Source organism: Chelonia mydas, chromosome 7 (assembly GCF_015237465.2).
Source record: "Chelonia mydas isolate rCheMyd1 chromosome 7, rCheMyd1.pri.v2, whole genome shotgun sequence".
NCBI lineage: Eukaryota > Metazoa > Chordata > Testudines > Cheloniidae > Chelonia > Chelonia mydas.
The window spans coordinates 85,712,310-85,784,398 of record NC_057853.1 but is presented as its reverse complement, the minus strand read 5'-3'; the positions used below and the strand labels follow the sequence as shown (position 1 = coordinate 85,784,398).

The 72,089-nt window shown below is 41.3% G+C and overlaps 1 long non-coding RNA gene across 1 annotated transcript; it reads right to left on the bottom strand.

The window, feature by feature from the left end:
* Positions 1-17,472: 17,472 nt before the first annotated feature.
* On the bottom strand, positions 17,473-63,550 carry LOC122466641. The gene is made up of 3 exons (XR_006292316.1): positions 63,417-63,550; positions 18,925-19,165; positions 17,473-17,922 (listed from the first exon to the last, which is right to left on the bottom strand). It is a non-coding gene; the product is annotated as an uncharacterized LOC122466641 (long non-coding RNA).
* Between the last annotated feature and the right edge of the window lie 8,539 nt (positions 63,551-72,089).

Genomic DNA, 72,089 nt, shown 5'->3' with positions numbered 1-72,089 from the left:
CAAGGGCCAAGGAATACGAGGAAGAAAGGGTGGATTCCAATAAGTGGAGAGAGAGATTTCAGAAGCAATGGGGAAAATAGAACTGGATGCAAAGCAAACACTGAGTATGACTGGGAATAGAGAGAAACATGGAAGAAAAAAGTAGACTAAAAGAAGAGAAGAACAAAAAATGGAGGACAGCAGGTTTATTTCTTTATAGGAAATGTGCTGCAGAAATATTATAAAATAGGTATTTATTTTTAAACAATATTTTAATAGATATCATCCCATATATTTTAATTATATTTTATTGTATAGCAACTAACATTGTAAATATATTTTAGAATATGACAAAATACAATATGGCATATAAGTCTGCAAGAATGGCAAAGGCAATGAGCTTTCTTTGTTTGATATACACAGAAGGGTTGCTAGCTTGCTAGCCTGGTAAATAAACCAGGAGTTATTTTATAATCATATGAGTGTCTGCATGATCATCAGCATTGTATTATGCATATATTCCTAGAGATGAATTCATATGTAATTTTGGATAGAGTTATAGTTATAAAGTCTGATGGTATTTTTTAATATCCAAAATCTAGTAAGAGTTTCTCTGAAGTTTTCTGCTCTCTCACTTATGGGGTTTTCATCAAGAAACAGATGAGCACCGAGACCCTAGATTCCTCTACTACTTATGATTTTTTTTTATTCCAATTGCTGTTAATTAACCTACCCTTGGATGTCGGCTTCGCCACTCCACTTCTATACATCACCAATTTCCGCTGAATTTCATGATCCTCTCTTTAGGCCTATTAGTGACTGTTTTTACATGTTGTCTTAGACCCAACAAATCTAGGATGAGGCTCAGCTCTGCCATTTGTAATCAAATTCATGTTCCAAAAAGGGTTCAACTACCTTTTCCGCTATTGATATATTCTTCTTCCATTTTTGTCTCTGCCATACTCCAACACAGATATCTGGACCTCAAATACATTACTATCTTTTATTATAGCAGTACCATAGACATTGCTGTCCTCCAGTCACTTCCCACCCACTCCCAAAATCCATTCCCCTTAGCTCCCCCATTCTGCATTTATGTCTGCAAAACTTCATTACAGAAAGAAATTAAGGTGTCAACTCATAATGTAAATGTGATACCTACATTCAGGTCATACATACAGAATGACCGCCACATCTATTGCTAATCTTTCCTCTCTCCAACGCATCTGTTATAGAAAGGTGAGGAAAACTAGAATCCCAGTACTAACATGAGGACAGTTTCCTGCCTAGGTACGTAGCAATATCCAAACATGCTAATAAAAGATGCTTACAGGAAGTGGAATTAAAATATAATCAGGATCATCTTTCCTCATCACAAACAATTGTGTTTGGTCTTCTTAAAGGGAAGGTATTATCCGACTCCTCTCCTCTGTCCCTCTCTATGTTTTTCCCCACTCAGTAATTTTCTGGTCTGGGAAGTAAGTCCCTTCTTGCAGCTCTTCAAACAGCCTGGAGTTCCTAAAGATGTGAGCATCATGCACCTTTCCCAGCCATCCCACGTTGATGTTGGTGAAACATCCCTTGTGATCCGCCAGTGCTTGCAGCACTATTGAGAAGTACCCCTTGCAGTTTACATACTGGTTGGCAAGTGCTCCGGTGCCAAGATAGGGATATGGGTTCCGTCTATTGCCCCACCACAGTTATGGAATCCCATTGCAGCAAAGCCATCCACTATGACCTGTACATTTCCCAGAGTCACTACCCTTGATAGCAGCAGCTCAGCGATTGTGTTGGCTACTTGGATCACAACAGCTTCCACAATAGATTTGCCCACTCCAAATTGATTCCCGACTGACTGGTAGCAGTCAGGCTTTGCAAGCTTCCACAGGGCTATTGCCACTAGCTTCTCAATTGTCAGGGAAGCTCTCATCTTGGCATTCCTGTACTTCAGGGTGGGGGAAAGCAACTCACAAAGTTCCAGGAAAGTGGCCTTACGCATGCAAAAGTTTCGCAGCCACTGGGAATCATCCCATACCTACAACATTATGCAGTCCCACCAGTCTGTGCTTGTTTGCCGGGTGCAGAATTGGCGTTCCACTGTATCAACCTGCCCCACTGATGCCATGATGTCCCAATTGCCACATCCCATGCTTTCAGGAATGTCCATGTCCTCCTCACAATCATCCTCGTGCTGGAGTCTCCAAGCCAGGTTCTGCACATAGTGTAGGATTAATGTGCGAGATGTTTAAAATGCTCACAGCAGCAGCACTAAGCTGAGTGGGCTCCATGCTTGCCATGCTATGGAGTCTGCACAGGTAACCCAGGAAAAAAGGCGCGAAACGATTGTCTGTCGTTGCTTTCACGGAGGGAGGAGAGACTGATGACATGTACCCCAAACCACCCATGACAATGTTTTTGCCCCATCAGGCATTGGGAGCGTCAACCAGAATTCCAATGGGTAGCAGAGACTGTGGGGACTGTGGGATAGCTACCCACATTGCGCCACCCTGTGAGTCGATGCTAGCCAAGGTATTGAGGATGCACTCCACCGACTTAATGAGCTTAGTGGGGACCTACACAATCAACTGTATAAAATCACTTTCTAAAGATCAACTTCTATAAAATCAACCTAATTTCGTAGTGCAGACAAACCCTTAGTTTGATACTGTACCTCCTTCCATTCCCAGGATTCCCAGGGGCATTTTTTGTTTTGCATAACTCAAGACATGAGGCCAGGGTCAGAAAAATATTAAAGAAGGTTCATAAGTTGAATATTGAAAAATACTAGCGATAAGCCCAGGTCAACCTCCAGATTCAAAAACTCTGGAGGTGAGATCCTCACTCCTTCGCCAAGTGCTACACAATGGATAAAATGACAAGAGTGATGAAAAAAGGCTCTAAAAGCCCTGCCTCCAGCCAGAGGAGCATTTGCCCAGTGCAAGCACTGCACAAGACAGATATAATGCTGACTCTTGAGAACCTCCCTTGAGCCTGAGACCTGGGGCCAGAAAGGGTGTGTCAGCAGCGGTGCCACTGCACCTAGGGCTGCTGAGTTTCTGAGCCCATAGAGCAAGCTTGAGAGGCTGCCATAATTTGGCCCGCTGGCTCTCTTAGAAGCACAACACAAAATCTTACCCTGGATTCTGGAGATGTTTGGATCTTATTCAGGCCTATTAAATAAAACCAACCAACCAAGCCAAAAAAGATGTTAATTTACCAATTAATTGGTAACACAGCTAACTAATCTGATAAAAACATTGCTCTGTTAAAGTAAATGTATTTTCCATACCAAAATACCTTGAATAAAACAGAGCACTCAAACTAGTAACTGCTAAGGGAGCAGTACTGGGGAAAGAATCCAACGGCCATACGCCGAGTAGAGCTGGGAAAAAAAAATTTGGCTGCAACTTTTTTGCCAAAAAATGCAGATTTGACTCCACCAAAACATTTTGTGAATTACCCAAATTGTTTCGGTTGAATTCTCCTCTCACCACATGAAGTTTCAATATTTTCAAAACAAAATGTTTCCATTTCAAAATGAAAAGTCATTTGGAATTTATTTCAGTTTTATTTTAAAAAATATAACACATTTTAAAGAGCTCAAAGCCAACAGAAAACATTTTGTTTCAGGTCAAACAAAATGTTTTACTCAACCCCAAATTATTTCTTTTCCTTAATGTTTTGATTCAACACTATTTTGTCAATTTTTTGCAAAAGCTAGTGAAATGAAAAGCCAGTTATATACACAACTTTAATACTAAGGTTATTATACATTTCACTTGTTCCCACTGTAGTCAATAAAACAAATAATTTTGGCCTCACTGCTCCTTTTCATTTCTACATGAGGAACCCAAGCCTGCAAAGTGATGGGAGGGCCTGCTCGGTCTGCAGCATCCTCCTCACTTCATCAGAGCCCCATGAAAACCATCACAAGTGCCCCCTCATCAGGGTCTGCCAGCGTTGTGTGGGGCTGGTGAAAGGAAGGAGCCACGTTTCCCCTTCCAGCCCACTGAACCTTGGCCTGCATTATTTTTTCCATAGACTTCCTGCTATGATTCCTCGGGGCAACTGTGGCTACACAAATCAGACGTGAAGAATTATAACATTCAGAAACCAGTTGGAGAACACTTCAATCTCTTTGGTCACTCGATTACAGACCTAAAAGTGGCAATTCTTCAACAAAAAAACTTCAAAAACAGACTCCAATGAGAGACTGCTGAATTGGAATTAATTTGCAAACTGGATACAATTAACTTAGGCTTGAATAAAGACTGGGAGTGGATCTGTCATTACACAAAGTAAAACTATTTCCCCACTGCTGCAGTTGCTTCCTTTCACATCCTGCCCTGTCCCTTGCCTGTGTTAGCCATTTTGTGTGGAGCTAAGCATGCTCAGAGCATGCCCATTGCAGGTGAAACAGGCATTGACATGCCTATCTCTATCTGGTTGGAGGATCATCTGGGGGTTAGGTGTGATACCTTGACTCCTGCCTCAGCGAGCAGTGCATATGGTCTATGGGCACCTAAATTTCTGCCTCTGGACTTTTATAGATACAATTTATTTACTGAGTGAGTTTATGTGCCTGCGGGGATATATAGCAGTTGAGCAGGGCTTTTGTGAATTGCAGTAGCTCCTAAATCTGGGGTCTAGGCACTTACGTCTTTTTGTGGATCTAAGCTCAGGAGCTCAACCCATATTTGCCCTATTTTGATCCAGTTTGTTCCACTAGGGCAAATGGGTGGCGTCAAAGAATTTCCTGAGTTGGTATGCTTTCCCTGACTGAACAATGCCCATTCAGAGTGGTTAGAACTAGACAGCCATAGGTTTGGGGTTTTTTTTAAGTCTATCTGCCCCTGTCAACAATTCATTTTTCCTCCCCAAAGTGGAATCCTTTAATTACAGCAAGTAGGTTTGAGTTTGAAATATATTTTAAATATTTAATTGTCTTTTCCATTGTAAAAAGAGGGAAAATGGTTCTCCTAATGTAAAGGATGACTTAGAATAGAGCATTGTAGACTGACAGTTTCACATATTTATGTAAATGGAAATATCATAAAACTTAATGCACCATGCCAATTTTCATTGTGCTTATCATCTGCTTCCCTGAAATAAAAACAGAACAGCTCTAATGCAAACCTAGTGAATTTAACTTTGTCAGATATTAGCTGCAGAAGTTTTTCCCTGTCCCCCCCCCTCCACTCACACGTTTGCTATCGACACCCTATGCGAATAAAACGACCTTGGTATACAAATAAACAGTTGAGACTCTCTAGAGGGACATTATTCTCATTCAGTAAATGTAATTTCACTAATTCAATAAGCGTAATTGTCTTTTCCAGATCAGTACATGCTTTGTTGTAAATGTTACACCTTTCTAGGTGGTCAGTTTGTTGTAAATGATACATTGAAATGTCAATGTATTTTCCAATTCTGAGAGAGTAAGCTGTAAATATTTAAGAACAGGTGCCTTGATTTTTATATCTGTATCTGACTTACTTGCTAACAGTATATTTTCTTTTATACTTTACTTAAATACTTTTTCATTTTGCTCTTACCTGCAAATAATACGGATTAGAGACACCCCACTTATACAATTCCAGACACTAGTGTTCACTGTTGCCACACACATACACACAAATAAACTCTAAGCAGCTATATTTATATGTCTCTCTCTATAAGTAGAATATGCTTTAAATATTTAAACAGTATGGTAAATTAGCTTGGTAGAATCTCCATAGAAACATGCCTATTTATTTAGAAACATGCCTATTTCAAAGTATTGTTTTTACAACGTTCGAGGCTTGTCTGTAAATTGCTTTATGATGTGTTACAGTAGATTAGCACCTTTGCCTAATGTTAAATTTTCTAGAAAACTATTATTTAATTTCTAACATGAAGTAAGATGTTCTTTTTATTACTTGCAATAAAATCCTAAAGTAGCAATACTTAGAGAGCTCTTAAAGAGCCAGAAAGCCTTTCTGGCATTTAACAGCATCACAGAGAGCAACACGAACACAGCAAAGTAACTACAATGTGTTGTGGTGTTTGAGTCAATTCACCATATCATTGTACTGCAGCATCACAGCACGGTGTCAGAACGTCACAACATAATTATTTTGTTGCTCGAGGTCACTCCATTCAGTGCACTCTCACACTTTGACTACGAATACCCGGGAGTGAGCGTGGCCTTTTCCTCTCTCTCTCTCTCTCCTGGGAAGGAAATGTTTCTCCTTGCCCTCCCTCCACCAAACTGCTGGGTGGAGGAATGAGGGTTCCTAACTCTCCTATTCTTATTTGCATGGAAGAAGAAGGGGTTATCACAGCTGGTCCCATACTACCACTCTATGCATCCAGTATGCCTTCAGCAGCCTCCCCTGCATCAGTAAGTCCCCTGGTCTCTGGTCCCAATTCAGCAAAGCACTTATGCAGGTGCTTAACTTTAAGTACCTGGTTGGTTTCATTGAGCAAAACCCTGGCCCCTCTAAAATCAATGGCAAAACTCCCATTTACTTCAACAGGGCCAGGAGTTCACCTATTGACTTCAGTGGGACTATTTCTATGCTTAAAGTTAAGCATGTCCGCAGGTGTTTTCCTGGATCTGGCCCTCTATGAGAGCTACATGGATCTCAAGTCAATTTGTTCTCTTGCCTTTAAATCAGCAGCAAAGTTAAAAATGAACCTAAAAACTGATCTGTTATTTTATCACTGTTACCCCTTTTGACCCAATCAGTTAGCCAAAGTTTGGGGGCACGGTGAGTTGTTTCTGTTAGGAGGCGCAATTGATTATGGAGTCAGGTATCTTTTATGCATTCATGTTTATTTACAGAAGAACATACAAAAAGTCTTGTTTTCCTGAATTTAGGAGGAACAAAACAACAGGAGGTAGTTTCTTTGTTCACAGTTCAAGACCTTTTCAGGGAGCACTCAACCCAAAAGCACTCTCTCTAAACTCTTCCATGCTCTCAGTGCATGTTCAAGCTGTGTCTCTTGCTTCACCTCTGCTTTCTCTGTGTGCTTCTGTGGTGATTTTCCTGCTTCTCCCTCTCTCTCACACACTGCTCCACCAAAAAATAATTCTCAGTGAAACCCTTCCACGACCATGCACCTTTGTTTCAGGCAGTGAGAAATATCTGTATTTGGGGCAAAGACTGCTATAGTATCTTAAATGAAGGGCAGCGGTTATATCCACTAGCTTCAGTGATGTTTCACGCAACCCACACCACTACATGTTTCCAAGCACCATTACATAGAAGTATAAGTACATTAATTCCTTCACAAGAAGAAACCAACTCTCCTCCCGCTCAATTTAAATGACTTATTTATGCATAGCTATTATTCATATATTAGTCGCACATAGAAGAACCAATGAGAATCAAGGCCCCATTGCACGAGGAGCTATACGCACATATATGAGGACTCGGTCCCTGTTATGGTTTAAATGCAAGACAAACAAAGCTTTTAGCAAGCAAGCGGGAAGGTCTGCCGTGTTGGCTTTTTATTTTTTTTTTTTATTTATGCGCATTATATACTTTAACCGCAAAAGGAAACAACAAAAGGAATAATATGACTTTGATTAATATTTTTATTTACCAGCTTTTATTTATTACATTTTTGTTTTTAGGCCTTGAGCCCAGTTTAAGGAAGCTTCTTACGGATTATGTTCTTTGGGCGACTTTTCATGGTTTATGTCCTTGGAAGGAGCAGTGTGTGCACTGCTCCTACACAACACTCAGGGTGTGCCCTGAATGTTTCCTAGTGCATGAACCCTTTATCCCCTCCTTTTTTGTTTATTTGTGCTCGGCCATTTTATGGTAGCCATTAATTTGCTTTTGCAAGCAATTTAACTTTTGGACAGACAAGGTCATAACTTGGGGAGCTTGCCAGGGCTTTTGGCCGGCAAAAGGCAAAATGAGTGTCATTTTACTGAGGCAACAAAGGGTGCCATTGCTTAAATTTGCGGGAATATAACTAAAGGAATGTGAGCCGCAGGTAAAAAACCATCCTGATGGTAGGATGATATGGCCATAATTGTACGACACATTTATGGCATGGGAACAATTTAAAAAAGGTTGAGAAATTTGCCGACAGCCTAAGGGCACTTTGACACTAGTGCAATTAACTACACGCGCACAGGTGACATTGTTGGCCCTGGCCGGATACGGTGTGTGGAGGGATATGACCGTTTGAGGCAAAGTATAGTTGGCCGGGCCCCAATTAGCCATGCCAGAGTACTGGGAAGAGAGATTCGCGTAAGCAGCGAGCATCGTTTTATTTCCTATTTTTTTAGGGTGATGACATACTGGAATAAGGCATGTACCTAACAGTTCTCCGGCTGCTACAGAATCAGATAAACAAAAGTGAGTAACATTTGCTATTGAAACCAATTTTTCCCATAGGTTATATGTTATTTGGGCCCGTAATGGAGGAAGTGCTCCCGAGCCAACTCCTACAGGAAATAGCAGGCACAAAAGACACACAATTAATACAGAATTAGCAGTGATTTGGGCGAGAATTGCCACAAACAGAGTCTCAGGAGTCTCTGGCTGTTGGTTTGCTGCCAGTTTTTGTTGAGCCGTGGCGACCAATGCTTTTACTGCTTCCCATGTCACGGGCTGGCTTGGGACGCTACGTTTCCTCCGTCTCCGTCCCTCCATTGTCGACCCGGGAGGCACCGCGTTCTCCTCCAAGGTTAGCTGAAACTCTGGTATGGGGTTCGATAGCCCCTGGTGCCACGCCATGCTGTTTCAGTGCCGGTTGCACACACCGGGCCGGAACCCACAACGGTCCTGCAGGGAGAGACACAGCGGCATATCCCCGACCCCAAGTGATTAAAGGCACTGGGCCCAACCATTGCGGATCGGGCAGTTGACGGTAATAGACACGCGGTCTTTCCAGTACCTCGGATTTATGAAAATGCCGATCCGCAGGGGTCTGCTGATCTGCATTCAGCGTTAAATTATTTAAAGTAAACAAAAGGACATGCAATTGTTGTTGAAAGTCTCCTAAGGTTTGGAGACGCAGCTCCCCTTGCTTTAATTGTTTTTTAAGCAAGGTTTTTAGCGTGCGATTTGCACGTTTAATAATGGCTTGGCTTGTGGAATTATAAGGGATTTTGTGTTTTAGATGGATGTTTTATTGGGCATAAAAGGTGGATAGGGCCGTGGAGCAATAGGCTGGGGCGTTATTTGTTTTTATTTGGTTTGGGCGACCCATAACAGCAAAACAGGCTAGCAAATGGTGGATAACTTTGGGAGTGGCCTTTTTATGCTGTGAGGTCGCCCAGAGAAATTTAGAATAGGTATTAATGGAGACATGCAAAAACTAACAGGGGCGGAATTGTGGCACGTGAGTGATATTTATTTGCTATAGTTGATTTGTTGTGGTATTTTTGGGGTTAATGGCATAAGAAAAGGTAGGGGCAGCAGCGGCACAGTGGGGGCAGGAACGAACAATGGAGCGTGCATGATTAGCAGGAATGTGAAATTGTTGGGCTAAAACAGAGGCAGACTGATGAAAAAAAGAATGGCTTTTAATGGGGTTAGAAAAGAGGGAATTTACCTGACTACGTAATGCGCGATTGGCGCGCGCATTGCTTTTAGTGAGTAGTTCAGGTAGAGGGGTATGGCTGCGAATATGAGCAACAAAATAAGGGAAATTACGGGTGGTGAGGAAATACTGTAAGGACAAAAACAGGCGAAGGAGGTCTGCATCGATTTGAGGGGTAATGAGGGCAAGGGGTAAATGATTGATTATTTGATAAACATAATGGGTGTTTACAATTAGATTAAAGGGATAATTAGCAAATAATTGAAAGGCTAAAATAACAGCAGCCAGTTTTGAGCGCTGCGCAGAACGCTGAGGCAGCGTAAAACGAGAATGCCAACGAGGGGGGTCACCTAATTGATAGGTGACAACACCGCGATGTGGAGAGTCATTAGTAAAAAGAGTGATAGCTGAAACAATAGGTTGAGAGCGGCTAAGATGATGTACGATTAGTGGCACTTTTTGTGTAATTATTAACCGAGGACTTTTTGGGGGATTATAAGAGATTTTTTTTATATAATTATAAAGAGCAACTTGCCAAGCTAAGGAGGTGTGATACAAGGAATTAAATTTATTATGTGATAAGGGGAAAACAATGGCAACTAAATTAGTGCCCGTGAGTTGCACTGCATGGTGGTGGGCTTTACGAACAAGGTCGGACAGGGCGTTTAAATAAGGATAAATGTTTTGAGGAGGAGTGGAAGACAAATATATTTATTTTATGATAGAGACGGTTGTGTTGGTACGAGGTACAAATAGAGCCGCAGTAGGCGTATGAGGGGTGGCAAGGAGAACCAACTGCAGGGGACGAACCTTAGTGAGTCTATTTACAAACTGCTGATTTAACATTGCATTGATTTGTTGAATGTAGGCAATGTGCTTTTTAGTGATGGCAATAACTGTGCCCGGTGCCCGAGCTCCACGTAGGAGCTCGAACAACGGCTGCAGCATTGATGTGGGGAGACGGAAGTAGGGTTGAATTTAATTTAAATGACCCAAAATTTGTTGTAATTGAACGAGGGTTAGGGGTTGGGGTAGGACCACTTTTGGGTGAACAGGGGCAGCATAGGTTTGTAAAACCTTATGCCCGAGATATTGGTAGGGATAAGAGCGTTGGATTTTTTCTGGTGTTATTAATAGGCTATTTTGGCTGAGAATTTGAGACAAATATTTAAGCTGTTGTGCTGTGATTTGGGGATTGCTAAGCAAAATATTATTTATATAATGGTAGACTTTTAGTGTGGGGTATTGGGCACGAAAAGGGGCGAGGGCCCGATCCACAAAAAGTTGACATAAGGTTGGACTATTTTGCATTTTTTGGGGCAAGACTTTTTACTGATATTTTTGAGAGGGTTGCTGATTATTATATTTTGGCATTGTAAATGTGAATTTTTTGCGATTTTGTGGGCAAAGGGGGATTGTAAAGAAACAATTTTTAAATTTAATATATAAAGCTGATTGGTTTGAGGAATTAAATTTGGGTTTGGCAACCCAAACTGCAAGGGGCCCATGGGTTGGATGCGTTATTTACTTTTTTTTAAATTGTGTAATAGTTTTTATGCGTTAGATTTTTTTTTAATAACGAACACCGGGGTGTTTTAAGGACTAGTGGAGCTTTTTAAGCGCTGCGCATGCAAATGTTGTTTTTCAAGTGAATGAAGCGCTTTTAGTTTTTTTAGGGGGAGAGGCCACTGGTTAATTTACACGGGCTTTAAGGATTGCCATACCAATGGCAATGCGGATGGCAAGGTGGGTGAGGGAGGGTTTTGGGCCATTATATATTAATATTGAGGGTGGTGTTTAGCTTTATAAGTAAGTTACGGCCCTAAATATTGAGGTGGACAGGGAGCACAAAAGGGCGGATTGTAGCAAGGGCACGGCCTTTTGTTTTAGAGACCATGATTTAAGACAAGCTTTGGCGCTCGGGTTTGCTATTTTTGATTTTTTATAACTTTTTAGAAGGAACTGTTGGCCAATTGACTGGCTATTTTTGATTATGAATTATTGTAATGTTAGCTTTAGTGTTTACTAGCCCTGTAAAAGGAACATTATTTAAGAGAAGTGTTAACTGAGGTTTTGAGGGGTGGAGAGACATTGTTAGAGCAACAAGTGGAGAGGACATGTTGTGAGACGGCAACTGAGACAGCGTCGATCCAAAGCCGTTCCCGCCCCGGGCCCGTTCCTTTGCGGCTGGCACCTGATAGGGGACTAAAATTAATTGTGCAATTGATTGTTTACGCGGGAGCGACTGCGGAAGATGGGTTCATACCTGAACCTTAATAACGCCGGTGTAATTGGCGTCAATGACCCTTGGGATGACAAAAAAACCTTGTTTCCCAGCGTGTGAGCGAGGGAGAACCAGACCCGCAAACCCGGCAGGGAGAGGTCCTGTCACCTGTGTAGGTATGGCGCAAATTTTTCCCGGCAGCCGAAAATTAGCGTTTTTTTGCATAATTAAATTAAGCTTAACATTTTTGGCAGTTGCCGCTTTTATGGATTTTACGGATTTTAAGGCAGAGGGACAGTTATTTGAGCGGGGAACACTTTTGTTTGGTTTTGGGTTTGGGGGGAACCCGTCGCGCAGTTTTTTGACCCGCTACGACACTGATTAGCTCAGTGATAGCCCTTCCGACACTTGGGGCACTTTTTTGAGGGGCGAGCGGGCGCCGTTGATGAGCGGCACTTTTGCTGAAAGTGACCCTCCTTACCACAGCGGTAACAACGCTTCCCCTCCTTTTTGCTTTTTTGCAGGGCGGCAGCCAGAACTCCAGCTTTATGTGCTTGAGTTCCGATGTTTTGGCATGCCCGCAGCATGTCCGACAGCTTTAGAATTCCAGAGGCTTTTGCCGCCTGGAGAGCATGGCGGCAATTTTCGTTCGCATTTTTAATTGCCATTTTTAACAGGATTTTTTGAGCTGCCGCAGGGTTATCCACCTGTTGGAGGATAGCCTCCTGCAATCTGTTGGTAAAATTCATGAAGGACTTTGATGCACCCTGACGGATACTGGCAAAGCTTTTGGTAGGCTTGCCTGAATTCGGGACCTTCCGGAAGGCATGCTGGGCGCAGGCGGAAATAATGGGGAAGACGGCCTGAGGGAGTTGAGACTGCATTTGAACGGTCCTTTGGGTTGCCAAACTGGCCCTTTCCTGCTAACTGCTCATAAATGACACCTTGCTTTTTATATACCTGGGCTTGGCGTTTTGCCATCTGCCGATACTTACTAAGCCAAATAACATACTGACTGGGCGTTAGCATTATGCGCAACAGCGCTTTCCAGTCTTTAGGGACCAGGGTATACCCAGTACCTAGCCCTTTAAGGAGACCACGTACATACGTGCTAGTAAGGCCGAACTTGCGAATCGCTTTCTTTACCTTTTGGATTACCGAGTAAGGCAAACTGACCCAGTTTGCAAGTTGGTTGCCCTGGCCATCATTCTGCCAGGTCATCGGACAAACTGAGACCAGATCAGCCAACTTTTCTGCTGTAATATTTGAGCGAGTCTTCGCTGTGTGAACCATTTGTTGCACCAGCGAAAGCCCCTGAGCAGACGCAGACGACCCCCCGGGGGGCCCCAGAGCATGGGGCCCCGCGGGGGAACGGTGATCACACACCGGCTCCAGAGGGGAAGACAGGGGAGGCGGTAGTAATTGAGGTACTGGGGGCGAAGCAGGAGGAAGCATGGCTGCAGAAGCGGACGGGAGTGGCGCGATCAGCAGCCTCTTTATTGGCGCGGGGGAGGGCCCTTCCGAGGTGACACGCTGTATCGCGTCGCGGCAGAGGTGCCAGGCATGTAAAGCCTGCACGGGCGCCCAAGGCTTTTTGTGCAATGTCTGGCCCAACCGCTCCCAGTCCACTAGCTTAAGGGTTCCGGCATCAGGGTACCACGGGCACTGGGCACTCACCTCCTGTAGCAGGAGAGTGAGTTCTCGAGTGGGGCCGTCATGCTGAGCCTTACGCAGCAAATATTGTAGCTCATTGCGGTGTTGCACTTGCAAAGCAGAGAGGGAACTTCCCATACTTACCACGACGAAAAAGTACTCACCGGGATCCGCGAAGCGGATGAGTGATGCGTCTGGAACCCTTGCCGGGCGAGGTGAGTGCTGAGGGCCCCACGTTGGCGGCCAGTTGTTGTGGTTTAAATGTAAGACAAACAAAGCTTTTAGCAAGCAAGCGGGAAGGTCTGCCGTGTTGGCTTTTTATTTTTTTTTTTATTTATTTTTATTTATGCGCATTATATACTTTAACTGCAAAAAAAAACCAACAAAAAAATAATATAACTTTAATTAATATTTTTATTTACCAGCTTTTATTTATTACATTTTTTGTTTTTAGGCCTTAAGCCCAGTTTAAAAAAGCTTCTTATGGTTTATGTTCTTTGGGCGACTTTTCATGGTTTATGTCCTTAAAAGGAGCAGTGTGTGCACTGCTCCTACACAACACTCAGGGTGTGCCCTGAATGTTTCCTAGTGCATAAACCCTGCATAAACCCTTTAGGTCCCTGCACCTAAAATGTATTAAGTACCTTACGGAATATGTAATAAGGTAAATCCCTTCCCTAAAATATTTTCTCTATAAAAGGACAAAACAATTTTTGTAACTGTTAATATTCTATTTTTGGTAAATGTTTAAAATGGCTGTACCTCCTAAGGGCTAGTTTCTCCCACACTTATTCATATCAGGCAATATACCTTACTTCATAAACATTCCCACTGAAATCAATGAGACTTCTTTTGGAGGAAGGCCTTGATCCTAAAAAGGTATATGCACGTGCTTAACTTATTGCATTGGGAGCAGTCCAGTTGATTTAAAAATTACTATTAAGAGTATGTAAATGTAAGCACTTGCTTAAATTTTTGCAGGAGTGGAGCTTAAAGAGATACTTAACATGAGCCAGAGTAATAGAATCCAGACCTAAATAGACACCAAATAAAAATTAAAATGATAGCATACAACAAAGGAGAGAGGAGAAAGATAATACATTTTTACTTTTCACATTAATGTAAAAATAGTTGCAGCTTTTACAATGGCAGTTTATCCGCTGGGGTCAAATATTCCAGATTTATTGTTTCCATTTTAAGAAGTTTTGCACAAATTAAAATAAAAATAATGTTAGGACATTTTTTTAAAAAATGGTTTGTCTGTAACAATTGAATAACTACTGGAAATGGGATGTGTGTTTGATATGTTAATCAGTTTGTTAATGGAGGATATCTGTTCAAAAATTATTTGCTTAATGACTTGGAATATTTAAACAAACTGTTGTGCTACTCAGAACATCTGCGAAGGAAAGCTCATGAAGAGATGTGATATCCTTTTGTACTGTAAAGTACAAAGAAAGCTATCAAAGGAAGTCTCCCATTAATTACCAGCTCAGAAAGACTTTGGAAAGAGATTCCTCTAGTCTCAAGCAATATCTTTTTGATAATCTTCCCTCTAGAAATTTAAATATGCTTTAAAGTAGCACATAAGCAACCCCAGCTTCCAATAATATTTCTCATAATGTAAAGAAGCATCTGTGATTCTGAAGAAAAAGTTGCAAAGTTTAACCCATTTGCTACCATTAGGGGTAGCATTTCTAAAGGCAAACCATTAAAGTAAATAAATTATAGGATACATCACAAAATGTGATCAGAATAGATGGCTAGGCACTTTTTATTCTGTTCTAATATAAATACATACATGTATATATCTGGTTACACTGAACAAGTACAATTCCTGGATATAAGAAGCACATTATCTCTTATTTAGCTATTAGAAATGGTGCAAATAATCTTAAAAGTCATTGGGCCACATCCTTAAATCCTTACTCAATTCTTATTTATTCCTTAGACATCTAGAGTAAAAACCTGACTCCACTGAAGTCAGTGGCAAAACTCTCACTGACTTCAGTGGGGCCGGGCTTTCACCTTTACGACTGAAATCAGGATTATAATGCATGCTGAATATTAAAAATGTCCTGTCAAGGATTGTGTGAACAAGACCTGCTAATAGTCTTCTAAACTGTAAAAAATCCAATCTCACTTGATAACATCTGCAGGTTACTTCTTTCATAAGCTGCGCTAGCCACATTCAGAACTTCCAGAATCAAAGCCGGAAGTTGATATTTTCGGGTCATGGTTTTAGTTACAAAGTCAAAATTCGCTCAAGTTTTCAGCAAATGGTGCACCAGCTCAAAGGTGATCTCATCGAAAGCAGATCCAGTAGTGATATGATAACTGTAGCAAGACAAGGGACAGAAGATGTTCTTTCCTCTAATCTAGACTAGGGTGGAGAAGAGAGCAGGTGGGAATTGAGCAAGTTCTTCACTTTTCAATTCCCAAACTCAATTGACAGAGTGAAGAAGGTACGAAGTCACAAATCAGTGAGGGGAAATCCTCAAATCAACAGCATAACAGTAAAAGTGGTTTCACTTGTAATAAATCTGACATCTTTGATTTAGGCTACAGAGAATGTTTTTTAGCACTTAATATTTCTAGCTCATGCAATATCTTCACAAATACTTGGAAATTCAAAAAGATATAATCTATAAGTAACAATATGTACAGCTTGGAAAAAAAGAGACAAAAAAGGAAGGATCTTCAATTTTTGTGCAGCCTTTCACTGTAGTATCAGTGCTGATATTGGGTCTGATAATAGTATGCCAGTAGTTCCCAAACTTGTTCCGTCCGCAGGTTCGTCCGATTGCGGCTCCCAGTGGCCCCAGTGCACTGCTCCAGGCGAATGGGAGCTGCTGGAAGTGGCGCGGGCTGAGGGATGTACTGGCCGCTGCTTTCAGCGGCTTCCATTCACCTGGAGCAGTGAACCGCGGCCGCTGAGAGCCACGATAGGCCAAACCTGCAGACGTGGCAGGTTAAACAAACTGGCCCAGCCCACCAGGGACTTTCCCTGCACAAGCGGCAGAACAAATCTGGGAACCATTGGTCTATGCATATGTGATAGGCAATAGCAAGGGAAGGTTTATTTACAGGGATGGATGAAGCAATTCTGAAAGAGGGCCTCTCCACAATTTTCAGAGCCATGTTTGTTACTTTTTCCTTTGTAAAATATGCCAGTTGCAGAGTCTGGGGGAAAGACATGTCTGGAAGAGTTCTGAAATGTCCAGATAACATCTTTAATGACTTTTGGGGCACACTGCACTGCTGGATCCCACCCAAAACTTGAAGTAATGTGATTCAGTGAGAAACATTCTTATATTATTTCCAGCTAGGACTGGATGGTGAAATGCTAGAAATCTGAAGACGAAGGATCAAATGGGCAAAAGGGGAAGGGAAGTGGCATTTTATGTCAAAAATGTTATTACCTCTTTCTGAGTCACTGATAACTCAGAGGAAAATGACCTTTGAATGCTTATGGATCAGTGTTGTAACAGATAGAGCACAAGATGGAATATTAGTTTGTGTCTGCTACAAACTACCAAGTCACTAAGGAACAGCATGACCTGTCCCTTACACACCTAGCTATAATATATAGGGGGGAAAGAATATGTATATTACTGGTCTGGACTTTATTCTATTTGCACATTATAAATGTGATCAAGTTATGATCACTTGTACCTAAGCTACCATTAATTTTTAGTTGTGTGATCAGTTCCTTATCCATCAAGACAAATTAATTACAGGGACTGATCTAGTATAACAAGGCATAATGGCTTGAAACTGGGGAAGGAAAAATATAGGCTTATTGTTAGCAAAATGTATTAACACTAGAAGCAACTGGGAAACACAGTGGTCTGCTGAAGGCTCTGTCACAGTTGACCAAGATGAAGCTGTATAAAACATGTCAGGGTCAGAGAAGTCAGCAACATTAATGTAATATAAGTGTTGAAAATTGCTATCTGCCTGGGAAATGAGATAAAAGCATCTAGCATGTGTTTCAATTCACTAGTATAAAGTCTGTACGTGGATTTTCTTTTTTCTGACAGCTTGTTCCCTCTCTTTTGGTCTATTGTTTTCCATTTGTATTGTTCTATCAACTTTCCTTTCTATGAGCAGCAGCATTCCCTTTCTTCTCATTCTTTACCCTTTTCCTGTATTATTCAGCCCATTTCACTCTTTCATACGATACAGTCTGTTCCCCTTTATTTCCCTTATTCTACTCACTCTGCTTCCTTTGCTTCTCCCTTTGTGTATTCAGCTGTCTCTTTAGGATCCTCCTCATTACTCTCTCTCTTCTTCCAACGTCCAATCCATTCTGTTTCTCTTCTCTCCGTGCCCCTTCTTCCCCGAGGGAGACTGCTGTTAAGGTTGAGGGGATGGGTCTATTCTTCTGTCCCTGTGTGCACCAGCAGCCTGAGGCTCTGCTGATTCCTTCAATGAGATGACTCTTTTTGTGGCTAGAAGAAGAGACAGCTTGGCTGTTGACAAGCCAACTGGTGGGAAGGTGGCATCTTGCAGCATCCCTAGTGAGACAAACAGAAACCAGCATGGCTCCCTCACAGCCATGAATCAATTAGCAGTCAGGTTACCCCTCATTGCCCCCCCGAACAAAAACAAAAAACCAAAACAAAACCAGGTCACACAGCCATGAATTCACAGTCCTAAATGGGTGGCTATCGGAGTGTGACTAAACATCCAATCACTTTTAGGAAAAAGTCCTGAAAGAAATATTCAGCCTTAAGCAACTGATTTACAATATGAAGGCTATCATGATTATTTATATTGCAGTAGTGCCCAAAATATGCCAGGCACATTCCAAATTTAGGAAGACATTACAAAGAGAACAAGGAAACTTGCTTCATGAGCCTGAAGATCTGCCAAACTGTCATCTCGGATACTTTGAAGTACTTGTTGAACCAACACTTATCTAGTTGCTCCTGCACAATTGTGCAATCAACATAGACAGCCCCAAAATATATTTGCTCTCATTATACACATGAAATTCAATACATTTCAAAATATGCACAGTCCTCTCTACATTCTGATGATCTGTATAAAAATGAAATAATATCATATTAGCAGGAATCAGAAAGGTTTAAAAATAAGCATTGCATCTGTCATATGTAACTTCTGAGTTGAGAGGACACAACCATATGAGAAAATAGATCTTGGAAAAGCAGTAGAGTAAGATATATATAATTGTTATTCAGTGTACATAGGCAATAGACAAACATTTCTGTAAATATGATTAATACAAGCTCCATCCATATGTACTCCATTATACGTGAAATAAAATGCTTTTCTGAGTTAAATGTTGAATATGTAGCTGTATAAATTTAAAAAAAAAAGAGAAAATGGGAGAAATCATCCCATTCAAAAGTTCAAATGGTAAAATAGATGCAATTCTGATGTACATGGAATCCTTGTTGAAGTTCATAGCACAAATTTATAAGACTAGAAAACAAAGTTGTCACCATAAGATAGGGGTCTGTATAATTTCACAACAGCTGTTGTGTGTTTCTTACCTTTCTTGTGTCAGGATGTAGGGTATGTCCAGTTTCCCTACTCTGGTACAGTCTCCCCCGGCTGGTTGGGTGGTTTGTTCTTCAGCTTTCCTGTGGCTGGTTAGGTGACTGAATGTGGTTTAGCTTTCCACCAAACCAGAGAATCCTCCCTTTACAGGATATCAGAATTCCAAGAAAACAATACACAGTCCTTTGCTGTCTCTGGGCCACAGTCCTCCTTCTGGGATCTTTAATCTTCTGCCTGGATACAAGGGAGCGAAGCATGAGCTTTTGTCTACCCTCTCTGGAAACCCCCAGCCTGGGACCCCACACAATACTTAGATGCCAGCTTAGGTATCCAACCCACACTACTTTATTTGTTGCAGGCCATTTTCCTTGTCCCACCTGCCTGCCCCGCAGGCCTTCAAAATCTTCACCCTTTGATACAGGGCTTACTGAACAGTCCATCATATGAAACTAGTTATGCCTCCTTCCACTTGACCTCTTCCACAATATGTCTCCTTCTAAAAAACTCAATAATAATAATGGGGTATTTCAATTATACCCATATTGACTGGGTACATGTCACCTCAGGACGGGATGCAGAGATAAAGTTTCTTGACACCTTAAATGACTGCTTCTTGGAGCAGCTTGTTCTGGAACCCACCAGAGGAGAGGCGATTCTTGATTTAGTCCTAAGTGGATTTATAGTAAGGTGTTTTGCGGATAGTTCTCTGAAAAATATCCACTCAATATGCAGTGGCAGTCAAAAAAACTGAACAGAATGCTGGGAATAATTAAGAAAGGGATAGATAATAGGACAGAAAATATCATGTTGCCTATATATAAATCCATTGTACGCCCACATCTTGAATACTGTGTGCAGATGTGGTCACCCCATTTCAAAAAAGATATATTGGAATTGGAAAAGGTTCAGAAAGGGGCAACAAAAATGATTAGGGGTATGGATCAGCTTCCATATGAGGAGAGATTAATAAGACTGGGACTTTTCAGCTTGGAAAAAGAACGGCTAAGGGGAGATATGATTGTGGTCTACGAAATCGTGACTGGTGCAGAGAAAGTAGATAAGGAAGCTTTGTTTACTACTTCTCATAACACAAGAACTAGGGGTCACCAAATGAAATTAATAGACAGCAGGTTTAAAACAAATAAAAGAAAGTATTTCTTCACACAATGCACAGTCAACCTGTGGAACGCCCATGGAAAGAAACCCATAGCAAACTGCACTCCAGCTATTATCACTGGTATAGTACTCCCTGGGTAAAGCCACTCATCTGCTCTAAACAATGTCAGGCTAGAACAAAACTAGCCACAAAAGCAAAAGATTTTAAGTGGTTTATTTTTGGCTCCCACCATCCAGCAGGGTGCAGCTGAATGGGCATAGACTAGACCTTCTTGACAGAGTAAATGGGAAAATCTCTTCTACCACGTTATCAAAGGCCTAGTCTAAACTACCTTTTACAAGTGTAATATTAGCACATTAAATAACATGTGACAACATGTTTTAAGAGTCTAATATAGGGAAGTCACACAGTTTTTAACATGTGCTGAACTGAGTCAAAGCCGAGGCTGCCCCATACTAACATCAGACTTTTAAAACCCTGTTCTGGACAAGACCTAAGCTACATAATACATGGTGTGACAGGATGAGATGAAAATGGCACTTAGATTCAGTTAATATATTTCAAGGCCAGAAGATCCATTATCACGGTATGTGGTAAAAAGCAGCACATTTCATTAACTGATTAGAATTTTTTTTGTCTTGAAATGGTATATTGTAAGTGTCTGCACAAGAGTGCAGCAGAAAGAAAAGAACAAGAAGGGGGACTCTCAAATACCCAATTGTAACTGCTTATTATAGTGCTGTTAGCTACTTAGATCTTCAATTAACTGTAATACCAGATTTATAAACAGATAATAATTGGTGTGTGTGTTACATCTAATTTTTAGACTCAAGTATCAATTGGCAATACAGTAGCTGCATGCAGTTTTTTTTAATCAAAAATACTTCATAAAATATACGAGCAAAGTGCATACTGCATAGATTCATGACTGTAAGGTCAGAAGTGATCATCTAGTCTGACCTCCTGCACATCACCCACCCCTCCTGAAATAAACCCCTAACTTCTGGTTGAGCTACTGAAGTCTTCAAATCATGCTTTCAAGACTTCAAGTTACAGAGAATTCATCATTTACACTAGTTTAAACCTGAAAGTTACCTGGGCCCCACACTAAAGAGGAAGGCAAAAACTCCCCAAGGTCTCTGTCAATCTAACCCAGGAGAAAATTCCTTCTTGACCCCAAATATGGCAATCAGTTAGACTCACCCAGAATTCTCTGGGAAAGAATTCTCTGTAGTAACTTAGAGCCTCCCCATCTAGTGTCCCATCTGCAGCTATTGCAGATTTTTGCTACTGCAGTCGCAGGTGGGCCAAATGCCATTGTAGGCAGTCCCATCATACCATCCCCTCCATAAATTTAGCTAGCTCAATCTTGAAGCCAGTTAGGGTTTTTGCCCCCACTGCTCTCCTTGGAAGGCTGTTCCGGAACTTCACTCCTCTGATGGTTAGAAATATTTGCCTAATTTCAAGCCTGAAATTGTTGATGGCCAGTTTACATCCATTTGTTCTTGCATCCACACTGGTGCTTAACTTAAATAACTTTTCTCCCTCCCTGGTATTTATCCCTCTGATGTATTTATAGATTCCCACAGACTTTTTTTTGTAAGGCTAAACACACCAAGCTCATTGAGTCTCTTCTCATAAGGTAGTTTTTCAATTCCTCAGATCATCCTAGTCGCCCTTCTCTGCATCTGTTCCACTTTGAATTAATATTTCTTAAACATGGGAGATCAGAATTGCACACAGTATTCCAGATGAGGTCTCACCAGTGCCTTGTATAATGGTACTAACATTTCCCTCTCTCTACTGGAAATTCCTTGCCTTATGCATGCTAGGACTGCATTAACCTTTTTCACAGCTGCATCACACTGATGGCTCATAGCAATCCTGTGATCAACCAATATACCCAGGTCGTTCTCCTCCTCTTTTGCTTCCCCAGCTTATAGCATACTTGTTAGACAACCATTTGTCTTCTCAGTTTCGTATAAGCAGGATTCCAATGGAACCCTTTTATATGGCTTTTGGGGGCTTGAATATAATGTCTACATGTCTTTAAGAAATGTGGCAGGATGTGACATTGAAACATTTCCTCCAAACTGTTTCTAAGTCTTAGGAGCTCTAATAATTGATCTTTTTAATAATGCTACTGTTGGAGAGCATAGAATTTAAGATACAAATGGAGATTTCACTGTACAACTAAGAACCACCTCCAAGGGAGCTGCTTCTTAGTTGCAAAATGAAATCTACAATTAAACCATCCCCGAAGTTTCCAGTACAATTTTGTGTGACCTCTAGCTAAAGACAGCTCCTGCTAGAAACCGATTTTTACCTCAATAACCACTTCTGGGCTATAAGTTTCACTTAAATATTTGCTACATAATAGATGCTATGGTCAGCAATGGCAGGAGATTTAGTTAATATATTTTAAGACCAGAAGATCCATCATCATCATCTGGTCTGACGTCTTGCATAACTCAAGCCATAGGATCTCACCCAATAATTTCTGCATCAACCCCGTAACAATTATTTGAGCCACAAAATCTCTTTTAGAAAGACAGTCTGGATTTAAAGACTTCTAGTGCTCGAGAATCCACCGCATCCCTAGGGTAAGTTGTTTTAATGATTAATTATTATTACTGTTTGGATTAAAATTCTTAAGTCTCTCACTATAAGGCATGTTGTCCAGACCTTGAATCATTCTTGAAGCTATTTTCTGAGCCCTTTCCAATATATCAATATCCTTTTTGAACTATGGACGCGAGAAGTGGACACGGTATTCTAGCCCTGGTCTCCCTCATGCCAAAAAACCGCCAAATACCATGTTCCTGTACCTACCTTATATTCCCTTTCTTAAGCACGCAAAGATTAGGTTAGCCTTTGTAGCTACAGCACTGAACTGAGAGCTCATGTCAATTGGTTATCTACCATGACTATTAAATTCTTGTTGGTGTCACTGCATTATAAGATACAGCCCCAATCTTGTGTGACCTACATTCTTTGCTCCTAGATGTATAATCTTGCGTTTTACTGAAATGCTTGTTGTTCAAATGAGCCCACCACACCAAACAATACAGACCAGGCTGTATAACTGATCTGCTTTTATCCTAATTTACCACTGCACACTGATTTTTATGTCATCTCTAAATTCATCAGCAATGATTTTATATTTTCTTCCATATCATTGATAAAGACAGTGAACAACATGGGGTTTAGAAGAGTTCTCTATGGGAATCTACTAGACATACCTCTACTGAATAATTCTTGATTTACAATTAGATTTTAAGATTGATCATTTTACCTGTATTTAATACATTTAACATGTGCTACATTGATTTTGTATAGTACTCATTTCCCCCCCACTTTTTTTTTTTAAGTAGAATATCATGTGGGCCTGAGTCAAATGTCTTACAGAAGTCTAAGCATATTATGTCAAGACAGTTACCTTTATCAACCAAACTTGTAATATCATCAAACATGATCTCACGCCCTGCTATGAGTGTGAAGATTTTGGATTTGAAAATCACATCAATCATATTAAATTGTATCATCCCCTGAGATTTAAAATTAAAGCTTGACCAATAACTGTCACACTGATACTTCCACAATGGGATGCGTCTCTGAATTCTTCATGCTTTAAATATATAAGAACATGAACATGGCCTTACCACTTAAAGATGTAAATTTAGTATATACACTCTTTTTAAGATACTTCTCTGAGATCTGGTTGGCTCATTTGCCCTATTTAAACCAGCAGCAGGAACAGGAAGCGTTTCAACAACTGGGTTCCACACTGTTCCTGCTTGATTTCCTGGCATCCCAGCCAGGCATGACTCTTGGCTTCTCACTTGTGGTTCTGCTCTCCAGTGTGTCTCCTGCTTCTGACCTTTTGCTATCCTGACCCAGCTGACTCTTGACTCCTGTCTCATGTCTGTGGATCTCTCTCTGACTATTAGGTCTGGCCACCCACAATCCAGGTGTGACAGGAAAGTGCAAACTTGTACTCAAACAAGCAGTCATTTCTACAGAGGGCAGGGGATGCGGGGTGGAGGGGAGCGCTGTGGAAAAGACCACACTTTTACTTGCCATTACAAAGGAAACCCTCTGGTTTGTCTGACCTTTGCTTCTTTACTCTCCTTTTGTTTGAGAAAACTCATTTTTTGTTTTGTTTTTGTTTTAAAGCTCCTTGATCTATTTGCAGCTGCTGATGCAATCCGTGTACCTTATCAACTCTCTTGGCTGTACAACTATGTGTTTCACAACTGTTATTGATCTCCAGACAGTGCAAGAACAAACAACCTTTGCTGACCTACTCTGAATTTCTGGCATTTTAATCAGAGAGAGACATGTTAGAAGTTTTTTTCTCTCCCACAGTTAGCATAAGCACATCACAGAATGAAATGGACAGCCTTGATTCATATACTTCCTGCTAAAAATAGCTTAGTTAAAAACACTGTGTGCCATTTTACAAACTTTAATACAAAATGTACAGTTTATTGATCAATCGTACCATAATCTAGACAAGAGAAAAATCAGAAGTCATTAATGGCAGAAGACCTTTGTATGGCAAACTACAAATATCAGTATATGCCAATATTTTTCCGTCTATCTCAAAGGCCTGGAGAATAAGTTACATGTACTGTTAAATCTATACGGTGCCCAGTTGATTTATTCTGCTGAACACCAGAGATGGGCCAATTCTAATTCTACTTTACCGCAATGCTTTTGTTATCAGAGATAGGGTTAATTTTTCAGCTGAAATTGTTTTCTGGTGAAAAATGCAGCTCCAGCCACACAAACATTTTGTGAATGTCTGTGTGTTGTTTTGCTGAATTGTTTGTGTTTAAAAAAAAAAAATCGAAAAACTATTTTGATTTTTCAATTCAAAATAACATTTTGTTTAGAAATTTTCTTCAGTTTTAGTTTTTAAACTAAAAATTTATAAAACATTTGAAATGGAAACAAAATATTTTATTCAACCCAAAACACTGGGTTTTGCCCCCAAATTGATTTAAAAATATTCTGCTTCATGCAACCTCAAAAGTTTTGGGGGAGACTTTTTGGAATTGCCAGTGAACCAAAAATCCATTATTTGCACAATTCTAGTTGTTACACACTACTCTATAGTGCTTAGACAACTGCTATCTAGTGACCCTACCAAGAAGTGCAACATATGATGATACTTGGTAAATATAATGGACCAAATTCATACTTGGTAGGTAATCGATTGCCTTCGGTTGAATCACTTCTGGAATGGATTTGGCTCCATAGGCCAACCTCAGAGGCGATGTAAATGGTGATGCAAGTTACACAAGTAAAGTGTGTAACTTCTATGTTTGATGTGGTAGAAAGGCAGGTAGTAGGACAAGCAACCTACAGAAGGTTCCAATTTCTGAAGCCAAAAAGGTTCATGAGACTTTCTTGCTTTTCCTGACAATCTCTTACTGCTTGTTTTTTCTGATACTGACCACATTTCTATCTTCTCAGCCTGGAAGTTATCCTAATGTGAAGACAACTGGATAAATATTATCTTAACATTTGTCCTTTATAATCTGGTCTTTTTAGCTCTCAGGCTACACATCTAGTCTCGTATCTGTCCTAGTTTCAGATAAGTATCTTAAAAAAGAGTGCATATAGTAAATTTACCTCTTTAAATGGTAAGGCCACGTTCATATGCTTATATATTTAAAGCATGAAGAATTCAGAGATACATCCCATTAGGAAAGTATGGGTGAAGTTACTGCTCTTACTATATTGTGTGTATGGAAAGAGGGAATCTGTATCACCTATAACACAGACATAATTTGAAGTCAGGAGCTGGCCCACATACAGAACTGAAATAAGAGCCAACCTCCCGCTCCCAGTTCATCATCATTTTTAAACCCTCTACTCACCTTTCGTACTTCCTCCACTGAAGCAGGAGGAAATATTTCAAAAGACCTTGATAAATTACTCTAAGGATTAGTTAATATAATATTATACATCCTTCTATCAGTTTGGAAGAGATTGCCAAGATTGCCAATACAGGCGCACAGCAGGAATTTAATGGATGCTCAAACAAAATTACTATTCTAATGATGATTACTTTACGGATACGTTTCTTAACAAAATGAATGTTTAGAGAAGCTGATGGTGCTTGAAACTTGTTATTTTACTGTTATCACAGTTGCTAGAATAATTTCTGGGCGGTGGGAGCATTTGCCACTATTGCTCTCACTTAGATACTTTAAATTAATGTGCAAAAAATGCAGTCAGAACTTAAGTAGGGGATCACGTCTGAAGAGGGGCCACAACTTTTTTTTAAAACTTTTTTTAGAACAAAACTTCCACTTTTAGAACAAAAAGTGATAAGTTACCAATGGGCTATTTTTGAGATTTTTGGTTGAGACTTGAAGTAAAAATCTTAAACATCTCACAGAAAAGCTGCTTCCCATGGGACTTCCAGATTTTTCTTTGCAAACTGGGAAGGTCAAGATAAGCAAGTGCATTTCTGAGTGGCTATCATCAATCCAAACCTTTCGATTCACCTACCACTAAAAAGTTAAGGCTGTTCTTAAGCTAGCTGCATTATAGCACTTGTTTTGGTACACTATAGTTGAATAGTTGTGGGGTATAGTACACAGACATACCCACAGTCTTATTATATCTTTGCAGAATGAGCTGCAGAGTGATTCAGCATCAGCAGTACCAAGAGTTGTCACATACTGGTACTGGAGATACTACTCAAGATATCAGAAATAACTGTCACAACTTGACGTTGCACCCATAATGCTTTATGGGAATATGCTTATGAATGTAAATATGACATAACTGGAATATGTTTTATGCTACATATGCCATGTAACATATCTCTGCAAATGTTCTGATCTACTGAATATATTCATCCTATTTGTATGCATGTATCATTTTTGTATTTGAAATTATGAATATTGGCTATGTACTTGTTTAATTTTAAGTAGCCTCAGTGAAGCAGTTGGTCAGCTTCCTGAGAAAAGACTATTCTCAGTAAGTGCCCAATCAAGAAACACTTAAGCTAACACCAGCTTTCACCCTGACCACACCACACGATCCATTGTCTACAGCCAAGCTCTATGATACAACCGCATTTGCTCCAACCCCTCAGACAGAGACAAACACCTACAAGATCACTATCAAGCATTCTTACAACTACAATACCCACCTGCTGAAGTGAAGAAACAGACGGACAGAGCCAGAAGAGCACCCAGAAGTCACCTACTACAGGACAGGCCTAACAAAGAAAATAACAGAATGCCACTAGCCGTCACCTTCAGCCCCCACCTAAAACCTCTCCAACGCATTATCAAGGATCTACAACCTATCCTGAAGGACGACCCATCACTCTCACAGATCTTGGGAGACAGGCCAGTCCTTGCTTACAGACAGCCCCCCAACCTGAAGCAAATACTCACCAGCAACCACATACCACACAACAGAACCACTAACCCAGGAACCTGTCCTTCCAACAAAGCCCATTGCCAACTGTGTCCACATATCTATTCAGGGGACACCATCACAGGGCCTAATAACATCAGCCACACTATCAGAGGCTCGTTCACCTGCACATCTACCAATGTGATATATGCCATCATGTGCCAGCAATGCCCCTTTGCCATGTACATTGGTCAAACTGGACAGTCTCTACGTAAAAGAATAAATGGACACAAATCAGATGTCAAGAATTATAACATTCATAAACCAGTCGGAGAACACGTCAATCTCTCTGGTCACGCAATTACAGACATGAAAGTTGCGATATTACAACAGAAAAACTTCAGAAACAGACTCCAACGAGAGACTGCTGAATTGGAATTAATTTGCAAATTGGATAAAATTAACTTAGGCTTGAATAGAGACTGGGAGTGGTTGAGTCATTATAAAAAGTAACTTATTTCCCCTTGTTTATTCCTTCCCCCCGCCCCCCCCCCCCCAAACTGTTCCTCAGACGTTCTTGTTAAACCCTGGATTTGTGCTGGAAATGGCCCACCTTGATTATCATACACATTGTAAGGAGAGTGATCACTTTAGATAAGTTATTACCAACAGGAGAGTGGGGTGGGGGGAGAAAAAAACTTTTGTAGTGATAAACACCCATTTTTTCATGGTCTGTGTGTATAAAAACATCCTCACTTTTTTTCATGGTCTGTGTGTATAAAAACATCCTCACTGTATTTTCCACTTTATGCATCTGATGAAGTGAGCTGTAGCTCACGAAAGCTTATGCTCAAATAAATTGGTTAGTTTCTAAGGTGCCACAAGTACTCCTTTTCTTTTTGCGAATACAGACTAACACAGCTGTTACTCTGAAACCTATCATTAAGCTAACAATGAACTTGGAGATGCCAATCCACATCTGGGCTTTCCCAGGAATGTGGCTTGGCTTGTAAGGAACTCAGTCATGCATGGACATGTGATTTGCCCATGTGACTCCAAAACTCCATCTTGGAGCTGAATTCTGGATAGGAGAGAGGAGGGGGTCTCCACCCACAAGAGAAAGTCTATTTAAGCCCCTGGGAGACCCTCCATTTTGTCTTCAGCTGGCTCAAGAGATAGATAGCTTCTCCACCCCCAAGGATACCTGAAAGAAACTGGAACAAAGGACAGTAACCACAAGGGTGTGAGAGATTGCTGGACCCAGACTAGAAGGAACCTAGTCTGTAAAAGAAGCTTACTGGGACATCTCTGAGGGTGAAATTTCATCTGTATTCAGTTTCTTACTGTATTAGGTTTAGACTTGCATGTTCTATTTTATTTTGCATGGTAATTCACTTTGTTCTGTTATTACTTGGGACCACTTAAATCCTACTTTTTGTATTTAATAAAATCACTTTTTACTTAATACATACTCTGGGTTAATTAACAATACCTGAAGGGGGCAAACAGCTGTGCATATCTCTATCAGTGTTATAGAGGGCAAACAATTTATGAGTTTATCCTGTATAAGCTTTATACAGGGTAAAACAGATTTATTTGGGGTTTAGACCCCATTGGGAGCTGGACATCTGAGTGTTGGAGACAGGAACACTTCTTAAGCTGTTTTCAGTTTAGCCTCCAGCTTTTGCGGGACGTTGCTCAGACCAGGTCTAGGTCTGTAGCAGGGAAGCTTGTCTGGCACAATCAGGCAGGGTTCTGAAGTCTCATGCTGCTAGCGAAAACGGGCTCAGGGGTAATCTCAGCACATCAGTTGGCAGTCCCAAGAAGGTTTCTGTGATCCATCTCGTCACAACCACCATTGACAAATGCTGTAGTTTTAAATTACCCTATATGTGTAAATTATAGGTATGCATATATTTAATATAACAGATACAGTGTGTGCGTGCACACAGATAAAAGGTTGAATTCATTTGAAGGGAGTAAAGATACAAAATTAAGGCTCTAAACAGTGTGGACAGACCCTTGAGATGGGTCTTATGCAAATCCCATTGTCTTCTAATCAACTCTATGCAGATCCAATTGCCGAACTGAGGTATGCATTTCAACTTAGGAGAACACCGCACTTCGAACACATGTATCCCCAGAAAATCTCTGATACTGTACACACCACAGGCATAGATACATGTGATTGTCAGGAGTATGATGGAAGTTTTGTTTTGCCTATAGCACGTATATCCACAGTAAATCATCTTTAGTTTTTTCCTCAATAGTATCTAAACAAATAGATCAACTTGAAAGACTCAAGAAAACTAATATGAGGCTATTAAATGACACAGAAAAAGTAAGGTGCTTGAAACGAGACCTTTAAAGTGCTTCCTCTTCTTAATATATATATATATATATATATATATATATATATTATATATATATCTGCTGACTTCCTGGAGTGCTTCATTCCTCTATAAGTGCCCTCATAGAGGATCCCTCTGAAGTCTTAAGAGCCCTTAGTGCCATCATCACTTCATCCTTCCCTTCTCACCCTGCTGCCTGGATTAATGCATCTTCACCAGTCACGTGCTTGAAGTAAATGCCAACTTTCTATTCCAACTGATTTGCAGCTCAGGAGTCTGTTCTCCTCTTGTACATACTACTGTATCACAATTTCATGATTTTAAGTACAAAAGCTGCTCTTTTATTTTACATTTATATAAATCAGCCTAAATCCAGTAAAATAAGACAGGCATTAGGAGGACAATATGTTGAACATGAATTAGCTAGGCCATTTTTTTTTCTTTTGTGGGATTAAAAGGTTTGATAGGAATATTGCACAATAACCTCCTGGAAATGGTAGTTCAGACCAACGTGTGGAATGACTGCCTTAACTCAGGCAATGAATGCAGCCTCTCCCACTTCCATTCCCTCTCTTTACTATCCTCTCCCTTAATCTTTCTCCTATGCAAACAGTCATTCCACCTCCAGTGACTCACCCTCCCTCCTCATTCATTTCTGCCTGCTCTCATTCACTTAATCTCCATTTTAATTTCCCTCTTCATCGTCCCAACCATTTTCCTCAGTGTTCTTGTGGAGAGAGAGCACGTGCACGCAAAGGGCAGAGTCAAAAAAAAAAAAAAAAGACAGTGAGAAGGGGCGAGGAGAGAGGAAAGATTAGAAGGGGAGTCCCTTGAGCCCACATGACAGTATCACAGGAAGGGGCTGAAAGAAGTGGAGCCCCAAAGGTCTGTCTCCTTTTACTCCAAGGCTGACAGCTTCAGAGGGCAACTCATCTCTGTAGCAGATACCTAATTATGTCAGGCCCCATATTTGCACTTCTTATTTGGTTTATTACACTTGCCTTTGAACCACAGAATTATCTAATCCATTATTGTAGAAACATTCACAGGTGCTCGAGGCAAGGACATGCTCTGGGAAGGTGAGCACAATAAGCAGACATGCAATTTTTTCAGGCTTTGTCTGTTACACACACAGAAGTTGTGATTGGCTATTCATCTTATCAGTAATTTATCCTTCTCATGTTTATTGATTAAAAAAGTTATACTACCCGAGTGTGACTTTCTTACTGACCTTGAGAGTTTACTTGTGGTTGCCACAATGCTATATTGTCGCTCACAGCTGGTTTGTCATAATTGTGAACCTGACTTTATCCCTTTTGCCTTTACCCCTCACGATTGAGATTTGCCATGAGATTAAAAATTTGATTTGTTTGGCTCAACATGCCAAGAGTAACAGATGCCCAACTAGAATTCCTTCCTGCTTTACTGCTAGGCAACTATTTCTAAAAACTTAGAACTGTCTTGAAATAAATGAAATTGCCTACAGCGTGAGTGATCGTTTATCTCTCAGGACTGTTATGCTTTTATTGTAATAGTTGAGTGAGAGAGCTCTCTATTTCATGAATCTGGAAGCAGAGATTAGACTTGTTGTCTATAGATTAAACCTCTTTATAATTAACCTTTCAATTAACCTCCCATCACTCCTTTGTAAAAGGCCATAAATACAATTGATACCACACTGCCTCTTAACCACAGAAATAGCTTTAGTAAGATAAAAATATGATGTATGGGCATAATCTACAGAGAAGTATAACACTATAGTTCTAAACAGTGCCATTAGTCACTAGGTTCACCACATAAGGCAGAGTTTTGTGACAACAAAAACCAATAAAATTGTAGCAGAATCAAATAAGGTTAACATTTGTTTATCAATATAATATATAGGAACATAGTGAGTTATCTGGGAAAGAATTTAACTCCAACGCTCAGTTCCATAGAGGAACACTTGCAAATGTCAGTGGCATTACCAAGATTCATTCAGGAGATTTACAAAAATGCTGTATTAAAAATGTTGCCATTAAGACTTTTAAAAATGCATTACCTGCTTCCTGGCAAGAGTTAATAGACCTGTAATGGCTATAAGGTGATGCTCCAAATGAGATCCTTGTCTCGCTGTTCTGAATAGAAGTTTTGCTATGCAGAAGATTTTTGTGTTTTCCACTATGTTGAAAGAATTTTTTTCCCCCACGGGCAAAACTTGCCTTTTCATCTTATCCAATATTCCATTTCCATTTATGATAAAAAAAATTCTACCAGTGAAAATGACTGTTAAATTCACATTTGGTAAAGGTTATGAAACATTTAAAAGACTAAAGAAAGTTTATTTAAATTTGCCTATTATGAGCTGTTAGTTTAATTGGACTGATTTACATTTGTGTGGTTTTTGCTTTGTAATAGTGTCTTTATTTTAAGGCGTGCCAGTGAAATACCTGGTTGTTGTGTGCTGCTGTTCAAAAGTTTAGAAATTAGTTTATTATATTAGCCTGTAATGAGGCAATAGTGTTTGCAGTAGGTATGGGCAAACTGGTTTGGATTAAATAAGAACTGATCTTCACCTTTGGCCAAAACACAAACCAAATCAGTGAGGTCTGAAAAGGTTTAGGTAAATATTTTTATGTGCCCCTCCCCCCCACACTTTCAGAACTGGAAGAAGAAATATCAGAATACTGCAAGGATAGCCAGTCTTCTTTCTGACTCAGCCAGAACCAGGAAATACCAGACTCTGTTAATGAAAGTACATTTTCCAGGAATTTTCAGCCCATTTTCTTGGCAGAGAAAGTTAATAATGAATTTGGATCTGCAAAAGACCTTACATATTTCACAAAACTGCATGAAAATGTCACTTCTTCAAAAGGTTCTCATATTACCCTCTTGAGGGTGTAGTAGTTGAGAACAGATACCATTTATTCTCCCATGTGATTATTCACTCAAAATGAAAATTTCTACCTTTGTGTAGCTTGAGACTTGAATCATAAATGAGCAAAACTGTTGCAAACTAGAGACATTATTATGGACTTATGTGCTAACATATTACAATAGTGTAAATATATATTTAAAGACAAAGTTCATATCTGATGCATAAAGAACTGCATTTTCAGATTCAGGAATACTTCAGTTTGCATATATTTGTAGCAAAGCTGTACCCCATGGTACAGATTTTGTAAAAAACAAACAAACAGTATTTAGCAATCTCTATATTCTAGCAATCCAGGAATTTGGAGACACTTTTGGGCAGGCATGTCCAGTTTCTTTAGGAATAGAGTTGCATCCTCTTCCAGTCTGCATTTGTTTGAGGGATGAAATGGTGCAATTTGTTACATTTTACTTTTGGCTGTGGAATTCTTGTTCTCCAGTGTCCACTTGTTTGGCAAGAATAACTCTGAACCCAACTGGCAAGCTTCCCATATTCCTGCAAGGGCTATTTGGTTAGTAAAATTCTTTGAGCAGGAGTCAAAATTAGAGCTGGGCAAATGACGGATTTTTCAAATGAAAAAAAAGAAAAAGAAAAAAAATATTTCCGTTTGGATCAAAACAAATCTGATAATTCCAAAATGTTTTGGTGAATCATAAGAGTCTGTTTCAGGTTACATAAAACATATTGTTCTATGTGAACCATTTTGTTTCTGGGCATTTTTAAAGGGCTAGATTCACAACAGAGGAGGAATGGTAATGCTCACCTTACAACTTTGAGCCCAGTAGTTTTTTTTGGCCAGAACTATTTGGTGAATAAACTATTTGTCCAAAATGTGTCATTCAGCTCTTGTCAGTGTCTGAAGGGAGGGGTGGATATGCAAGAGCTAGTCCTGGCTCAATGATTTATCTGATCATAAATACAAAATGTAGATTAAGCTAAAATGCCTATCCTGATCTTGGATAGATTTGTGTGCTTTTCTTTGTAAACCATTGGTTTCTTTATTTTGATTTTGTGCTAGAAGAAAGCAGTGGGGGATGTTAGTACAAAGGTGATGTGAAATAGGAAAGGAAAGAATAACGTGAAAAAAGTGAATCTCTCTGCCTGGGTACATATATTAAGTTTTGTTTTTCAATAGAAGGAAGGTAAAGGCCACACCAGTCTCAACTTCTCTGTTAAATACGAGTCTTTGGGTGGAAATTTGAAGCACAAGGCTAAATTTTAACAATACCAGGTTTTCATAAAACAGTCTTATGGTTTAAAATTCAGGCCCTTTTAAGTAAGTAAGTGTGTAGTTCATAGACAAAAACTAACAGCCCTGAGACAGCTAAAATATCTGAGAAGAGAAGGAACACCCACTGTTACATTGTGCATTATGGGGGATATGCTTCAGAATGAGAGAACACCACAAACTGAGGTTTGGAAAAATAGTTATTTTTCTCCATAATAAATAGTGTGCAATCGGCCATTATGGATTTTTCCCTTTCCTTTGAAGCATCAGCTAGAGGCCAATGTCAGGAACAGAATGCTCTCGGGTAGACCATGAGTATAGAAGTTTCATGTTTATACCAGTGTATTTTTTACTTTAAGGGTCACATTTTGAAGTAGGCTCTACTGTGTGTGTTCTCATCTGTGCCCTTAAAAAAAAAATTAAATCTGCACACACAAGGGCCTTTTCAGCACTTGAAATATTGCATTTGTACACATGCACATACAATGTCCAGCAGTTGGGCACAACAATGATATTGAGGATAGAGCTTCACAAAATTAGGCCATGTTTTGAAAATATGTCCCTGAATATTTGCGGAGGTTCTTCTAAAAATCTGACAATTAAACCAAAACAAACCCAGCAGCAGCACGAGAAAGATTTAAAGATATGTTTTGGCTTTAGATGTTAGTATCAACGCTTGGTCAGAGGATCCATTTTCAAATTTCTACTGGAGGGATTGCTACTGGTGAGGCATGCTCTCAGCCTATCACCTGTATATGAGACTGTCAAATGGTCATGCAGTAGTGTTGAATGTTTTCTGATTTCAGAATTAAAAATACTCCCTTCAGCTGTAAAAAAATAACATTAGATATTGTCAGAAGGAAAAGAAACCTAACAGTCTTACATATGCACATCTCCCCTTGAGGAACTTTGGCTCAATCTTGAGCGGTCATTCAGAATTCACATTTTTCCTTTACAGTAATTTTTAGGGACTTTTTAAAAATTTGCAGAGAAAACAAATACCTGATTGAATAGGATGGATGTCACTCAGACAGGATTGCAGTGTAACTGCTGCCCAAGAACAGGACTGCTGTGTCCCTCACTAGCTGCAGAAGATGTGGAGTGGCTCTGAGAAGAGGCAGTAGCTCTGGCTTCCCAGGCATTCCTCATTTCTCAGTAGGCCTCCTGTATTATGCTGTCAAGCTTTGTACATGCAGACCCTACATTCCTTCATTGAAGTAAAATTGTGCACAAATTGGGTAGGGCTTTGCATAGTACTTCTCCTGGCCAACGTCTCAGCTGCTGTTTCTCAACAAACTCCACCTCACCCTCTTCACTACTCAAATGGTGCTATTTTCTGCATTTCATTTTTCCAGTCAGTTTTCTTTGCCTTCTTCCATACGACTTCTAATACTTCTTGCTAACCCTCTAATAACTGTGTAGCAGGCTCCATCTCTCTAAACATTCAAATTCACCTCTTTTGAATGGCCCACAAATGCCAGCCCATTTTTATATTTCACCATTATCCTCCCATTCATCACTGTATATTCACACCATTCCCATTAGAGGAATTGCCCCCCCTCCCTTAACCAGCACTGTTTTTTTTAACTTTCATTTATCCATTGGGTTTCTCAGCATGTTTTATCTAATCTTTGACTTTCAGATTGTAAGCTTCTTGGAACTCAGGGAGGCTGTGTCTTTATTTCTGTTTTATATTGAGTCCAATGCATTATTGGGGCTTAACAAACAAATAATAGACAGCTAATTAGCTATCTGTGTGAGCAAACACTTGTTTACACATGCAGCATGTTGCATGCAGACATAAGGTCCTTGAAGTCTAAATAGAAGGCTGCCTGCACTGTACACGCTTTTTGTGGCTATTCATATTCTAGATTTATTTTTGCTTGTGCTTTGTATTGAATAAGATTACCAGACGAATGCTGCTTTAAACAGCAGCTCTGTGTTCAAGGTCAAACAGCAAGGAACAGTTCTATTTAAAATGAACTCCAGGGACCAGAGCAGAAATATGTTATAGAAACACAGAACTGACCCAGAATGATACTTCAGTGAAAAAATAAATGAATTTGTCTCCATTTCAGACAAATAAGAAACAAGATGAGAACTCTTTCCTTGTTTGTGCTGAAATGAAAGGGAAAGGAGGTTTAGAGTTACAGAGCTTATATTACCATATTGCATTACCAGTCAGTCACTGGGTCTCAACATTTCTTGATGTTTCTCTTTCAGACTTATTCTGATCTCCTCCTAATCCAATTGCTTCTGAAGCAGGATATTTCTGTATAGAGGAATTTCTAAAAAAAAAAAAAGAAAAGAAAAAAAAAAGAACCACCAATATGCTATTATCTATGGACGGACGGACGGATGGGGAGGACTTTTTGGCCTGAGGGCCACATTGGGTTTTGGAAATTGTATGGAGGGCCAGTTAGTCGAGGGGGTCGTGGCCTGGCCCCCACCTCCTATCCACAAACCCTCCAGGACTCCTGCCCCATCCAACCCCCCCCGTTCCTTGATGGCCCCCCGGGACCCCTACCCCATCACATACCCCTGTTCCCTATCCCCTGAAAGCCCCCGGGCCCCCGCCCCTAGCTGCCCTCTGCAGCCCCATCCAACCCCTCCTCTCATTCCTGCCTGCCCCCCAGGGACCCCTGCCCCATCCAACCACCCCCTTCTCCCTGCCTGCCCCCGGAACCCCGAGAATCATAGAATATCAGGGTTGGAAGGGACCTCAGGAGGTCATCTAGTCCAACTCCTGACCCTGACTGCCCCATCCAACCCCCCCTCCTTCCTGACTGCCCCCCCCCGGGACCCCTGCCCCCATTCAACCCCCTGTTCCCATCCCGACCCCTATCCACACCCCCACCCTCTGACCACCACCCCGAACCCCCCTGCTCCGTGTCCCCTTACCGCGCTGCCTGGAGCACCGGTGGCTGGAGGCGCTACAGCCACGCGGCCGCCGCCCCGCGCCGCCGGTCAGCCCAGGCTCTGCAGCCGCGCCACCCAGAGCACTGCGCTTGCGGCGGAGCGAGCTGAGGCTGCGGGGGACAGGGGAAAGCAGGGGAGGGGCCGGGGGCGAGCCTCCTGGGGCAGAAGCTCAGGGGTCGGGCAGGAGGGTCCTGTGGGCCGGATGTGGCCCCCGGGCCGTAGTTTGCCCTCCTCTTGTCTATAACATATAGTTATAAAGAAGAACAGTTTCTTATGTTTTCTAGCTATTTTTGCTCTCATAATCTTTTCAAGAGGCCCATTATGTAGTTAGTTTTGTTGCTGATGTTTAGGACACAGAGATCTTTGCTCATATTAATTTGACTTTTTGATTCATGCTTTTCTGTCCCACTGGATCTATTGTTACAGTATTTTATCTTCATCCTCTACGAACTACCATCTGAGTTCAAATTAATACAGAACACTCACAGTGAGTATTGACACATTCCTGAGAATGTCACTATATCACTTCCTCCTGTCTTTCACATTGACTTCCAACATAGGGCATCATTAATTTTAAAATTCTGCTTTGTATTTAGATGATTTATACTTTTCTAACTTTGTACTAAATGGAATCTATATACACAGGAAACAAGGAACTGAATCCAGGTCTCCCAAGTCCCAAGGATTTCACCACCCAGGGATTTAACCACAAGACCAGCCTACTGCTGTCTTTGATAGGCAGAATGTATCTGACTCCCAATTAGTCAGTGGAAGGGTGGGGGCGGGGGGGCAATGTCTCCCAATCTCACTACCAGTGGTTCAGTCTCTGAGTTGAGCAGAAGAATATCCCATAATCCTTATCACCCCCTACTGCCCCAACAGTAAAGCTAGAATCTCTGAGCATTGCAAGGCACAGTGGCTACAGTTAACCTCAACATCTTCACAGTCCTGGATATTTCCAAGTTTCCTCTGACCCCAGCACTTGCTGTGATAAACTGCTCAAAGTGACTGTGAGAGGGGCATGAAATAAATTGAAACTGAGTCAGGAGGTTGGTGTGTGGAGTCAGAATGAAAAAAGAGTAGAGGGGGAATTAATGGTAATCTAGATGTATTTCACTGTGTGCATCCCTCTAATACATTGCAAAAAGTAACAAGATGTATGGAACAAGGCAGATCATAGGAGCAACGAGAGGGAAGTCAGTGGGAGAATCTACTAAACATCTTAGCCCTGGCCTACACTAGGACTTTAGGTCGAATTTAGCAGCGTTAAATCGATGTAAACCCGTACCTGTCCACACCATGAAGCCATTTATTTCGACTTAAAGGGCTCTTAAAATCGATTTCCTTACTCCACCCCTGACAAGTGGATTAGCGCTTAAATCGGCCTTGCCGGGTCGAATTTGGGGTACTGTGGACACAATTCGACGGTATTGGCCTCCGGGAGCTATCCCAGAGTGCTCCATTTTGACCGCTCTGGACAGCACTCTCAACTCAGATGCACTGGCCAGGTAGACAGGAAAAGAACCGCGAACTTTTGAATCTCATTTCCTGTTTGGCCAGCGTGGCAAGCTGCAGGTGACCATGCAGAGCTCATCAGCAGAGGTGACCATGATGGAGTCTCAGAATCGCAAAAGAGCTCCAGCATGGACTGAACGGGAGGTACGGGAACTGATCGCTGTATGGGGAGAGGAATCCGTGCTATCAGAACTCCGTTCCAGTTTTCGAAATGCCAAAACCTTTGTCAAAATCTCCCAGGGCATGAAGGACAGAGGCCATAACAGGGACCCGAAGCAGTGCCGCGTGAAACTGAAGGAGCTGAGGCAAGCCTACCAGAAAACCAGAGAGGCGAACGGCTGCTCCGGGTCAGAGCCCCAAACATGCCACTTCTATGATGAGCTGCATGCCATTTTAGGGGGTTCAGCCACCACTACCCCAGCCGTGTTGTTTGACTCCTTCAATGGAGATGGAGGCAATACGGAAGCAGGTTTTGGGGACGAAGAAGATGATGATGAGGAGGAGGTTGTAGATAGCTCACAGCAAGCAAGCGGAGAAACCGGTTTTCCCGACAGCCAGGAACTGTTTCTCACCCTGGACCTGGAGCCAGTACCCCCCGAACCCACCCAAGGCTGCCTCCTGGACCCAGCAGGCGGAGAAGGGACCTCCGGTGAGTGTACCTTTTAAAATACTATACATGGTCTAAAAGCAAGCATGTGAAAGGATTACTTTGCCCTGGCATTCGCGGCTCTCCTGGATATACTCCAAAGCCTTTGCAAAAGGTTTCTGGGGAGGGCAGACTTATTGCGTCCTTCATGGTAGGACACTTTACCACTCCAGGCCAGTAACACGTACTCGGGAATCATTGTACAACAAAGCATTGCAGTGTATGTTTGCTGGCGTTCAAGCAACATCCGTTCTTTATCTCTCTGTGTTATCCTCAGGAGAGTGAGATATAATCCATGGTCACCTGGTTGAAATAGGGTGCTTTTCTTCAGGGGACACTCAGAGGAGCCCATTCCTGCTGGGCTGCTTGCCTGCGGCTGAACAGAAATGTTCCCCGCTGTTAGCCACAGGGAGGGGGGAGGGTTGAGGGGGTAGCCACGCGGTGGGGGGAGGCAAAATGCGACCTTGTAACGAAAGCACATGTGCTATGTATGTAATGTTAACAGCAAGGTTTACCCTGAAAGAGTGTAGCCAGTGTTTTATAAAATGTGTCTTTTTAAATACCGTTGTCCCTTTTTTTTTTCTCCACCAGCTGCATGTGTTTCAATGATCACAGGATCTTCTCCTTCCCAGAGGCTAGTGAAGATTAGAAAGAAAAAAAAACGCACTCGAGATGAAATGTTCTCCGAGCTGATGCTGTCCTCCCACACTGACAGAGCACAGACGAATGCGTGGAGGCAAATAATGTCAGACTGCAGGAAAGCACAAAATGACCGGGAGGAGAGGTGGCGGGCTGAAGAGAGTAAGTGGCGGGCTGAAGAGAGGGCTGAAGCTCGAATGTGGCGGCAGCGTGATGAGAGGAGGCAGGATTCAATGTTGAGGCTGCTGGAGGACCAAACCAGTATGCTCCAGTGTATGGTTGAGCTGCAGCAAAGGCAGCTGGAGAACAGACTGCCACTACAGCCCCTGTGTAACCAACCGCCCTCCTCCCCAAGTTCCATAGCCTCCACACCCAGACGCCCAAGAACGCGGTGGGGGAGCCTCCGGCCAACCAGCCACTCCACCACAGAGGATTGCCCAAAAAAAAGAAGGCTGTCATTCAATAAATTTTAAAGTTGTAAACTTTTAAAGAGCTGTGTGGCATTTTCCTTCCCTCCTCCACCACCCCTCCTGGGCTACCTTGGTAGTCATCCCCCTGTTTGTGTGATGAATGAATGAAGAATGCATGAATGTGAAGCAACAATGACTTTATTGCCTCTGCAAGCGGTGATCGAAGGGAGGAGGAGAGGGTGGTTAGCTTACAGGGAAGTAGAGTGAACCAAGGGGCGGGGGGTTTCATCAAGGAGAAACAAACAGAACTTTCACACCGTAGCCTGGCCAGTCATGAAACTGGTTTTCAAAGCCTCTCTGATGCGTACCGCGCCCTCCTGTGCTCTTCTAACCGCCCTGGTGTCTGGCTGCGCGTAACCAGCAGCCAGGTGATTTGCCTCAACCTCCCACCCCGCCATAAACGTCTCCCCCTTACTCTCACAGATATTGTGGAGCACACAGCAAGCAGTAATAACAGTGGGAATATTGGTTTCGCTGAGGTCTAAGCGAGTCAGTAAACTGCGCCAGCGCGCCTTTAAACGTCCAAATGCACATTCTACCACCATTCTGCACTTGCTCAGCCTGTAGTTGAACAGCTCCTGACTACTGTCCAGGCTGCCTGTGTATGGCTTCATGAGCCATGGCATTAAGGGGTAGGCTGGGTCCCCAAGGATACATATAGGCATTTCAACATCCCCAACAGTTATTTTCTGGTCTGGGAATAAAGTCCCTTCTTGCAACTTTTGAAACAGACCAGAGTTCCTGAAGATGCGAGCGTCACGTACCTTTCCCGGCCATCCCACGTTGATGTTGGTGAAACGTCCCTTGTGATCCACCAGAGCTTGCAGCACTATTGAAAAGTACCCCTTGCGGTTTATGTACTCGCCGGCTTGGTGCTCCGGTGCCAAGATAGGGATATGGGTTCCGTCTATGGCCCCACCACAGTTAGGGAATCCCATTGCAGCAAAGCCATCCACTATGACCTGCACATTTCCCAGGGTCACTACCCTTGATATCAGCAGATCTTTGATTGCGTGGGCTACTTGCATCACAGCAGCCCCAACAGTAGATTTGCCCACTCCAAATTGATTCCCAACTGACCGGTAGCTGTCTGGCGTTGCAAGCTTCCACAGGGCTATCGCCACTCGCTTCTCAACTGTGAGGGCTGCTCTCATCTTGGTATTCATGCACTTCAGGGCAGGGGAAAGCAAGTCACAGAGTTCCATGAAAGTGCCCTTATGCATGCGAAAGTTTCGCAGCCACTGGGAATCGTCCCAGACCTGCAACACTATGCGGTCCCACCAGTCTGTGCTTGTTTCCCGAGCCCAGAATCGGCGTTCCACAGCATGAACCTGCCCCATTAGCACCATGATGCATGCATTGGCAGGGCCCATGCTTTCAGAGAAATCTGTGTCCATGTCCTGATCACTCACGTGACCGCGCTGACGTCGCCTCCTCGCCCGGTAGCGCTTTGCCAGGTTCTGGTGCTGCATATACTGCTGGATAATGCGTGTGGTGTTTAATGTGCTCCTAATTGCCAAAGTGAGCTGAGCGGACTCCATGCTTGCCTTGGTATGGCGTCCGCACAGAAAAAAGGCGCGGAATGATTGCCTGCCGTTGCTCTGACGGAGGGAGGGGCGGCTGACGACACGGCTTACAGGGTTGGCTTCAGGGAGCTAAAATCCACAAAGGGGGTGGCTTTAAATCAAGGAGTAGTTCAGGCAGGAGTTCATGGAGGGTTCCAATAAGAAATGGTGCACCTAAGTTACTGTTCTTATTGGAACAAGGAGGTTAGCCTGGCCTCTGATTGATACATGGCTAGATTTAGCTCGCTGCACCTTCTCTGTGAGTGACTGCAGTGTGACCTAGAGGAATGAGTCCCCTAGACAGGGGAAGAGGCAAATGAGTACAAAACAAATCTGGTCTATTTCTTGTTTTGATCCACTCCATCTATCTTTTACATCTTTGGCTGGCAGCAGATGGTGCAGAAGGACTGCATGCCATCCACATCTCATGGCTGCTCGGCAGAAGATGGTACAGTACGACTGCTAGCCATCCTCATCTCTTGCCTGCCTGGCAGAAGATGGTACAATACGATTGCTAGCCATCGTCATCTCTTGCCTGCCCGGCAGAAGACGGTACAATACGACTGCTAGCAATCCGTATTGCCTGCCTGATCACCATAAGATGGTTCAATAGGACTGACTGCAGGACTAAAGAGAATGACCTGGTCAAGTCACCAAAAATTTAGTCCCTGCGCCCATGTCTGCCCAGGCGCTCCCAGCCGACGTGGCCAGGAGCACCTAGGACACGACGAGGACGGGTAACAGTCATACTGCACCGTCTGCTGCCAGAAGGCAATGGGTTGCTGCTACTGTGTAGCAATGCCGTACCGCGTCTTCCAGCACCCAGGAGACATACGGTGACGGTTACCTGAGCGGGCTCCATGCTTGCGGTGGTATGGCGTCCGCACAGGTAACTCAGGAAAAAAGGCGCGAAACGATTGTCTGCCCTTGCCTTCACGGAGGGAGGGAGGGAACGGGGGCCGGACAATATGTACCCAGAACCACCCGCGACAATGTTTTAGCCCAATCAGAGTGCTCCATTGTGACTGCTCTGGACAGCACTCTCAACTCAGATGCACGATTGTTTGCCGTTGCTCTGACGCAGGGAGGGGCGACTGAGGACACGGCTTACAGGGTTGACATCACGGAGGGTTCCAATAAGAAATGGTGCACCTAAGTTATTGTTCTTATTGGAACAAGGAGGTTAGCCTGGCCTCTGATTGATACATGGCTAGATTTAGCTCGCTGCACCTTCTCTGTGAGTGACTGCAGTGTGACCTAGAGGAATGAGTCCCCTAGACAGGAGAGGAGGCAAATGAGTACAAAACAAATCTGGTCTATTTCTTGTTTTGATCCACTCCATCTATCTTTTACATCTTTGGCTGGCAGCAGACGGTGCAGAAGGACATATTGCCTACCTGCTCACCATAAGACGGTTCAATAGGACTGACTGCCGGACTTAAGAGAATGACCTGGTCAAGTCACCAAAAATTTAGTCCCTGCGCCCATGTTTGCCCAGGCGCTCCCAGCCGACGTGGCCAGGAGCACCTCGGACATGACGAGGACGGCTACCAGTCGTATTGTACCGTCTGCTGCCACAAGGCAAGGGGTTGCTGCTACTGTGTAGCAATGCAGAACCGCGTCTGCCAGCACCCAGGAGACATACGGTGACGGTTACCTGAGCGGGCTCCATGCTTGCGGTGGTATGGCGTCCGCACAGGTAACTCAGGAAAAAAGGCGCGAAACGATTGTCTGCCCTTGCCTTCACGGAGGGAGGGAGGGAGGGAAGGGGGGACTGACGATATGTACCCAGAACCACCCGCGACAATGTTTCAGCCCCATCAGGCATTGGGATCTCAACCCAGAATTCCAATGGGCAGCGGAGACTGCGGGAACTGTGGGATAGCTACCCACAGTGCAATGCTCCGGAAGTCGACTCTAGCCTCGGTACTGTGGAAGCACTCCGCCGAGTTAATGCACTTAATGCACTTCTGTGGGGACACACACACTCGAATATATAAAACCGATTTCTAAAAAACCGACTTCTATAAATTCGACCTTATTCCGTAGTGTAGACATACCCTTAGACGTTTATACTCAAATGCAAGGAGTATGGGTAATAAACAGGAAGAACTGAAAGTATTACTACATAAACTAAATTATTACTTAATTGGCTTCATAGAGACTGGAATAGTGGTACAGAGGGGTATAGCTTTTTCAGAGAGTATGGGCAGGGGAAAAAAGGATTATACACCAAGAATATATACACCATTTCTGAAGTCCAGGAGGCAAGAGGAAGACCAGCTAAAAGTCTCTTCGTTAAAATAAAAGGGGAAAAAAGACAGCAGTGATGTTGTAATAGGGATCTACTATATGTCACCAAACCAGGAGAAGAGAGATGAAGCATTTCTAGAACAAATAGGAGAAATATCCAAAACATGAGATTTGGTAGTAATGTGAGACTGAATACCCAGACAGCTGTTGGAAAAGTGATATGGCAAAACATAAAATGTCCAGTAAGGTCTTTGAATATACAGAAGACAACATTTTGTTTCATAAGCCAGAGGAAGTAACCTAGGGCACAGCCTTTTTAGATTTTATTCTGTCTAACGGGGGGGTGGGTTGTGAATCTGAAGGAGGAAGGCAATTTGGGTTAAAGTGATCATGAAATGATGATTTCAGAATTCCAAGGAAAGGAAGAAGTGAGAGCAGCAGAGTAAGGACAGTGGACTTCAGAAAAGTAGACTTTAACAAACTCAGAGAACTGGTAGGTAAGGTCTCACAGATAGAAAATCTAAGAGAAAAAAGATTAGGAGAGCTGGAGGTTTCTAACGACACAATATTAAAGGTGCAACAGCAAACTATCCTGATGGAAAGGAAAGATAGATAGAATAGTAGAAGGAGCTCTTTAATGACCTGACAATAAAAAAGAAATCCTATAAAAAGTAGACACATGAACAAATTTCTAAGGAGGAGTACAAAAGAATAGCACAAGCACGTAGGGATAAGATCCGGAAGCCAAAGGCACAAAATGAGATACATCTAGTAAAGGACATAAAAGGCAGTAAAAAGAGGTTCTTTAAATACATTAGGAGTAACAGAAAGATGAAGGAAAACATAGTTCCACTACTTGGCAGGGAAGGAGAGCTGATAATGGATGACATGAAGAAGGCTGGAGGTGTTTAATGCCTATTTTATTTCAGTTTTCATTAACAAGGTGAATTGGGAACAAGTACTTAAACACAATATTAATAACAAGGGGGGGGGGGAAGGAATGCAAGCCAGAATAGGGGGAAAACAGGTTAAATAATATTCATATGAGTTAGATGTATTCAAGTGGGCAGGGTCTGATGAATTTCACCCTAAGCGTACTTAAGGAGATAATTGAAGCAATTTCAGAACCACTAGATTGCTTCAGAACCATTGGTGATTATCTCTGAGAGCACATGGAGGATGGCAAATGTTGTATCTATCTTTAAAAAGGGCGATAAAGAGGACCCATAGACTAGCCAGCCTAACTTTAATACCTGGAAAGAAACTAGAACAAATTATTAAACAATCAATTTGTAAGCACCCAGAGGATAATAGAGAGTGATAAAGAATAGCCAACATGGATTTGTCAAGAACAAATCATGCCAAACCAACCTAATTTTCTTCTTTGCTGGATTAGTCATCTAGGGGATGAGGAAGGAGCTGTAGGCATGATTTATCTTGGTTTTAGTAAGGCTTTTGACACAGTTACACATGGCATTCTCATAAGCAAACCAGGAAAGTGTGGTCTAGATTAAATTACTCTAAGGAGAGTGTACAACTGGTTGAAAGACCATACTCAAAGAGTAGTTATCCATGGTTTGCTGTCAAAGTGTGGGGGGAGTGTATCTAATGGGTTCCCCCCAGGATCTTTTCTTGGTCTGCTACAATTCAATATTTTCATTAATGACTTGGATAATGGAGTGAAGATTATGCTTACAGAATTTGTGAATGACACCATTGAAGCTGGGAGGAGTTGCAAGTACTTTGGAGGACAGAATTAGAATTCAGAAGGACCTTGACAAATCAGCTGTTGGCTAAAATTCTTATTAATTTCACAGCTCAGTACTGGCTCACAGCTCGGGCTGTCACCCCAGGGTGGGAGGCTCCAGCTAGAACCTGACTGCCGCCCAGGCTCCCAACTACCTGCTCCCAGCAGACTGCTGCCCCCAGGCTCCTGACTCCCAGCTGGGCTGCTGCCCAGGCTCCCCACTCCACGCCAGGCTTCTGGGTGCTGACAGCCCAGGCTCCCAGAGTGCAGTTGCTCTGAGCCGAGACAATAGCAGCGTGAAATTGACTCTGGTAGGCTCTGTGCTGTGAAACTGAGTCTATGCAGGGCTCACAGCTGGCACTGTCACCATAGGGCAGATGGGGGGGGCTCCAGCTGTGAGTCCCACGTGGCTGTCAGTGCCCCATAATGTCCCACTTCAGTCAGTGCAAGCGATCCTGGTGAGGATGCGCTCCAACAGCAGAAGGAGGATAGTGTGGACACCAACAGCTGATTGAATTACTGCAGTAGCCATAGGTCAACCTAAATTAAGTTGACCTAATTTTGCAGTGTAGACAAGCCCTAGAAGGAATACAATCTAACAACAGAGACTTTGTGTTTTTCAATTTCTGTAAAGCACCTAGTACATGTTTGGTTGCTCAGGATCACAGTGTACCCAAACTAGCACATGGAACCACAGGAGCCTCCACACAGCATTGTGGCATGTCTTTATGCCCTAACTACCGACTGAGCTAGGAGTTAATTACCGTGCAAGACAATAAAGATGTGACACTAATCTATTAAACTGGCATACAGTAGAATAAAGTAATGATTTATATGAATTAAATAACTGATGTTTTAGCATGTTCTTGACACTAGACTGACCCAATTAAAAAAAAACTAATCAAATAATGAGAATGTAACAACATTTGTGAGGGAACCTGAGGAAAATTAATGAATAAGATTAAATCACTAGTTCATGTAAACCTATCACGTAACACCAAACATTTCTTATTTTCTTTAGCGCACCTATCGCCTACAATAGTACTTTGTAGTTTTTTTCCATTTTGCTTTTCATCAGAGTCTCTAAAAACATATTATTAAATATTCATTTATTAAACCTCTAACAGGCTTGCGGTGTTTGCTTGGAAACAACTTCACCCTGGTAGCAAGAGTTAAGCCTGATGAGAAAGTGCTGAGTGGTACGTGTTGACTGACTGAGGTAGGTTGCACATTACTCCACATGAAAATAAAGGACAGTGGAATGGCTTTGCTAGAGAGACAACCTAGGGTGTGGGTTGAGCAGTTCTGAGGTAGGAACCTGAACAGAAGCCAGATCTGGGGAGATCAACGTGAGGTTTTTTTAACCTTGTTAATTTCTTTGTTACTAAAGCCAAACCACAGGAATGGATTGAGTTTCAGACTCTGTGCAACACAGTTGATAGGGAAGGGGACCTGTAGTGTTTATATACAATTCATTCCATGATCTGTACTGGGATTTTTTTTTTAAGAGTACCTAGTATAGCATCTGGGTCAGGTTAGTCCACTCGAGGTTTTGGAATTTTACTAGAGAGAGTTCAGCTAGTTACTGTAAGAGAAACTGTTCTGTGAATTGCTGGATTAAACAATGGTCTGTGGAATCTTAATCTGAAATTAGTGTCTGTGTAATTCCTTCCAGAAGATTCTACTTAGTTACGACACAAACACCAGCTACAAGGATGACAAAAACCACAAGAGGTATGAGCGCTCTTTCTAGCTGTCAAATTTTTAGATTGTGCAATGCTGCCCATAGAAAAAATAGTCTCCCCACTTGTGGAAGCCACTTTCTTGCCATGCTGTAAACAACACTTTAGTGATTGTGCCTTGCTCTGTCAGACCAGATGTATTATAGACAGCATTTTGAGTGAGGATATCCTCCAGACTGCATCAGAAAGCTGTACATGTCCATCTTAAGTTTAAAAAATACTCACAATAGTGTACGCAGAACATTACTAACCAAGGTTTTGTGACAACAAGTTGACCAAGGGTCTTCCTCATTTCTCACAGCCACACAGAGTACACTTTGCAATACTTCAGTCTTAACTTAAAAAATAAAAAGTTTCTGAACTCCCCTGAGTTTCCTGTCTAGGAATCTCATTCCACTTTTGGGCCCAGATGGGGATACTGGTCTGAAAGGTTAGAAAATCGATTCTTTGTGATGAAGGAACATGACTTTACCACAAAACATTCTATACTCCCTAATTTTCCAGGAAATAAAGTGCATCATATTTTTAAAATGTGCATAATAAGGACCAAGAAAAAGCAAAAAACAGCACTCTGAGGGTGTTTTAAACAACATAAAAACACCAGCTATGAACAATGTACATTCTGGTAAGCATGTCATGAGAAGGGGAAAACATAGATGAGTATCATGCCCACCTATATTGCCTTGCAAGTTCATGTGAGTTCACAAATGTGGATCGTGAGATAAGATGGCAGATAGCAGATAATAGAAGGATGTTTGTCAGCTAAGCTGAGAAGATAACTTCTCCAAGACCCCCAAATAACTCGTCACAAAACTTGACACTGCTTGAGTAAACAAGATGTCACAAACATATGCTCAACAAATAGAGAAGGAAAACTGGCAACAAGTGCAGAGACAGCACACGCACTCCACTCTAAGAACTCAATCTGGAATCGAGTGAGGTGTTCTCAAGACAGTAACCAATCCCGGAAAATTCAGGGTTCAGTCACAAAGATGACAAATGTAAAATGCTACAAAATGTAGAGACTCATACTTACATCAAGGTGACTGCCCTGCAGAAGGGGTTGTCTGTCACAGCTGTGGAAAATTAAACCATCATGCAAAAGTCGGTAGATCTACTACTCCCTGCAAAGTTGAGAAACATTTCCAACAAAGATATCAAGATCAAACGAATGTGCTTCAAGCTGACACCTCAGAAGATGACAGCTGTTATTTATTTTCTCAGGGAATACTGTGAAGAAAATCTTCTGAGCACAGTGTTCAATCATGGCACATCATCATCACACCAGGAAATGAGACTTAAGTTTTTATTGACATCAGCGCATTCGTGAATGTGATGAATCAATATGTATATGACCCATGGCAATAAAAGTATCAGCCTATGGAAATCCATGGACAATGAGTAGTGTATTCTTGGCTCATTTTGTGTTTAAGGACACTTCTGTTATCAGTTTGAAATATGTAGTGACTAATGTCATAGATACATTGATTAGTTATACCACATCAAGTGCAGTAGGAATGATTCAGACAATCCAAATGGTACAGCCTAAATCAACTCCTCCTCCTAAATCAACTGCATGTCTCATGGGGACAAGTTCACAGGAAATAGGAAGTTGAAAGGACAACAAGTAAAATTGTACATTGATAGCATAGTTCGGCCTGTAGCTTTACCACACACAGATACATTCCTTTCTATGTCACAAAGCTGTTGGAAGAACTAGCACATCTGGAAGAGCTTGACATCACTGAGCAAGTGGAAGGCTCCACATCATGGGTTTCTGTGGTGTTTAGATGTTGCTTGAAATTATTAGAATTGGGAGCACTGGCTGTTGGGAGTCTGAAAGGAAACAGGAAGGAGGGGGGAGGAGTTGAAGAGGCTGAGGGAGACCTACTGAGGGTGCAGCAGCAGCTTGGAAAAGAGGTTGCCACTTTAAAAAATAAAATCCTGTTGAAGTTTGTTAGTACCTTGCCTGGCTACTACAACAGTTTCATTTATAGTAGTGACCCCAAAACACAATCAACCAGGCAAAATCCAAATTTGTGTGGATATGCATTTACCAATCATGCTGTCTAGTGTGAGCAACACATTACCTCTACTGTAAATGAGATTATTGCAGATCTGCATGGATCAAAAGTCTTCTCCAAGCTTGACTTCACAACAGGATACCACCAATTTGAGCTCTACCCCGAGTTAAGATCCATAACGGCCTTCATGACATACATGGGTCTATGCCAGTATAAATTACTCAGTTTTAGCATTTCTCCAGTGGCCGCTATATTTCAAAACACCATATGTTAGGTACTAACTGGATTCTCTTGTGCTCTCAATATGAGTAATAACATATTAGTATTTGGCACCACATCTGAAGAACTAGGACACTCAGCTGTTTCTGAATGACTGCAGGAGAAGAATCTCACGTTAAACCCAGACAAATGTGAGTATAATAAACCAACATTAGAATTTTCTGGGTACACATCCTCCTCAGCAGATCCTAAAATTGGTAGATGCCGGTTGTGTTGGATTAGGAGCAGTCCTCAGATGTCATTTCAAGATTCTGACTGATCACAAACCTCTATGTTCAACAATCTGTCTTTTTCCCCACCAGCTTGCATTGAGTGGTGGATGTTCAAAGGATAAGATTGTGATTACAAAGTTTTGTATTCGTCTACCAAGAATAAGCATGTTGCCTACTTCTCCAGGCAGGCTATTCTTGAAACAGCAAACTATCACAACACTATGGAGAAAGCAGAAGCTCATGTAAATGTCATCCTCTCATACACCGTTCCTAAAGCTCTCTTGTTACAACAAATACAAACAGCTGCAGAGTCTGATATGTCTCCAACTGGTCATCAAAATCATTCAAAGTGGTTAATGGAAGAAAATCCTACTCAGTTAGGACCCAAGAGAACCCACTCACAGTCTCAGAATAACCCCTGTAAGTATTATTAATCAAGTTTAAAAATGGGCAAATTGAGGTTGAGTGATTTACAAAAGGTCAGTGGCATAGTTGAGAATAGAACACAGGAGACTGGATTGCTAATCCCTGCACCAACTGTATATTGCACATTGCTCAACAAGGAAAACTCACCACAAATATGTGTTTCTTCATCTATGTCATGTCTGAAAGTTAATTAAACCAAATAATTTTACCAAGAGGGGTTTCAGATTTTATTTTCTAAGAATAATTTATTTTGTCATAAAGATAGATACAGAAAGCCACTTTGTCTTGAGATTTTTATTTCACCCAGCAATCCTATATTATATATATATATATAAAAAAAATCTTGAAGGCTCTATATTAATTCTCAGTAGTGCAGGATGATTTTCCCTTTAGTTGTAAATTAGTTTCTTCTTAATAATACAGCCACCCGTCCAGAAAGTGCAGGTACATTTTCCCCATCCCTATCAATCATGGCATAAGAGGGTATGAAGCCTGATATGACTGGGATAAACTTACTCTAGGAAAATTTTAAGTGGTATTCCGCATTGGTACAGCTGTACCAATAGAGCAATGGTGGAAGTTGTCTAGTAGACAGGACATAAGCATTTAACCCAGAGTAAAGTTGTATTATATAAAATGCCTTTGTCCTGTCTACACCTCAGCTTCCTCTCTTGCTACCACCAATGGAATGGCACCAGTGCAAATAAGGCTAGTGAATTTTGTTAGGATAGAAAAGACCCTGGAGACCAGACTGCAGTTCTCTCAATTTTACAAGGTGATGGGGGTGCGTTGTTTTGATTTTTCCTGCTATTTTTATCTCCTTGATGTTTCATTCTTCTGATGTCATTGATATATAGTTTAGAGAGGAGCACAAAATAGGAAATAAACTACCAAGGAGACCACATGACAGACTGCCTGATGGTGTAAGATCTGAGGCAGGGAGCCTCATTTTTTTTATCTGTGAAGAAAACCACTAAAAATCTATCAACAATTAAAATCTTTCTGCAGGCTACAAAATATACGTTCAAGATAATCAAAGACAAAAAGGCTTCAGCCAGACTCAAAGTCCATGAAGCACAAATGGGAAAAAAACGCTCCTCATCTCAAACAGCAGAAGAAGAAAATGGAGATCCAGCCAGAGTCAGATGTAGAAAAGCCAGCTCTCTGGTCGGGGAAGGAATGAAGATACTCACAGAAAGGCATAACAAAAAGAAAAGTGCAAAATGGAAGCCTTTGGAGAAAACTAGATATGGAGTAGAATAAAAACCAAATCCCTCCTCAGCAGAGTTACTGAAACTGAGAAGTGAGTGAGCACTGTAAGTAGGTTCTGCTCACAACATAGGTATCACCTAACACGGATCATCTTGCTAGGTGGTTTTGAGGGACTAGATTCCAGCAGTCTTCAGAGCGGAATTTCTTGAACGTATATTCCATGCAGAATTTCAAGACAGTCTCAAATGTTAAATAAACTTACAGAATTCTTCACAGCAGCCATTCCCCACCCTGACGTTTTCCTGTGAAATTGATTTGTCCTCATCAGAAAAGAAGCCATGCTGCCCCTAACATCTTTCACTGAGACTTAAAGCAGAGATATTAAAGAAATTAAATCCTGGGCCGAGGAATCCTTAATTTTGTCATTCCTAATTTTTGAGTGCTTGATTTTGCAGCCTTACCAGGTTTTTTTTTTTTTTTAAACTGTAATCACCTAATTTTTTAAAAAACAGAAAAGTTTCATTCTGGTAGAACCATATTGATCCTGCACATAGATCAGCAGCAAGGTTGGAATCTTTACATCCACAGTTCAGTCCTCAACTACTTGAGCTAACTGAGTATCTGGTAGTGATAGATGATGTGTTCTCTGTGGACCTGCCATTAGAGAGGTATGGAAACTAGAGCTGTGCAAATAAGTGATTTTTCGGTTTGCTGGCCATTGTGAGAAACCGAAAAAAAATATTATTTTCACGCCCATCCAAAACCAGTTTCTTGGCAAACAGAAAATTCCAAAAATTATTTATTTCAGGTTGACCACAATGTTTTGCTCAACTTGAAACAAAATTGCACTATTTCACTTTTGGGTATTTTTCAACTTTCTATTCTTTTCTAAGCAAAGGAAATTTTGGGAGTGAAAACCTAGATTCACATGGGGACGTAGGCCATTCACACACAAAAAAGGAGTAGGAAGAGGTGGTGATGGCAGCAGTTTTGTGAACAGTGCCTATGTCCCCTTGTGACACTAGCCTGAAAAATCAAAATGTTTCATTTCAGAAATGTCTACATGAAATGTTTTGACACTTCTGAAAATTTTCTTCTATTTTCTACCAAACTATTTGCCATAAAATTGGCATGCACTTCTGAAATGTTTCAGTCAACCCAAATCTGCGTTTTTTGGTGAAAGAAATTTTGGTGAAAAAAATTTACACAGATTTAACAGAGATGCACATTGTTGCCAATGAGTTTCATAGTTATTTGCTAGACAGCAAATACTATTGAGAATCAAGAATGATGGGTTCAATTCCAGGTTCTGTAAGAAAGTGTTCTTTAGTGATTGCAGACTCTTCTGCCTCTATCCCCTTCCCCCCCCCCCCCACAGTGGCCACCCCTCTCCCATCCCCAGCTGTTATCAACCCCTGCACCTCCTCCCCATCTGTCTCTATTCCTATTCGTCCTCTTGGTTCTTGCCCCTGCCACCATCCAGCCTCCCTGGCTCCTGCCCTGTTCCCCCACTCCTGTTTATCCTCCCCACTATGGCACCTGTCCATTCTCCCTTGTTCCTATTCCCATGTCCTCTGCACCCTTCTGCTCCTGTCCCCCACCTCCCAGCTCCTACGCTCAGTCCCTCTGTCTTCCTCATGCATCCCTTTCCTCCTCTCCACTCCCTTGTTCCTCACTTCTCCACATTTGAATCAGCTGTTCCTCCTCTTCCTCCATGCTCCCTGGGCACCAGTAGGAGAAGCACTGAGATCACAAGAGAGACGATTTCCCTGCTCTCAGTTCCTATGCATTGTGCCAGTCACCCTCTGGTCCCAAAAAGGGCAATTGCAGGGAAATCCTAATCAGCCCCTGCAGTCCTGTACCAGAAAATGCTCAGCTGGCTCAGTTCATTTGCTGTCCAGTCGGCACATAGTAGCTGGGTCATGCTCACTGCAAATCTTTGGAGAATTTAGCTGCCAAAGTTTAAGTGAGCATGAGCAAACAGACTTTTTAGAGGCTTATAACTTAGCCCAATTCAGTGACTTTTCACAGGGACAGCAAAAAGGCCAAATTTAAAGTAGATTTATAGATTCAAAGGCTAGAAGGGGCCATTGTGATCATCTAGTCTGATCTCCTGTATAACGCGGGGCATATAACTTACCGAAAATAATAGAACATATCTTTTAGGAAAAACATTCAATCTGATTTAAAAATGGTCATGATGGAGAAACCACCATGACCCTGTGGTAAGTTGTTCCAATGGTTAATCAATCAGTTAAAAATGTACACCTTATTTCCAGTCTGAATTTGTCTAGCTTCAACCTCCAGCCACTGCATGTTGTTATAGTCTCTGCTAGACTGAAGAGCCCACTATTAAATATTTGTTCCCCATATAGGTATGTAGAGACTAATCAAGTTACCCCTTACCCTTCTCTTTGTTAAAATGAATAGATTGAGCTCCTCGAGTTTGTCACTGTAAGAAATGTTTTCTAATCCTTTAATCATTCTCATGGCTCTTCTATGAACCCTTTCCAATTTATCAACATACTTCTTGAACTGTGGAGACCTGAACTGGCACAGTGTTCAAGCGAGTGCCCAGTGTAATAGCAAAATAATCTCTCAACTCCTACTCAAGATTCCCCTGTTCATGCATCCAATGATGTGTTGCACAGGGAGCTCATGTTCAGCGATTATCCACCAGGACTCCCAAATCTCTCTCTCAGAATCACTGTTTCCCAGTATACAGTACTCCATCCTGTAATTGTGGCCAACATTCTTTCTTCCTAGATGTATACATTTAGCAATATTAAAATACATATTGCTTGCTTGCACCCACCTTACCAAGCTATTCACATCACTCTGTATCAGTGACCTGTCCTCTTCATTACTTACCACTTCCCAAATTTTTACATCATCTGCAAACTTTACCAGTGACAATTTTAGGTTTTCTTCCCAATCATTCATAAAAATATTAACTAGCATAGGGCAAAGAACCAATTGCTGTGGGACCCCACTAGAAAAACACCCATTCAATGATGATTCCCCATTGATAATTATGTTTTGAGACCAACCAATTAGACAGTTTTTAATCCATTTCATCTGAGTCACGTTAATTTTCTCTCTTTCTCGTTTTGTAATCAAAGATAATCATGTGGTACCCTGTCAAATATCTTACAAAAGTCTGTTACATTAATACTATTACCTGTATCAGCCATACTTGTAATCTCATTTAAAAAAAGATATCAAGTTAGATTGATTTCCATAAACCCGAAGTCCCTGCTCCAATGCATCAGGCTGCTATAGCTCCTCAACGGAACAGTTGTATGAATGTTTCTAATATGGGAAAAACAACATTTTCCCCTAACCTTGTTCTTAGAAATGCTGAACCATTTTAGATGAAACTTTTGGGAAAAAAATTCTATCTGAGACAAACACCTGGCATGGAGAATTTCATCTTGAATAATTAAAGTTTGGCCAAATTATAAATAACTGAAAACAGGCTTCAGAAAACACAGTCTTACAATGAAAAGTGTTGACCAATCTCAAATACAGGCATCAGTACCAGTACTACCTATTGGATATATATCCTTTAATACGTTATCATGTATTTGTTGTCATTGTAATTATCAGATTTCACACTTATCAAACATTCTTCCAACCCTCCTCCTAATAAAAATAGCTTATTAAAGTGAGGGTCTTTTGGATGAAAAGGGGAAAGTGTTTCAGAATAGTTTTATGTGCATTTTGAACTCCATCCAGGCAAAAGAAAATTATATTGCTTTTTTTCCCCCCACAACAAGCGGAAACCCTTCATGTTTGAGGCCAAAATATAAAAAACCCAGAAGGCAGGTATGTTATGGTATCACTTAAAGTTATATTACTGGAACACAATACTTGAAGGAAAATCTATAAAAAACTATCTATCTATCTATCTATCTATATATACACGAGCCTCTCACACTGCAGCAGGGCCATTCTTTATTAAGGTTGGGGCCCTCCTAGCACCACACTTGCAGAATTAGAGGAGCAGAATTTAATATACCAAAATTTTGCTAGAGAGTCCTCTGCACCACGAAGAAGAAAGAAAGGGTGTCCCATTCCAAATAGACTACTACAGGTTTGATTTTCAAAAGTACTGAGTGCCCATTCAAATTGAAGCTAATGGGAGGTGTGGGTATATAATATATCTCTGAGCATCAGGCCATACATAATTTAGGGTTATTTCATATCTAGCATTATAAACATTTAATAATGTTTTGCCCCCATATAGTACCTTTAATCCAAAGATTTCAGAATGCTTTACAAATGGGTGTATCATTTCCAGATTACATATGGAGAAACTGAGGCAGAGAACAACTATCTTATTTGCCTGAAGTCCCGCAATAACCTAATCAGACCAGGACTCCGATCTCTCCATTATTTTTAACCACTAGCCTAGGCTCCCCTCATTAGGAAGAAATAATCCAATTCACAGCCCTAGAAATCAGTCTCTCAAATAGTTGCTTAATGATCCCCACAGAACATATTAATAGAATTATATATGGAGATTGGGTACTTAGAGGCTGCTCAGATCTTTTTTTTTCTTTCAAAAATGCATGTACAGTATGATCTACAAAAATTAAACAACAGAGACACTGGGCCTTGGCTGGGAATGGAAGCCCACTCTACTAAAAACAAAAACATTTCCGCCCTAATACCCATGAAACAACTCCAGTGCAAGTCTCAAAATAAGGCAACTAGAGCAATTGTGTGCACAAGACACAATGACTGAGAAACTTCAAAGAAATCCTCCTTTCATTTATTTAGTAGAAATTTATGAAAACAAGATACCAAGATCCAAACAAAATGACTACTCTGAATGTGGGACAAACACACATTACAACATGGTGATTACAAAAAGCATTACAAAATATTGTCCCATCCTGAAAATTATACATGGTACAATAACCACAGACAAAGAAATAAATTTAAACTTCCATTTCCTATTACAAAGAGTAATAGCCATCTTTCTTCCGTTTACTTATGTAAATTTAAAATGTTCTTAATTTGATGAATACTATATAATCTTTCTCTTGACCTATAATGTACTTAGATGAAAATAGTTCATATCATTCACCTGTCACTTAAAAAAAATTCTTAAAGTCAAACTACCACCCATACTAAGGGGATCACATTATCCTAGAGCACCTGGGGAACCTACACTAAGACTATGTTTACATTTGAGCTGGATGGTGAGATTCCCAGCTCACGTAGACATACTGGTGCTAATTCTGGTTGAGCTTCTAAAAATAGCAGGTAGCTGGGGTAGCATGGGCAATGATGGGGCTGGCTGGCCTAAATCTGTACCCAGCTGGTCTGGGCATGCACATACTTGGGCAGCTAGCCCAAGCTATCACCTGTGCTACCCTGCCTACACTGCTATTTTTAGCGTGCTAGCTCAAGCAGAGCTAGCATAGTTACATCTATGGGGTCTGGGAATCACACCTCCCAACTCAAATACAGACATAGCATTTAGGGATTAAATTTAGGCTATCGCTACTGAATGTGAGAAATCACTTATAGGGGAATACAGAAAGTATTACATAAAATCAAGACGTTTATGTTTTAAATGGGTTTCATCTACATGGGCTTTAACATAATGTTCCTCTGTCAAGAACAAAGATTTCAGAAGATGATTTCCAAAGTAAAATTTAGGGCTAAAGGACTTTACAAGAGGGACTTAGGAAGCTAAGAGCCTCTTAAGGCACGTAAGTGCAATATTAGGTACCACTGGCATTCACAAAGTGACCGGTCAGCTGCTGCCTAACTCAACACTTGCATTAGGCACCCACATTTCTGCCAGTGGACTTGCACAAAGCTGCCTACACGCTGACACCACCTAGCAGCTCACTCACGCCTAAGCTTGGTGGGATTCATGAACTAGGCATTTCCTCACCTGTCTCCCCAGTAGATTCCGGAAACTTAGCTGATCATAGAATCATAGTACCATAGGGTTAGAAGGAACTGCAAGGGCCGTCTAGTTTAACCCCCTGCCAAGCTGAAGGATTTGTTGGATGAATGTTAAGTGACTGGTAGTTGCTAGAGTTCTTTTAGCTATTTTTAAAGGATTTTTTATGTTGAATTTTCCGTAAACTGTTAGCACAATATCACCTTAAGACCTTTCACCAGGATAAGACCATCCCAACTTCCTCAAAAGTAGTCCAGATTTTTGATATTTTTGAAGGGGCAAGAGGATGGGGAAGGACCACAGACTTAGTCTCTGCAAAACATGGCACATTTAAAAATTGCTTATTTAAGAGAGATTTTTCCAAGTTGATACTAGCCAAGTACAACCTAATTTTCATAAAACTTCCAGGTAGGCCTGATTTAGAGCTATGCAAATTGCTTTAGAGCTATGCAAATCCGCATAGAACAAATCAGGTATAAAGCTTAAGAACTTGGTGGGAGGTGCGGTAAGACTGATTATTGTGGCTTGCAACCTTCAGCCAATCAGTGTTTTAACTTTATAAAAAATAACATTTTATTTAAAAAGATACTGAGTCATTTTTTTTCAACAACCTACATGGGTCCAAAACTTTGAAGGCCTGGGCTGATACCAACTGATCAACCTAAAAGTCTGTCCAGCTCCCCCTACTTAGTCTTTGGTTCTCACATGAAGCAAAAGCACAAGAAATGGTGGAAGCACTAAAAAAAACACAATCTTTCTTGTCCAAATGGATTTGCTATTTGCAAAAATACATGAGCTATATAGAAAATGCTCCTGTATATACACAATCATAATGTATGAATTGGTTCACTTCCAAATTTCCTAAATATTGCTCATATTTAGTTATTTTTCAAATCCCAAGAATATCCTAGGAAATTCACTTTTTATAACTCAATAATGCTTCATAATATAGATACAAAAATACTCATCACTAGGTCAGAAAGAAAGCTCCATTTCATAATATGGTCAGATTGACTAAACTTTGTACTTGATATTCCAAATCTTGCGGATAACATATCAAGGTTGCCCAAAATTGGGAAAGTGGTCAAAGCCTAATTTTAGTTATAGGAAAAAAACCTTTCACTCTGCAGAGTGGCCATTTTTGTTTGCTACACTGGAGGAAGCAAGCTGTGTAGAGGTCTAATCTGCAAGCGTTGAAGTTTATATACATAATAGATATAAAATTAAGCATATGCATTTTTGCAGGCCTGGGCCCAAAAAGGGTAAAAATTCTTTATGCTCACTGTGATGGACATGGGGCTGATCTTTATTAATTTATGAACAATGAAAACTGGTGAGCTGGTTATTGGAATAATTACTATATGGCTATATTGCTTACTGTAGGCATATGTTGGTTTTGTTTAATAGCAGTGCAGAATTTGTTTTGCCAAGGCTGGGAGCCAAAAGATCAAAAAGGACACTAAACAGTTAAAAAGTCACTCTCTAGGGAGACTGTAGGGGCAGCTGTCTGTTCACAGAGAAAAGTCTAACATAGGAATAGCCTCCATGGGAGTGTGCGATGATGCATAACCTGCCTGTCAATTCCTCAGGGTGGTAGGACTTAGGGTAAGATAGAGATGTACGTATTTTTGTTGTGCAGACATTCTTTTTCCCCTGCGTTTATTCCTACTGTTTAGATTAAACAATCTAAAGGCTTGAGAAGGCTGTCTGGTCACAAGCTCCCAAAGAGAAGTCTTGCAGGTACCAAACCTAAGTAATCATGGTTGGGATGCAGGATACCATAGCGTAGGGCCAGTCTAAGAGCAAGAGAATTGCTGGATTTTCCCCAGGACACGTGAAGGTGTTTGTACCGTCGTGGTGCGGAGGGAGGGTCCATGTACCCATACTTTGGAAAACGCTGTCCAGAGATTCAGTCATCTATATTTTAACATTAACAGGTCAAACAAATTTGCCCCTTTCTCTCCATTTTTTACTATTGGAATTGAACCCTAAGCAATACAGCTGAGAAGAAATCCTGACAAACAGGGGTTTGGGATTTAACGCACCTCTTGTGTAAGACCTCTTCTGCTGATTTACTCATATGCTGCTCAAAACCACACAACTCACCTCCCACCCCCATAACTAGGCCAATACAGTAATATTTTCACCATCTATGCAACCCTCTCTCCCCCTCCTTTTTACTTCTCTTGCTAATTAAAGCCGAGGTAAAGTAATTCTGCTATTTAAGAATTAGTATTACCATGGATAATGCCTACTATATAACAACTATAGCCCAGTCTTCAAAATAAGTATACAACTATTACAGAATCTGCTCCTCTCCTGATGATTAAATGGTAAAGTCACTGTCATAAAAGTGATAATTCTTCTAAAATTAACATATTTTACAAATATACTCAAAACTACTAATTATTTTAAAACTATAAGCATATCCATTAATTCCTCTGGGCAAATAAAATCCCTAAGGTTGATAACACTGTGGTGATATAATGCCAATAACGAAGAGATTTAACACTTCCTAGTGTATTCCACTAGTATCTTTCAGTCTAGTCAACTTAGTCCTTGTGTTTGACAACTCATTCACAGCTCCAGCAAGCTCCATAAGACAGGCATATGCACTCTTTATGCACCACTGAATAAATTAAAGGAGAATGACATTCTCTATTAATATTAACCTATGCAGTTATAAATCAATCTGGATTCCCCTTTGTGATGGGGTGAACAAACCCCTCACTAGTGAAGTGAGGATTAAAGGAGTTGCTGGACACAGGAGGCCATGCCCCGCAGCACCTGCTGGACATGCTCACAGTGGAGACAGAGTTTAAGGAGAGCAGTTGGGTGTTGCAGCCTCCTACAGATAAGTTGCCAAGGCTCCAGGTGGCCAAGACCAGACCTTACCGTCAAGCTGCTGCTGGACCTTCCACCGAGGCGGCCAAGGACCACAAGCCACTCCAGATAGAGGGAGACCCACTGGAGGAGTAACCTGAGCAAAATCCAAAAGGGACCCCAAGACAGACCAGTGGCACTAGCAGAGGAACTGAAACTGGGGTAGAAAGTGGTCCAGGGGGCAGGTGCAGGGGCGCCTGCCCCGGCGACATATTTTCAATTATTTCTTTGGGCCCTGGGTTGGAATCCAGTGGAGCAGGGAGGGCCCAGGTTCCCGTGCCCAGTCACTGATTACAGGCAAAGCTGCCTCCGACTCCTGCCATTGGGTGACACAATCACGGACTCCAACCACTAGGCAAACTGCCACTGATTCTCACCATTTGGAAACACAGCCAGTGACTAGAGTTTCTAGGCAAAGCAGCCACCAACTCTCTCCACTGGGAAACACAACCATCAACTCTGGCTCCTAGGTGAAGTGGCCATTAACTCTCGCAATTGGATCACCCAGTCTGGAGTATCAGCACTCAGCAGTACTGCGGGTCTTGGACTCAAAAACCCCCTTTGACACTATTTGGCGACACATTGGTCTTCGAAAACCAGAAGAACAAGGGAAAAACCACTATGGGTGAAATAGTGACCCCTGAGAACTCAATGAGAATTCTGCCATTGATTTAAATGGTGCCAGTATTTCACCACTAGTATCTGAAACAGAACACATGACATCATATCCACTAAAAAAACTGGAGTCAAACTGCAACTCTCCAATCATTGACATTTTCAGTGTATACAATGATTAAACATTCAACAATAAATATGAGAATCAAATAAAAATGATTGGAAAAATTACTGAGGGACGGGGGGAATCTTTCCTCCTATAAATCTCCTGAAGATTCTTTCTTGAGTTAGCTAACTTTTCCCATCCCCTTCTACCAAAGAATTCCTAACATTAAATAAAAATGCATGGACAACTTCAGCAGAGACTTGGAGGACTTAAGGGAAAAATATATGGTCCATCTTTGAAGAGATGAAAATCTGTGTCCCTAGAATGAGTGTTCCCAATAGAGACCCTAGCACTTTTGACAGAATATACAGTATTTTGAACTGGTAACAAAGGCAGCTAGATCCTAGGAGAGGGATCTTTCATATGCATTAAATACTGAAATGAATAAAATACAAGAGACAGACATTTAATGCTATGTGAGCTTCTTAAATAAACACCGATTAAATATCTCAAATTAGTAACATCCACTCTTAGATTAAATTTACCCTTAATAATCTATGCACATGACTAAAACCAAGATACTGGAAGTTAATTTTTACTCTAGCTTCAATCTGTGTTCATTTCCCTTCTGTTTAAGCGTCATTTCTTGTTATATTTATGCAAATGAATCATTCAGTAAAATGATTAAATAAAAAAAAGCTTATGGAACCACAGGCATTCGTCTTCTGAATTCTTCTGTAATCTAATCAATTATGTTACACTGTATTTTCTTTTCTAGGTCTTGAGGATATTTTAGCACACTATATTATATTCTATATCTGTGTATTATGGACACACCTATAGTACATTTTGATGAAGCAAGTAGGCTAATTGAGCTCAGACGTGCTGGGAGCTGTTATAAGCAGTGCTGAAGCAACACACAACTCAGTAACAGGCAGAACATAGTTAGAAACGAGCCCAGAGCAGTTAACTCCCACGGAGTCTGGAAAGCTGATAGCAAGGGGAAAAAGGCACTTGTGGAACACCAAGGGCTGATGACTATACATTCAACACAAGATAGATAGTTCTGCATGTAAGAATGTTATATTTTATATGATAACATTAATCACTCAAAAGCATCTCTGAAGCACTATAAGCAGCTCTAAGGAATTTTCAGCAAGTCTTTGCATGCTGAGAGCATCCTTGAGTTGGATCTGTCAGAATGTAGTGCACCCTTCCACAGCCTGAAAGAATCCAGATTCCAACATGCAACACTGGAGAAGCATCCCACTACTGTATCATTACCCTGTGTTATCAACATCCCTTCTTAGGATCACTATAGTTGGTTAGTCAGTGAGTTGCATTACATTTAATCTCCACTAATCTTCCATTTTAGCCTGGGAGATAAAAGCAATTAAAAGTAGGAAATGTTTAATCAGTGAAGCTTTCAATATTCATTTTCAGGAAACCAGAGCACTCATTATTTTCTTTAATCAATGCACTTCTTTAGTTGGTTAAATGCCACATGCAACCCTAAACATACAAAATAAATACTTTCATAGTCAAGAGATAAACAACTAAATAGCAACCGGCCTGTTTTTCAAAGAAACCGAGCATCTATCTTCAGATGAACGTCTCTGTGTACCTCTGAAAATCAGGTCTCAAATATTCAGGAAGTAGGGCCTGGTTCAGTGTTGGAGAAATCCCTTCAGGGCTTCAACCTGTTGAAATCTAGCCTTTCATTCCACCGCAGAATAGACTAGAAAAGAGACTTACTATGTAATATTGGGAGCTGCCCCTGTGTAACAAGGAAGGAACTCAGTCTTTTGGAAAGAATGTCAAATACAATCGGGTGCTTCTGCCAGCAATCTTGTTGCTTGGTACTGGCTGGTTTTATGCAGCAGTGGGTGGCAGATTTGCACAAGACCAGGTTGTGGTGTTGATGTAATAACTGGGGCCAAATAGGCTGACCTCAGTTCTGAGTTTAACTGTAGGAGAGTGGATAAAAGTTGATAAAATAATCCCATCTCCTAAAACAATAAACGTTGATGGAAAAGATACAAATGTTAAAAAGACTGAAATAGTCCAAACAACTAGCCTTACTGATATCACTCAATGACTATATTTAGATCAAGCTTGGATCAGAAATCAATGGACCAACGATGGTGTGTCAGAAATGAAGTCTAATTGGTGGACAAAATAATGAGGGGAGGCTATTTTACCCATCAGTCCCTTTTGGGGTCCTTAAACACACACACACTATGAGAGGAGCAGGGGGAAGAATCAAATTAGCTGTCTGGGAGATGGGTGGACCGGATGGAGCAACCTTACCTTCATGACTGACACCCTCAGCATCTCTTGGGAACCAGGGATCTGCCATAGCACTGGTGAGCCTTCATCATTCTAGTCCTGAGAGAGGTCCTGATCAAACTGGGCCATAGAGAGGGACCCAGATGACATCACCATCTCCAGCAGCTCTGGGTAGATCCCAAACTCCACCTAGGATGTGAAAATTGGGTTCCTGTTATGACCTCTTCCTTCATGTGTCGTTTTCCTTCATCCACCTTGTTTGTTTTTCCTACCTCTCTCCTTTTTTGCCTTCTGCATCTTTTGCAACACTGTGAGCCTGTGACCAGAGAGGCAGTTAAAAACAATGCCCTCAATAACCTGATATTGGTACAATTTGCCCACTTCAGAGTGGCTGATCAAACAAGGTGCTGTGCCTGTGTTTCTCCACAATCAGGGTGCAAGCAAGAGGCAGCAGCACAGACCGAAACTGCATATACTCTCTTTGCTGTGCTTTTCTTTCCCCTTTTGTGTATCTTAGCCTTGTTGATGTCCAATCCTGTTTCCCTGAAGATAAAACAGCTCCGACCCATCTGAACTAACTTCTTCTCTCCTCCTCCTCCTACTGCTGAATCTCCCTGTTTGGATGCACCACACTGCCTCAGTTTCCCTTCTTTTGATCAAATGCTATAGAGCAGGAAAGTGACCAAGTATTGTGAACATCAGAACCTCCTCTATGTGCCGCAGCATTATCCATGGTTTCAGAGTAGCAGTCATGTTAGACTGTATCTGCAAAAAGAACAGGAGTACATGTGGCACCTTGGAGACTAACAAATTTATTTGAGTATAAGCTTTCACGGGTGTTCTTCAAAGAATAGTTGCAATCAATAAGCATTTTCCCTACATATTATTTCAGATTTCTCTCCCTTCTGTGTCATCACTGTAAATGATCCAAGTCTGAATGCAGTCAGAGATCTTTTTAGTATATCAGAGAGCAGTTTAGATACAAAAGGAAAGCCTTGGTTTCCTAATGTTACCTAATTTTGAGTGATACTGGATACATAGTTGTCTTCTTGAGTGGCAATCACAAGTTACCATGAACAAGCAGAAAAAAAAAAATCAATGACTGAGATCATTTTGAGAATGAGTAGTGTTTATGTTCGTTTTGCTGAAAGCCACTTATTCTCCATTTATAAATGTAGCAGAGTCACTTATTAGAGAGGGACAGTTTCTAGCACCCTTTCTCATTTCAAATGGCCCCTTATGCAGCAGTTAATTCCACTGCGGTCAACAAGCCTACCCAGGAGTAAAGTTATCAGTCAGCATGAGTAGTGCGGAAGAATCTAGCCCATCATAAGTAAAATCAAATACAATGAAATATTTTCTGTGTCATCTAACAAGCAGCTTAATCACTATTTTTTTTTAAATGGGCCACTCCACTGCCCCTGAACCTTCTGATTTTACAACTAGACTCTAACCAAACTCATTTGGAGATTCTAAAAACGTTTGGATATGCTCTATTCACTTCCATTTTTAGGCGAGTTTCCTATTCAAACCATTAGATCACACTCCTTTGAAGTGATAAACTGATGATGCTGAAAGACTGTTGTAGCTCAAGCTTGAATAACAGCATTTAAAACAGGAATACAAAATCTGGTTGGCAATATTTGAACTCAAGTATTTCATAATAGTGGATTACTGTATGAATTATATACATGATATGAATGTTGGTGCTGAATATTTGCATGTTATGATTATTCTGCATTGTTAGGTTTTCTTTTTGAACACATGTATCATTACTAAGTGTGTGTGCGTTTATATACATATGGGATTTAGAAAATTATACTGTGGGATTTGATAAATCACACCACTTTTCTATCTGCTTTATAACTTTAATACTTAATAGTAATGTCTAGTTTTTATAATACTTTTCATCTATAGATCTCACTGGGTTCACAAAGGAGGTAATACTCCTTTGATAGGCAGAGAAGCTGAGGCACAGAGAAGTGAAGTGACTTGCCCAAGGTTACCCAGTAAACCAGTGGCAGAACCAGGACAGCACAAAGTCCAGAGTCCCAGTCTAGTGTGCTATCCATTAGACCATACCTCAGTCCTCATCACTTCCTCCTCCTATCAATACACGACAACTATAAACTACCATTCAAATGAAATCACACACCAAAATGACTTTACTTATTCTCTGCTTAGTTACTATTCAGTATGAATTAGGAAGAATGAAGGAATAATATTTGCATCAAGAATTAAAAAGTATCTTACAAGGCAGGTAAAGCAAATTAAAGTACTAAACAATAGTAATAGCTGAATATTGAACTCGCCTGGTACTAATTTGGTTCTCACAGCTGAGTGAGATCCTAATGATGTCAGATCCTATCACAAATTTCAGTTTATCACATAACTGGACTCACATAACATAAATAACCTTGGAGGAAGGTCACCTGTGGTTGGAATGTAAGATCTATTTGTATGAATCTCTTGGGTGAATAATAAAAACAAAATAACAAGTATGATTCTATTTGCAATATTACTTTGATAGTCTTCAGTACAATGACACAAGGATGCTCACAGTTGATACAGAAATGAATGGTGTGAACAGCAACTTATTTGCCCTTCCCAAATCTCTTGCTTTGAGATCAGCTACTTTAACTGGCCACACAAGTTCAGAGTTTGTGAGTACCATGTTTTAAATGTGTAGTTGGCAGTAAAATCAGGCAACAGCTTTTTCAAAGAAAAAAAGAGAAATTTTTGAATTTTTGCACGTTTGAAGAAGCGTAAAAGAAAATACTCTTGCTGATGCTCTTTTTTTCACTTATGACAGGTGTTCTTCACTAATGAACACTACTTCTCGCTTAAATGTAATTGGCATGAACTTCGGTACCAACTCTGTCTCCTTTGAGCCATAGTCACGGAGTCCTCATAAGGCAACACCCAGATGGTGCTAGCCCCCCTCCTATTCTGGCACAGAGAATCCTGGGAGCATGCCAAAGTCATGGATAAGAGTATGAGGAGTGTGCAACACTCCAGAGTTTCTGCATAAGCATAACAGCAGCTAAAAAGCTATTAGCCTGCATCTCTCAGCCCTGCAGGAAAGGGGTGGGGTGAGAAAAACATCAGAAAAATCAACTATGAAGAACAGTTCAAATGCATCTGATAATTTAGTCAACATATTCTGAAATCTCTTTAAAATTGACACAATGTGCAAAATGGGTCACATCAAATTATTTTTATTATTGTAGCACCTAAGATGCTAGTTACAGATCTGGACTTTGTTGTGCTGGGCACTGTACAAACACTGAACCAGAAGACAGTCTGTGCCCCAATGAGCTTACAGACAAGTCTGATCACCTTCTGCAGTGCAATAAATCTTATCAAATGTCAGATTTCTGGATTGTGGATTTCTTTCTGGGTATTTATAAAACGCTAGCTATTACAATATAACAACCAACCTGGACATTTTCCAAACAGCTTTGAAAGTTTATTAAAATAGCTATGGGGAAAAAATTATACAGTAACACTTTGTATTACATCCAGCTTTTCATCTGAGGAGCTCATAACAGGAAGAGAGTGATAGAAACAATGAGAGAGAGGGTCAGTGGGGCTGTATAAGTGTGACTGAGGACAAACGTTTGGCTCCCTGACTTTTGGATAGAGACCATAATTTGACAAAAAGAAAAAGGAGTACTTGTGGCACCTTAGAGACTAACCAATTTATTTGAGCATAAGCTTTCGTGAGCTGTAGCTACAGCTCACGAAAGCTTATGCTCAAATAAATTGGTTAGTCTCTAAGGTGCCACAAGTACTCCTTTTCTTTTTGCGAATACAGACTAACACGGCTGCTACTCTGAAACCTGTCATAATTTGACAGTCTCTAAGAATAATAAGGCCCAATAGTGGCATAGAGGCATACACCACTGCCTCATGTAGGGGAAGGGTGAAACTGCTCCATGTTGGGGGAACTCAAGCAGAGAGAGTACAGTTCGGATGAAAAACAAGTTTATAGTAATAATTTCTAGGCCTGGGGAGAAGAAGGGCTGCAATAGCTTTTGCTGGGAATGTAATGTTCCTGTTGCCTAGTGTGGAGGTGGCGAAACAGGCAGCAGGAGGATGCTAGCACAGGCTCCTAGGGATAAGATTTCTGTGTTCCCCAGCAGTGGCCACTAGCGCCCTCCTGTACCAGGCAGCATGTGGGAGATAAACTCAATGAGTAGAAGACATGGTGGAAAAGAGGGATGGGGGGATAATCAAATTTACCCTTAAAGGAGATGGATCAGCAGGTGGCATGGCTGATAATTTCCTCTTCCCAGAAACAAAGAAGGAGAAACCCTTGACCCCACTCAGTCCTCTTTGCGCCATTCATTTCTTAGAAGAATACATGTGGGTGGTGGGGAGGGAGAAAGATAAATCAAGGATAGCCAGTTCTATTCCCCATGTTACAGTCTGAATTAATGTAGGTGAGTATTTTCCAGGGATATGTCAGAGCTGCATTTGGCATGGACTGAAAAAAAACCATCCTTGTCACAATATGCGCTGGCCCTTTAAGGGATTAGTGCTTGGTTCTGCCTGTTCCTTATCTGGTCCAAGATGATGGGTTTGGGCTTAGGCCAATGCTTAAGACAAGTGCGTAAGCACCAGGTTATAGGAAGCCCTGCCCCTGGATTACTATCAGAGAGAGAGGAAGAGCCGGCAGTGTTAGGAAAGGGAAGGATTCTCCAGAAAATTTCAGTCTCTGGAGTGTCTGCTAAGAGGGTTCCTGTCTAAAAGGGACCCAGAGGCAGAGTGGAGTGGGGAAGAGGCTCTTCACACCAGCCAAATTAAAAGCCCTGGCTGGGGTGACCTGAGATGAGGGCAGAAACCTTATGAGGGAAGAGGCTTAAGAAAATACCAGGCTACAGGACCTAGGATTTGGAAAGGGCTGTGGAGGTCAGGTCGGGGTTGAGGAAGTTGTGGTATGGGTGGTGCAGAGAATGAGGAAGTTGTGTGTACTTTTTATAAATCTCATATGCCCCTCTGGTTACCTTTGTGATATTATCCTGCCTGAATACATAGAGTTAAGTCAAGAGATGTTTACAGGAGAAACTCACAGGAAACAGAAAAATGGCAAAGGTAAGGGGCTATGATAAGTTATACCAAGAGTCCTTGAGGAAACAATGGGGAAATACCCCTGGTCTGGTATATTCTTCACAGTTCAAAAAACCCAGGATCAAAAAAAGGAATACAAAAGCCTTAAAGATGCTGGTCTGAAGCAGAATGGGGGGCGGCTCAGGGACAGCCAGTCAGAGTTGACAGGCAGGCAAGGAAACAGAGAGAGCATGCTGTAACCACCACTTTCTGCCTCTCCCACTGAGAGAAAGGGATTAGCTGGGCTGAGGGGAATTTACAGAAGCTTGCAAGGAAAGATTAAAATAAGGAGAAATATATGAATAAAGACCTTTGTTTTTACCCTTTGCTCTGTGTGCAATGTGCCTTTGGGTCAAAAAATAAATACTTCATTCTGAAGCCACTGTAACCAGCTCTCGGAGGAAAAGGCTTACAGATGCCAAACTCATTTGGGAGACATGGGGGAATGCAGCCCACAGATCCAGTCTGCGGGTAGTTCCACACATGGAAAGGTGTAGAAAGGCAGGCCTGTCATTCCTGGAGCACACTCCCCAGGGACAAAAGGGGTCCTAAAGCATGGTGCCGGTAACTGAGAAAGGAGAAAGACTTGTTTTGGTTTAGAACAGTTAAAATGTCATCTTAATAAACCAGACCTGCAAGGAGGGACATTTTAACTTACACAAGAATTTGGGGCAATAACTGAAAACCCCAAGAGGAGAAATTAAGGCAACAGGAGGGCCTGGCCCTAGTTCAGGTAAAACTTTGTTACAGTCATCTACAGAGATATTTCCATTCAGCATAATTTTAATGGTATCTAATGTGGATGCCCCCAATTAGAGGAAGCAGAATGATGTCATAATACAATCTCAGTCCCTCCCTTTTCAGTTTGTGCACTGACTATTGCTCATCTGGAGTTAAGGATCTGGGCCAGAGAGCAAAATAGCTGCATAATGATAATATTGCCCAGCGGTGGTCATCTCATCCCTGCTCTCCCAGGTGTTTATATTCATCTTTGCTTAATTTGAAATAAATAAAAGCAAATATGTAAAGCACACTGAATGCATGAAATAAAAGTCAATGCAAACTAACAGTTCTACAGTATGTTGATAAATTTAACAAGTTGGGGCAGCTGTCACATATAAATTAACAAGTTAAAGTGTTTGTGGTGGTAGAATTTCTCAGTTCATAAGAAGCTCTTTAATACTTTTTTTTAAAATCCTATTTTATTGCAGTATATTGGCGTTTTATTTAAATGCCCTTACATTTGTAAAATAATGGTTTTACATTAACACTATATAGTAAATGGCACTGACTATCAAGAGATTCACATAAGTTCATTTCGTGATTGCAGACCCAACACTAGTTATTTCAGTTTTCTTAACTAGAGTTCAGTTTGCAGAGTAATCACTTTTTAGAGGTACTAATTGCAATTACCAATTAATTTGCAAAACATGCTCTTAGAGTAGTATTGGTACTGTAGTTAACTGATAATCACTAAAAGATGGGTGAATAATTTATTGGACTAATTTAATCTCTTCTGTTTGCAATTTGTCTGAACAGGTTTTTTTGCTCTTTTCTCAAAACTATTTGCTTAATATCTTCTGCAAATAATTCTTGGTCTCAAGGAGTGTTTAGTGTCAGTTTGCTATATTTGGTATTCTTAATTCAAGCTGTTTTGACTGTGGGTATGGATATGCTTTTGTTCCCTGATTGGATGAGCATACTTGTAGAGGTTTCCAGTGTAAATACTCAAGAGTATGATTTAGAATTTTGCTTGGTTAACATTCACTTAACATTTTCTCCTTTTACAAATATTACACTAGTCAGCTGACTTTCTAAATATTCAAAGGAAGGGAACACAGAAATGGCACTGACTGAACTCAGTCACAGCAAATATATTTAAAGGCTTTGATTTTTTTCAAATCTAATTTCCCCAGTTCTACCAGTTCCCAAGATGCAAAAGGGCCTTTAGATCTATAATGGTTGCTATATGACTACTCTTCCAGCTTGTAGTGCTGGTTCTGGCCATCTATTCTGCCCTCATTCATGTGGAAGATGAATTAGAAGGATCCTATCTGCCAGTTACTCTGTGGTAGGGTGACCAGATGTCCTGATTTTATAGGGACAGTCCCAATATTTGGGGCTTTGTCTTATATAGCCTCCTATTACCACCCCCCCCCCCCCCCATCCTCTGTCCTGATTTTTCACACTTGCTGTCTGGTCACCCTACTCTGTGGCCTGGTAAACATAGATCCTTTTTACAGGGGTGGCAATTGCCCTGTGACAGGATGCTGCTGCTTTTAGGGGAAGTTCGTATACATCCCCTCAGTCTAGTAAGAGCACTCTATGCTTTTGGATATGCACATGTCCCCAAGGCACTTTTCCAGGGAACAATTAAGTATTATTTTCATGTCTCTAGTTTATGCATTTTAGTGCATCTTTCAATCCATGCACAAATTTTTACCTCTTTAAGGTAACTGTGCTGCTGTATTTATTTATTTTTACAGAATTAGGGTATGAAGAGATACACTAATGAAATCCAACCAACAAAGAGAGATTCAGGTTAGACACTATAGGAAACATGTACCATACCAGAGCTGAAGTTTAGATGGCTGTAAAGGAAAAACAGAAAATAATAAGTCGAACTGTAATTACGAAATCAATATGCCCTGGGGCTGCTCCATATGTAGCTCTTATTTTAGGAGGGTCAGTCCCCTGACACTGCCAGAGGTAGGGAGGTGTGTGTGCTGGGGACTGCTGATCATCCTGGCCCCTCATGGATCTCATCTGATCTGCAGGATTTTGTGGTAGGTTCTGTGGCCTTTTCCAAAGAGAGATCAAAACCCCACTCTCAAAGGGGCAATATGGCAGGATTTCTCCGAGGCAACTCTTGCAGAAATCATAGAATATCAGGGTTGGAATGGACCTCAGGAGGTCATCTAGTCCAACCCCCACACAAAGTAGGACCAATTCCCAACTAAATCATCCCAGCCAGGGCTTTGTCAAGCCTGACCTTAAAAACCTCTAAGGAAGGAGATTCCACCACCTCCCTAAGAAACCCATTCCAGTGCTTCACCACCCTCCTAGTGAAAAAGTTTTTCTTAATATACAACCTAAACCTCCCCCACTGCAACTTGAGACCATTACTCCTTGTTCTGTCATCTGCTACCACTGAGAACAGTCTAGATCCAACCTCTTTGGAACCCCCTTTCAGGTAGTGGAAAGCAGCTATCAAATCCCCCCTCATTCTTCTCTTCTGCAGACTAAACAATCCCAGTTCCCTCAGCCTCTCCTCCTAAGTCATGTGCTCCAGCCCCGAATCATTTTTGTTGCCCTCCACCGGACTCTTTCCAATTTTTCCACATCCTTCTTGTAGTGTGGGGCCTAAAACTGGACACAGTACTCCAGGTGAGGCCTCATCAATGTCAAATAGAGGGGAACGATCACGTTCCTCATTCTGCTGGCAATGCTCCATACTTATACATTCCAAAATGCCATTGGCCTTCTTGGCAACAAGGGCACACTGTTGACTCATATCCAGCTTCTCGTCCACTGTAACCCCTAGGTCCTTTTTCTGCAGAACTGCTGCCTAGCCACTCTGTC